Source organism: Equus caballus, chromosome 11, assembly GCF_041296265.1.
Source record: "Equus caballus isolate H_3958 breed thoroughbred chromosome 11, TB-T2T, whole genome shotgun sequence".
NCBI lineage: Eukaryota > Metazoa > Chordata > Mammalia > Perissodactyla > Equidae > Equus > Equus caballus.
Genome location: NC_091694.1, coordinates 32,432,573 through 32,504,661, shown reverse-complemented (window position 1 = coordinate 32,504,661; position 72,089 = coordinate 32,432,573). Strand labels below are relative to the sequence as shown.

The 72,089-nt window shown below is 45.2% G+C and overlaps 1 protein-coding gene and 1 long non-coding RNA gene across 3 annotated transcripts; one reads left to right on the top strand and one right to left on the bottom strand.

Annotated features, from left to right (window-relative positions):
- Positions 1-26,299: 26,299 nt before the first annotated feature.
- Positions 26,300-44,381, bottom strand: DYNLL2 (dynein light chain LC8-type 2). Of its 2 annotated transcripts, none has more exons than XM_005597508.4 (3): positions 44,286-44,381; positions 30,343-30,481; positions 26,300-28,370 (listed from the first exon to the last, which is right to left on the bottom strand). In XM_005597508.4, exons 2-3 carry the CDS (start codon positions 30,472-30,474, stop codon positions 28,233-28,235), a joined length of 270 nt encoding a protein of 89 aa, XP_005597565.1. In that variant the 5' UTR covers positions 30,475-30,481; positions 44,286-44,381; the 3' UTR covers positions 26,300-28,232. The 2 variants fall into 2 exon arrangements, with proteins under 2 accessions (XP_005597565.1, XP_023508634.1); XM_023652866.2 differs by lacking the exon at positions 44,286-44,381 and adding an exon at positions 33,295-33,529.
- Positions 35,059-51,114, top strand: LOC111775674 (uncharacterized). The gene is made up of 3 exons (XR_011423029.1): positions 35,059-35,195; positions 50,102-50,280; positions 50,533-51,114. It is a non-coding gene; the product is annotated as an uncharacterized lncRNA (long non-coding RNA).
- Positions 51,115-72,089: the final 20,975 nt, after the last annotated feature.

Below are 72,089 nucleotides of genomic sequence, written 5' to 3'. Positions count from 1 at the left end.
GTAGAATACTAGTCAGTGAGAAAAAGCAATGAACTACTGATACGTGCAACCACTTGGATGAATCTCAAAGGCACTATGCTGAGCGAAAGAAGCCAGTCTCAAAAGGTTACATATTGTGTGATTCCATTTAAGTGACATTTTCAAAAAGACAAGACTGTAGTGATAAAGAACAGATCAGCGGTTGCCAGAGCCTAGGGGTTGGGGGAGAGTGTAACTACAAAGGGGTAACATGACAGAGTATTTTGAGGTGATGACACTGTTCTGGATCCTGTGGTGGTTACATGAATTAACACATGTTAAAATGCATAGAAATATATATTTAAAAAGTCAACTTTACTATATGTAATTTAAAAATTTAAAATGCTGTGAGGATAAAAACATTTTCAGATATGCCGGATTTTTAAAATTTACCTCCCACAAACCCTTTCTCCAAAAAGCTACTGAAAGATGTGCTTTCATGATGTTATAATGAAAGGAATAAATAAAACAGAGGAAAATATGGGATCTAGACAACAAGAGAATCAAGGCAAAAGAAAAACAATGGAAACTTCTTGAGTGATGTTGAACAAAAGTGCCAAGAAGACAGCTGTGCAGCAGGTCTAAGCAGCAACTTCTCCAGTTTGTAGTAAGAAAACATAGAGCTGGGGGATTGATATCAAGAGAAAAGTGGAATGGATAGCTCATTTGGTGTGTCTGAACATAAATTCAAAGAAGACTTTCAGTTCTGGTGGAAATTTTCAGAATGAATTAGCACACAGAAACCTAAGTAGGGGCCAGCCCCGTGGCCGAGTGGTTAAGGTCACGCACTCTGCTTTGGTGGCCAGGGATTTCGCCAGTTTGGATCCTGGGCACGGACATGGCACCACTCATCAGGCCATGCTGAGGCAGCATCCCACATAGCACAACCAGAAGGACCTACAACTAGAATATACAACTATGTGCTGCGGGGTTTTGGAGAGAAGAAGAAAAGAAAAAGATTGGCAACAGATGTTAGCTCAGGTGCCAATCTTTAAAAAAAAAAAAAGAAACCTAAGTAAACAAAAAAGAGGGAATTATTAACTCCAGGAAATATAAAAAGTTGAAATGTAATTTTAGGACAGTATATGGCTCACCTCTCAATATTAATTGTATGATCTTGCTAATATAAACACTGAACCAGTGGCATACTAAAGGCAAGATGGTGAGAGCGTCTGCCCCAAGTGCAAGCAATAAGGGGTGCTTCTCTGCAGATAACTTAAAAACAATAATAAAACCTAGTAAAAACTAGTCTGGTTTTCATTGTCACTGTGCACTAGCAATTCTAAATAATGTCGGTGATAAAATACTTCTCCTCCCAAAAAATCTTTTGTTTGTCTAATTTATGAACAATTTTTGAAGTTACTGTTGAGCTTTAATAATGTATTTGCAAGCTTCAAATTAACACATTTTTATTATTTATCCTTTAATGAGCACTTTATTTTACACAAAAGTTAATTTGAGGAGCTCCCAGTTGTACAATTGGTTTCCAGTTCTCATGAATTCAGCTACATGCAATTTGTTTTGAGAGTAAACTTCTAATGGTTCAGAATCATTGTTCAAGTTCATTTCAGGTACAGTTCATGTCTCCAACCCTGTGGTGCCACATATTTCTGCTTTTAAACAGTGGATTAAAAGTAAACAATGCAAGCACAGTGATTGTAAAGGCACAGTGATTGTAAAGGCACAGTGATTGTAAAGAAGCAGAACTTGAGTCACGTTAATTCTGTCATTCCTTGTGACCAGTTGGAGTTCTGATTTGTGTTTAAAATATAAAACAGTGAAACAGACTGTGAACTGCAAGGTGTAAAATATTTGGTCGGAATGGACAAATTTTAGTCCATACATGATGTTTTACTTAATTTGAATAAATTGAAATGTATTCTTGCTTTCTAATTATTAATTTTTTTTAACTAAAAAAATGAAGCCAGAAAATTAAATATGGCACTAGTGGTATCAATAGTAATTTCCCAAATTGTACCTTTTGGAGACACGTCAGTTTTATACAAAAAAAAAAATCACTTAATAGTTATTGGACAATTATTTACCTAAAATGTTATTATATTTGACTGTAACCAAAAGATAAAAATTCTATTAAGTAGATATAAAAACCCTTGGATAAATAGTTGTGCTTTTTTGTCCTGCAGGAACTTGGAAGAAGTTGTAGTCCTTTGTAACATTGTTGTGAAACCAGCCACTGATTCACTTCATAATTATTTTGAATTTCATAAAGAAACTTGAAGTGCAGTACCCATACTAGCATGAAACAATATTAATACACTGGAGTTCAATAAGGAAAATGTAAAAAAGCAATGTATGGATTTATTTTGAAACATATAGGGGCCGGCCGGGTGGCCGAGTGGTTAAGTTTGTGCGCTCTGCTTCGGCGGCCCAGGATTTCACCAGTTCAGATCCTGGGCGCAGACATGGCAGCTCTCATTAGGCCACACTGAGGCGGCGTCCCACATGCCACAACTGGAAGGACACACAAGTAGAAATACACAACTATGTACTGGGGGGCTTTGGAAGAAAAAGGAAAAAATTTTTTAAATCTTTAAAACAAAAAGAGAGAGAAACATATAATAACTTCAACATTACACAAAGTTAATGAAACAAATCTTAAGAAATGCAAGTTGGTGCATCCAAAGAACCTACCCGAGAAATAAGACAGTGTTCAAAAGGATTACTTTTTCCTTTTTTGTAGTGTAATTTTTAAAGTTTTTACTAGCATTGTGTATAGGAAGTTCAACAAAAGAAATTTTTACTCTGTGCTTCTTTCCTGGCCCTTATCATTATTTGTTTTATTTCATGATTATTACTAAAAATAAAGTTGTCACATAAAGAAGGGGGTGTCAAAAAATGATCCAATACAGGTATCCTATATGCTGGCATGCCTCTGCACTGGACACTGATGCAATGGAAAATGGTGATAATTCTATTTGGAGGATACGAGGAGGTTGAGTGTGTGCATGTGCGTTAGGGAGAGGGCCCAGTAAAGTATCTAGAATCTTTGCTGCCGTGGCAGGGAGTCAATGCTTCAGGGTGTGACGGTGATAGCGAAGGAGATGGTTGCAGGGGGTGGGGATCACTCTCTCAGAGCAGTGAGATCCGGATGGGTGACGACACGGAGAAGAAGAATGCCATCTTTCATTTAGAGCCAAGTGGTAAAAGTTGAGTTTTTAAACCATGTGCATATGTTACTTTGAAAAGAAATAGTTACAAAAATCAAAAGAACTTAACAATGGAGAAAGCAGTGTAAAAAGACTGGGCAGTCAGCTTTAGACACATTTAATCATATAATCTGAAAATTATGGTTACAGAACAGAATATAAATAATATAAACTCTGATGAAGGGAAAAGCAACAGAGTAACAAAATTGGGGCATTGATAAAGGGAGGAAGTGTAACTGCGCTAACCACCTCGCCTTTTACAGCAGGGATCAATCAATACTGTCTAAAACCGAAACGTGAGGTTTGAAAAATCAATGACTCTAACCTCTTTGTGGCTTTATGGTTTTCATAATCATTTTTCCTTAACCTTGGGGAGTCTTTTAGTAATTAATATCTCCTGTGGTGGAAAAAATGTTTAAAGTACAGCATTTCCTTCAGATCTAATTCAATTTCCTTCTCTTCGGCTAAATGTGATTAAAATTAAGCTTACATTTTGAGAAAATGTAGAATAGGGATCAACTTTTATGAAATCATTTCTGTCTAACCTTAGCTAAAACTTTCTCTCACTTATCCATTCTTTCTTCTTTTTGTAAATAAGCATAGAGAGATATTTGAAATAACGTTTACCAGCGTTTCGGTTTTCATCCATTCTAAAATGTAGATTTATTTTTTCGCATATACACAACTTAGAAATCTAGTGAGCTCATGCAATGGCTGTTGGCCAGGTGTCGGTAGTGAAGTAGTTGTCATTGCTGACACCTTCTGGTAAGATAAAGAAAGTGCCAGCATCAAAATTCATAGCTGGGTATCAGTACCATGGAAGAAAAGCCTAGAGACTATAGCTGAACACTCTTAAGAAATGCTGCATCACTCATACTCTTGAACGCACAAAGGATTATATTGCATTCACACACACATACACTCACACATACAACTTGGGGTCAAAGAGTGATTCAGAAGTGTTGAACCCTAAATGTGAAGATGGTTTAGGAATATATTGCCAAATATATTTCACTTGTACTTCCCTTTTTATGTTTGCATAAGAATAATATATTATAAAATATATGTCTAAGTAAGTCTAAAAGAGTTATTTCAATAAAAATTCTGGGCCAGCCCCGTGGCCAAGTGGTGAAGTTCGCGCACTCCGCACATGGCCCAGGGTTTTGCCAGTTCGGATCCTGGGTGCAGATATGGTACTGCTCATCAGGCCGTGTTGAGGTGGCATCCCACATAGCACAACTAGAGGCACTCACAACTAGAATATACAACTACGTACTGGGGGGCTTTGGGGAGAAGAAGAAAAAAAAGAAGATTGGCAACAGTTGTTAGCTCAGGTGCCAATCTTTAAAAAATAAAATAAAATAAAAATAAAAATTCTAAGTGATAAAAAAGCATCGTGCCATGGTTTATTGGTAGCAGTTTTTTAGTGATACAAAAAATGGTTTGTCTTAGAATCAAAACCTAGATTTGATGAAATTATAGAATAGATTTGATGAGTTATAGAATTGGATGATTGCTTTCTTCTTTAAAGTTTTCCATATGGCTTAATTTTATAATGAATATGTAATAAGAAATATAATACACATTACTTGTACTATTACATATTACATACTTTCTATGTCTATATCATATATAATATATTTATGTATAATATATTGTATATTATAAATATATTATATAATATGCTATATATTATATAGTGTGCATAAAACATATATTGCATTGTAAATATACATATTACAGAATTAATATGTAAATTTTCCATAAGGCTTAATTTTATAGTAAACATATAATAAGGAAATAAAAATTATGGGTTATTTAGTATAATATTTGATATCACTTCACTTGAACCATCTCGACATTGCTTTCCCAATCTTATCCATACTCACCCGCATTTGCTGAGCCTGGTGTATAATTTCTCAAAATTCTTTCACTTTTCAATATTTTGGCCATAGTCTAGGTCTAGGATGGTTTCTTTCATGGTGGAAACAAATATTTCAAAATCAAAGAACTCTTTGGCACTCTTTTGGAGCTGTGCCTTTCCAACAGCCAACTCTCTCTCTCTCTCTTCCCATCCTATTTTCCTCAACCTTCTTATTCATAACCTATTTCAGGATCTCTGAGAGATGCTCATAGAGACAGGAGTCTCTATGTTCCTGGGTTAGAAGACAGTCATATCCTAAAGATAAACGATGACAAGATGACAATTCAGGACCATGGACAGTAACACATGGCCCTGGACGCGAAACAAGCTCCCAACCCTCACCCTGCAGGTTCCTCCACCATCTGGGGTGTAAGAAAGGATACCATTCTAATCCCCAAATAGTATCGTTTTCTCTTGACTGCCTCTACTCCCTGAGGTTTCCACCATTAATCATCCTTATGCCTAAGGTGTCCAAGATTCCAATAAATATTATCCAGGAAAGCTGGAACACAACACATCCTTCCTATCCTAACCAAGATGCTCTTGATTTCCAGTAACTGGAACTCATCTAAAACTAGCTTGGGCAGAAAAGATAAATTTACTGTGAGGACACAGGTGTATCTCACAGAACTCAACAGCAGGACCTGCCAAGGGTGGAGAGTAAGGTGACATGTCTCACAGATTGTCTTTCTCTGGGGCACTTCACTGAGCACCAATTGTGTGCCTGGCACCACAGCAGGCTCTGTGATTGGTCAGACACAAATGAGACAATGTCTGTCCCCTAAGGAAGTGATGGTCTGAATGGGATGATCAGACATGACACACAAACTAGAGCAAAGGTGGGAGGTACTACAAAGGAGTAGGAGTCAGCTGTGTGGAGACGGAGAAGGACAATCCAGGAGCCGGGCCCAGAGGGAGCAAAGCCGTGGCGCCCTTGGCTAAATTATGGAGACAGTGAACATGAACGGTGAGAAATAGGATGGAAAGTAGGTTAGCATGAGATCATGGAGGGCTTGGGTGCCAGGGAAATAAATTTAGCTTTTATCTAGTAAAAAAAAAACAAAAACAAAATTCAGAAGCCACTGAAGGACTGATGGCAGTAGAGTGGTGCAATCAAACATAAGCCTCTCAAGGGCCCATGTGTCTTCGACCTGAGGGAGGGGGACCTGATGGGGACAAGGGAGACCACGAAGGTGGGGAGGTTTTTGGAGCAGCACAGGGAGGAAGGGACTGATCAGCCAACCGAGAAACAAGCTGAGTGGGGACAGAGGTCATCAGCACCTGCAAACTCCCTACACACAGACACGGACGCACAGATGTCTCCTTTGGAGCATTCGTCACCCACAGGGCCTGAGAGGTGGGGCCCCAGGCCAGGGCCTTCTCTTTGGGGGAGAGATGGTGGGAGAGTGTCAGGAAGGATCCAGAACATGGGTAACTCCAGAGGGCAGCAGAAAACAGGATGGGGGTGAACAATTGATGGTGTTGAATACAGATGTACCTAATCAGGGATCAGACACACACATGCACACACACCACACCAAGCACACAACACAATGCCTAGAGCAAGGGTTCAGAGTCAGGCAGACGCTGGTTCAAATCCTGGCTCTGCCTTTTACTAGCTGTGAGATCTTATGCAAGTATCTCATCCTCTCTGAGCTTCTGTTTTCTCATCTGTAAAATGTCAATGATAAGATCTATCTCCTGGCTTGTGATGAGGATTAAAGAGAAATAATAATAGCTATGATAGACTAATCCTAAAAAATGGCTACACATTCTTGCCCTCCTATACTTATGCCCTTACAATGTGACCTTGAGCTCCTCTCATTGAAAAGTGGAGTTTATTTCTCAGCCTTTTAAATCTGAGTTCATGACTTGCTTTGACCAAAGGGATAATAGCAAAAGGGATGCTACAATAAACTTGAGTATTTCTCATCATGAGGGCTTGCTCTCTTGTGCTCTTGTGACCCAGCCATCACGTGAACAAGCCCAGGCTAGCCTGCTGGGTGATGAGAAACACATGGCCCAGTTGCCCCCCTCACTCCAGTCAACAGCCAGCAAATGCCCAGAAAGGAGAGCCACCTAGCTCACCCACAGCTGACTGCAGACCCGTGGGTTAGCCCAGCCAAAGCCAGCAGAACTACCCAGCCCAAATTGCCAGTCTGCCAAATCATGAACAAATAAATGGTTGTTTTAAGCCACCACATTTTGGGTGGTTTGTTATGCAGCAAAATCTGATAGACTCATGCTTTCACCTAAGATGAACTAACAGGGATCAGATTTATCTGCCGATCTCAAACAACCAAAACAATCAAACAAGGCTCTGGACATTGGGAGGGCAATGAAGGATGGTGATCCCCAAAAGACAGGAAAACAAATGGTGTGAGCCCTAAGATCACCCCAGCGTACTGCCTAGAAAAAGTTTCCAGGCTGCAGTGCAGATGCGGGGACCCAGATGGAGTCTGGGGAACTCCTGAGTCAAGGAGACACTGCTGAGAGTCTGGGGAGACCAAGGTGGGTAGAGTGCTCAGGACAGAGTGCTGGAGAGCAGAGAGCTGTGCGGAGAGAGAACCCCGAAGAGATGCAGAGGGTCTCCCTGGAGTGTTCGGCAGATCAGCGCATACGTGTAAGGACATTACCTGAGGCCAAGAAAAGAACCCTCTAAAAGGATGACAGCACAGTGCCCAGCACTCCCATGGAGCTGGAAATTGTGACTGCTGCTGCCAGCCAGACTGTAAAAACTCATAATCATGGGGCATTGAGTAGAATACTCAGGAAGTTCATGCCCCAGTAATGGGAATACTTAGTCCTAGACAGAACATGCCTCCAGACCTGCCTAATAAAAGCAAGATCTGAAATGATCAGACTGTTTCTAAGCAACTTCACTGTATCCCAGAAAATCTAGCTCATACAAAACCTAAAACTTATGGTGTGCTAACTATATTCCAGCAACTTTACATGTATGTGAGCATTTTACATGTATCACTATATTTAGATTACTTTATTTATAGTAATCCTTTCAAATAGCTGCAATTGTTACCCCCATTGTACAGACGATAAAGTCGAAGCTAATACACGTGAAGTACCTGGCGCATAGCATGTCCAGCAAACGGTATTTCCCTCCACTACCCACCCTTGCTCCCTGCTGCAACCATCAACAATCAAACGACTTTTCTCAAACTGCATATCCACTTCAAAGAGATGATGGCTTTAAAAAGCCAAAAATTTCAGCCTTCAGGAAGAAAGTGGTCTGTGGCTGGGGTCCTGGGGAAAGTCCTGAATGAACAGTCAGGAGTGCTGGTTCCAATCCTGGCACTGCCACTACCTTGCAGGGTGACCTTGAGCCGGCCTTCACGTCTCTGAGCCTGATTCATCCATTTGCAATGTGGGGCAGGGGAGTGGTTCAGACCAGATTTCCTCAAAGCAACTCTCTCATTCCAGAAGCCAGGATGCCTCAACCATCCTGAGGCTAAAATTCTGACGGTGGAAGACGGCAAAAGTGGGAAAGCAGAGTGGTAGATAACCACGGTTTATATACACGCACGCGCCCGGGAGCCTCTTGTTGAGCTCTCTCCAGAGATTGCTTGCGCCTAGGAGAACTAGCTTCTCTCTCCCGCCCCAGTGCAGCATTACCCACTTAGGCCAGAAGATGGTGCTGCTTCTCCGTGCGCGCTCAACTGCATTTTTCTGTGCACAGTATGATGTGCTGGGCTCAGAGCGAGTTCAAAGGGGATTACAGCACTGACCCTTCCTTCCGAGAACCTTATGCTTGAGTCACAAGCAACCAAAGATAATATGAAATTAGAAGGGTATTGGGACTTTTCTGGAAAGAAACTAAATGATATCAGGAAGTGCCAGGCCCCGTGTTAGCTGCTTCGCAATCTTTCTTTTAAAAACTGCAAGCTCTAATTAATCTTCACAGATGATAAAAGTACCAAGCAGATGCTTGGTAAATATTGATTTGACTTCCACTTCTTTGTAACCTTCACAGCACAGGGCATTTGGTTGATGATCAATAAGTTTGTATTGATTGACTGATTGATTGAGTTGTAACTGCAGACAGAGACCCAAACAAAGGCTAAGACAGAGTGACAGGACCAAAGAGAGCTTTCAGTCCAAACACTACAATTTCTGCATGCAAAATGAGGCCCAGAGAGAGATGGAAAGAAAAACCATGTGCCTGGCACAAAGCAGGTTCTCCCCAAACATCTGCTGAATTAATAGATGAAGTGCTTTTGCCTGCGTCATCACTTCCTCCATGAGGTCATAGTTTTTATCCCCACTTTACAGATGAGAAAACTGAGGCTGCCACACGGACCTAAGCAAGTCACAGGGTGACTTTGAAGCACATTGTGCCCTGCCCCTAAGAATAATAGTTTATATTTCTATCGTTCTTCAGAGTTTGTCAAGTACTTTCATATACACTCTTTCGCTCATTTAAATCTTCACGGGAATCCTGAGAGTGAGGATTGGTGTCTCTATTTTGCAGATGAGGAAACTGAGGCTTAGCAGATTGCCCAAGTACATGTAACTGCTGAGGGGCAGATGGGAAGATGAGGTCCGTAGCTTCTGGGCCTGCCCCTCTTTTCCTACATCAGTTTATTTTTAACTCAAGCATTCTTGGGGGTACAAGAACTCACTAAAATAATATTCACTTTGTGTTTCCATTTGATAAATTTTTTTCCAGTTTTATCGCAATATAATTGACATACAACACTGTGTAAGTTTAAGGTGCACAATGTGATGATTTGATACATGTATATATTGTGAAATGTTTACCACAATAAGATTAGTTATCACATCCTTCACTTCACATAATTACTATTATGATGTTGTTGTTGTTTCTTGTTGTGGTGGTGGTGGTGGTGAGAACATTAAAGCTTTATCGTCACAGCAACTGTCAAATATACAACATAGCATTGTCAACTATTGTCACCATGCTGTAGGACCTTAGATCCCTGGAACTGATTCATCTTCTAACTGGAAGCTTGTACCCTCTGACCAACATCTCCCTTTTCCCCCACCCCTCAGCCCAGGCCACCTCTATTCTACTCTGTTTCTGAGTTCAATCTCACATGTAAGTGAGATCATACTGTTTATCTTTCTCTGTCTGACATCTAGTTTAGCATAATGCCCTCAAGGCACATCCGTGTTGTCACAGTGATAATTTTCTTTTTTTTAATGAGCTCTGGATAGCCACTTTAAGAGCTGCCTTCCAATATCAGTGTCCCTATTTGTGTTTACCCGTGGCTTCGGCTACTTTAATTATTCAGAGCCAGCAAGACAAAAAAAAACAGAGATAGACCTGATACCTAAATGATGCACTCACACCACATGAAAGCCAAATGACTCCAAGATGCCTTGTTAGAAGGGAAAATTCGTAGGGGTTCAAGTCCAGGCAAGTCGGGGGAGAAGTGGGGATCCACCTGGCACATCCCAGCACAGTCTGCCAGGCAGAAGAACCTGTGCCATGGCTGGCGAGCACTTGTTCGGATGCGACTTAGATACAGAAAGAAAAGAAATTGCATTAGTGTCGTTCATTTGAATTTTACAGGTGCTGTAATTTTGTATTTAATTTGTAAATTTGCTTTTGGTTTTTATAGTCACATAAGAGCTATAAGCATACATTTATACCTAGTTTTATGCTTATACATACTTAAGTAATATTATAACAAAATTAATTTGTCAGCACTGGGAGTTCCTGGGAATTTTATTCCCATTAAAAGGATTGTGCACACAGTCAGGTTAGAGAAACACTGAACATACTTCCTTCCCTGGAGAAAGTGGCTGTAGCTACAGACATTTTCTCTGCATGGGAAGGAGCCCTCTCCCTGGAGAACAGGGAAGAACTCACTCCCAGGCCAGATGCAGGGCAGGAGAAAGGCAAGCCCTTCTTTCTTTCTTTTTTCTTTTTTTTTTTTTTTTGGTAAGATTAGCCCTGAGCTAACTGCTGCCAATCCTCCTCTTTTTGCTGAGGAAGACTGGCCCTGAGCTAACATCCATGCCCATCTCCCTCTACTTTATATGTGGGATGCCTACCACAGCATGGCTTTTGCCAAGCGGTGCCATGTCCACACCCGGGATCCGAACCGGCGACCCCAGGCTGCCGAAGCAGCATGTGCGCACTTAACTGCTGTGCCACCAGGCCGGCCCCAGGCAATCCCTTCTTTCATTCCCAGTCCTTCCCTGCCAGTGGGGGCCAGGGGAGGAGGTCTGTTTGCTTTGAGGTAAGAGGGAGTTTCCTGTAGAAGATGGGCAACTCTTACCTGGCTTAGTCAGGAAAGCAAGAGGATGGTGGTCCTCAGAATTGAGGGTGAAATGGGTCCACCTTGCCCTCACCTGATTCACTGATAGAACATCCAGGACCCACCTCCAGGCAAACGGGGGTGGCAGCAATTATGCCCAAGGTCTTCCCATCGGTTTCCTTTAGAATTTTGCTAAGCTCTTCAAAAATCACAAAAGTAACTTATGTTTATTGCATCCAATGAGGCAATTGTATACCCCCCAAGAGCATCTGGGATGTAGCTCTCTACCCTTGTCTCCGTGCTCACACATTCCCGTCCAAACACACATATCCTATTTAGGGGGTGCTTTGGTCATACTTGTTTGACAACATAGGATCATGCCATACATGTCTCTGCCGCTTGTTTATCTCACCTAACATCATCTTCACCTTTCAGGCCAATGGACAGATGCTCAATTCAATCTTTTTAAAGAGCTGCATAACATTCCACAGCACAGATGCAACACAACTTACTCATCCACTCCTCTAAGGGTAGACAATCAGGTTGTTCCCAAGTTTTCCTTCTCGACTATTTCAAACACTGCTGCAATAACCATCCTTGACATACGGCGTTCTACCCCACGCCCCCTTTCCGATGGACTCCTAGAAGTGAGCTAGGTCACTATATGTGGGTCATTCTTTTTTAGTTCAACAGCTATGTCCTACGTTATTATTCATGTGTTCTTTTCACAGATATGCATTGAGCATCGGCTGTGTGCAGGGCAGTGTGTTAGGTGTGCAGAAGTAAAGGAGACGAGGCTTTGCCCTCCAGGCACATAAATAGTAAGTTGTATTTACATAACTAGTATGTATTAGTTATATAAATAACTATTAGTTATACACTAGTTACATATCGTATAACTAGTATTCTTATAACTCTATTCAACGGACAAAGTTCTTGTATCCTAAGGGAGGTAGATATAGATTAGGAGGTGAGGGGGTGTATGTGTATCCGTGTCCTCTTCCTCCGGGGCAGGCAGAGAGTGACCTGAGGGGACTCTGTCCAGCTAGGGCAAGTGCTGAGGTCCTGCCCCTGGGCCCACCTCTCTTCATCCCTGGTCACCCACAAGAGACAACCTCTGGAACCGGAGGACATTTCTCCCATTCATACTAGCCACCGTGTTTTATGGCGGCCTTCTACGTGTTAGACATTTCATATATATTCCCTTATTCACACTAATCCTTACAGACCCACTGCATTATTTATCTATTGCTGTGTAACAAATTACCCCAAAACTTAGTGGCCTGAAACAATAAACACTTATTATCTCACAGGTTTTATGTGGCCTTCTGTGTCTGAATTCTTCGCTTAGCATAACGTTTTCAAGGTTCATCCATGTTACACACGTGAATCCATACTCTATTCCTTTTCATGGCCAAAAAATATTTCATTGTATGGATATACCACTTTTCTTTATCCATACATCAGTTAATGGACATTCTTTTAATTAATATTTGTATAGCATGTATGTTTTGATCCTCCTAGTTACATTCTCCTTGTAAAAAATTATAGGTAAGATTAAAGTTGCCTTAAACTCCAGTCACTCAAAGCCAATTGCCTACTGAGAGGATTAAGGTTTACCCAAATCTTTCTTTGTGCATATATTTAAATGTATATGTTTCTTAGTTATCTATTGCTGCGTAACAAATTACTCCAAATCTTAGTGGCTTAAAATAATAACAAACATTTGCTGTTTCACACAGCATCTGAGAATTAGGAATTCTGGAGTGGTTCAGCTGTGTGTTTCTGACTCAGGCTCTCTCATGAGGTTGTAAGATTTTGGCACAGGCTGCAGTCACCTGAAGGCGCTGACAGGGGCTTCCCAAATGTCTCGCTCACATGGATATACAGTCAGCGCTGGCTATCGGCAGAAGGCATGAGTTCCTCTCCATCTAAGGTTGCCACATATAGCAAACTAAAATACAGAATGCAAATAGTAAATAAATAAGTTCTGAAGCTCTAAAGCACAGCATAGTGATTACAGTCAACCATGCTATATTATAAACTTCAAAGTTGCTAAGAGACTAGATCTTAATTGTTCTCACCACAGAAAAGAAATGATAATTATGTGACATAATAGAGGTGATAGCTAATGCTATGGCAGTAATCATATTGCAATATGCAAAGCAACATATGTATTGTACACCTTAAACTTACACAATGTTATATGTCAATTACATCTCAATAATGAAAAAGGAAAACAAGACCCAACTGTATGCTGCTTACAAGAAAGCCAATGAAATATAAAGACACAAATAGGTTAAGAGTAAAAGAGTAGGGAAAGGATCTACTATGCTAATGTGAATCAAAAGAAAGATGAAGATGTAATACATTTCAGAATAAAAAATATTACCAGTGATACAGAGGGTCATTTCATAATGATAAAGAAATCAATTCATCAAAAGTCTATAACAATTGTAAACATTTATGAAAGTGCTTCAAAATACACAAAGCCAAGGAGCAGCCCTGTGGCTGAGTGGTTAAGTTCGTGTGCTCTGCTTCAGTGGCCCAGGGTTTCACAGATTTGGATCCTAGGCATGGACATGACATTGCTCATCAAGCCATGCTGAGGCGGCATCCCACACACCACAACTAGAAGAACCAACAACTAAAATATACAACCATGTACTGGGGGACTTTGGGGGGAAAAGAAAAAAAAAAAAAGATTGGCAACAGATGTTAGCTCAGATGCCTATCTTTAAAAAACCAAAAATGCACAAAGCAAAAAAATGCTATGAGGATGCCCCCATGGCCTAGTTTCATTCACTCTCCTTTGGCAGCCGAGTTCAGTTCCCAGGCATGGACGTACACCACTCGTCAGGAGCCATGCTGTAGCAGTGACCCACATACAAAAAGTAGAGGAAGCTTGGCACAAATGTTAGCTCAGGGCTAATCTTCCTGAACAAAAAGAAAGCTAGAAATTCAAGAAAAAATAGACAAATCCATAATTGTGGTTAGAAATTTCAACACTCCTTTTTCAATAATTTAGAGAACAAGTTGACAGAGACCAGTAAAGATATAGAAGACTATCAACTAAATTGGCCCAACTGACTTTTACAAAACATCCCACCAATAGCAGTAGAATATGCATTATTTTTAAAGGCACATTGAAAATTTACCACAATAGACCATATTCTGGGTCATAAAACAAATCTGAAGAGATTTAAAAGATTCCAATCACACAAAGTATGTTCTCTAACTACAATGGAATTAAGAAATGAATAACAGAAAGATAACTGAAAATACTCAAATTTTTGGAAACTAAACAATTTACCTTTAAATAAGTCATGAGGCAAAGAAAAAATCAAAAAGACATTAGAAAGCAGTTTGAACTGAATGAACATGAAAATACAACATCAAAATTTGTGGGAAGCAGCTAGAACTTAGAGGAAAATTTAGAGCACTAAATGCCTATATTAGAAAAGGAGAAAGATCTCAAATCAGTGACCTCAGTTTCCACCAGAATAAGAAAAGCAAATTAAACTCAAAGTAAGCAGAAGAAAGGAAATAAGAAAGATTGAAGTGGAAATAAATAAAATAGAAAACAAAAAATTGAGAAAATAAATGAAACCAAAATCTAGTTTCTTGAGAAGACCAATAACATTGATAAACTCCCAACAGAACTAATCAGGAAAAAAAGAGAGACGATAGAAATTATCAATATTAAGGCTGAGAGATGACATTGTTATAGAGTCTACAATAATGAAAGGATAATAAGGAAATATTATTAACAACTTTATGCTAATGAAATCTACAGCTTAGATGAAATGGAAAAATAACTTCAAAGACACAAATACTAAAGCTTACTGAAGAAGAGATAGACAACCCAAAAAGCCATAAATCTATCAAAAAAGTCAAATTTGCAGTTAAAAACCTTGCACAAGAAAACTCAAGACACAGGTGGATTCACTGGTGAATTCTATGAAACATTTAAGAAAGAAATAATAACCATTCGACACAAACACTTGCAGAAAATTAGAGAGGAGGGAATAGTTCCCAACCCATCTTATGAGGCTCATATTATTCTGACGACAAAACCAGACAAAGACATTACAGGGAAAGAAAACTACAGACCAACATCCTTCTGGAAAACAGGTGCAAAAGTCCTTAACAAAATTTTAGCAAATAAAATCCAACAACATATAAAAAGGATAATCATCATGAGCAAGTGAGGTTTATCCTAGTAATGCAAGTTTGGTTTAACATTAAAAATCAATGTAATTTTCCTTATTAATACAGTAAAAAAGAAAAACCACATGATCACTTCAATAGGTGTGGAAAAAGTATTTAACAAATTTCAATATCTATTCAGGATAAAAACTCTCAGAAACTAGGAGTAAAAGAGAACTTTCTTAACCTGAAAAAGTCATCTGTAAAAAAAAAACAAAACAAACCAACCCTACAGCTGACATCATACTTAGTGGTAAAGGTTTGAATGCTTTCCCCCTGAGATCCAGAAGCAGCACAAATATTCACTCTTACCTCTCCTATTCAGTATATACTGGAAGTCCTAGCAAGTGCAGAAGAAAAAAAAAAATACAGAAAGGAAAGGAAGAAATAAAACTGTTTCCCTTTGCAAATAACATGATTATAACTATAGAAAATACCGTGGAATCTACAAATAAGGTAAACTTAAAACTGCCTTTAGCAAGGTCACAGGATAAAAAGTCAATATACAAAAATCAAGCATGTTTCTATATGCTAATATTGAACAATTGGAAACATAAATGTTTAAAAATAGTACTATTACAATAGCACAGAAAAAGGAAGTACTTAGCTATAAATCTAACAAAATATGTACAATATTAAGATGTCAATTGTCTCTAAAATGATTTATAAGTTCAGTGCAATCCAAACCAAAATCCCACCAAGATATTTTGTAAATATTGATAAGATGATTCTTAAATTTATATGCAAAGGCAAAGAAACTAGAATGGCCAAAATAATTTTGAAAAAGAAGAATAAACATGGAGGATTAACATTATCCAAATTCAAGATTTACTATGAAGCTACAGTGTGGTATTGGCAAAAGGACAGACACACAGATGGATAGGACAGCATAAAAAGTCCAGAAATACAGATATGACCAATTACATTTTCACAAAGGTGCAAAGGCAATTTCATGAAGAATGAGGAGTCTTTTAAAAAACGATGTTGAAACAATTGGAAGAGACGACAATATGCAAAGGAGGAGGGAGGGAGGAAGAGAAGACAAGAGAAGAGAAAAAAATAAACCAATGATCCATACCTCATATATACAAAAATTAACTCCAAACAGATCAAAGATCTAAACATAAAATGTAAAACTTTAAAACTTTTAGAAAAAAATAGGAGAAAGCCTTTTTTACCTTGGGTTATGTAAAGCGTTCTCGGATATACCAAAAGCACAATGCAAAAAAGAAAAAAATAAATTGGACTTCATCAAAATGTTTTAAATGTTTGCTCTGTAAAAACTATTAAAAGAATGAAAAGATAAGCTACATATTGAGATAAAATATTTGTAAATCATGTATTTGATAGACTCATATCCAGAACATATAAAGAATTCTTTTTTTAATTGATGTTACATTGGCTTATAATGTTATATAAATTTCAAGTGTACAACATTATATTTCAACTTCCATATAGACTGCATCATGTTCAGCACCAAAAATCTAGTTGCCAAGGAATTCTTAAAATCAACAAAGAGAAAACAAACAGCCCAATAAAAAGATGAGCAAAGATATACAAGTAGAAAATAGGCATGTGAAAAGATGCTCAATATATTCGTCATTTGGGAAATGTAAATTAAAACCACAACAAGATACCACTACATATCTATTTGAAAAGTTAAGATTAAAAAAGAAAAACTGACAATTGCAAGTGTTGATGAGATGAGGAGCAACCAAAACTCTCATATATTGCTGTTAGGAATGTAAAATGGTGTGGCCACTCTGGAAAATAGTTTGGCAGTTTCTTTTAAAGTTAAATTTATGCTTACCATAAAATCTAGCAATCTCACTCCTAGTTATTTACCCAAATGAAAAAGACTTACATTAATACAAGACCTGTGTACAAATGGGTATAGCAGCTTTATTCATAATTGCAAAATGGAAACCCAAATGTCCTTCAGTTGGGGAATGGATAAATAACTTTAGTATATCCAAATGTTGGATTACTACTCAACAATAAAAAAGGAATAAACTACTATACACAGAAGAACAACATGGATGAATCTCAAAATGATTATGCTGAGTGAAAGAAACCAGACCAAGGTAAGTACATGTTATATTACTCCATTTTTACAAAATTCTGGAAAATGCAAACTAACCTATAGTGACAAAAAGTAGATCGGGGGACTGGCCCCGTGGCCGAGTGGTTAAGTTCGCGCGTTCCGCTGCAGGCGGCCCAGTGTTTCGTTGGTTCGAATCCTGGGCGTGGACATGGCACCGCTCATCAAACCACGCTGAGGCGGCGTCCCACATGCCACAACTAGAAGGACCCACAATGAAGAATATACGACTATGTACCGGGGGGCTTTGGGGAGAAAAAGGAAAAAAAAAATAAAATCTTTAAAAAAAAAAAACAGTAGATCAGTGGTTGTCTGGGACTGGGGGCTTGGAGGGAGATGAGGAAGGGAGACAGAGGGATTACAAATAGTCGTGAAGAGACTTTAGGGATGATGGGAATGTTTGATACCTTGCTTGTGGTGACAGTTTTAACGGTACATACATATGTCAAAACTGATCAAATTATACACTTTAAATATGTGCAATTTATCATATGTCAATTACACTTCAATAAAGCTGTTTTAAAAATGACTTACTTCTTTGAACATGTTTGGATTCCTGTACAAGAAATTAAAACTTTCTCAGTTTACAAACGGAGATGGTCAGTTTTATGTGTCAGTTTGCCTAGGCTATGGTACCCAATGACTCAATCAAGCGCTAATCTAGGTGTTGCTGTGAAGGTATTTGGTAGATGAGATTAACATTTACAATCAGCTGATTTTGTAGAAAGGAGATTATCCCGGATGATATGGGTGGGCCTGATCCAATCAGTTGAAAGGCATTAAGAACAGAACTGAGGTTTCCCTGAGAAAGAAGAAATTCTGCCTGTGAACTGCAGTGTCAGCTTGTGCCAGAGAGGCCTAGCCTGCCAGCCTACATATTTCGAATTTGCTTAGCCAGCCCCCACAGTCACACAAGTCAAGTGCTCACAATAAATCTCTTTATATATATGTATATATATATATACACACACACACACATATATATTAACGTATTACATGTATCCTAAAATATCTATTAGAATCATATATTGATATTATTCTATTGATCATATACTATCAATAGTTACATACGTATGTATGTGTGTGTGTGTGTGTGTATATATATAAATAGTATGATACTGGTTCAGTTCTTTTTCCCTAGTGTGATGAAGTGGCCCAAATGCCATAGCCCCTACTCCTGCCACATTACCTTCTCTCTCCCAGATGCACCTACGGCCACATGGGAAGTTCCCTATAACCAGTTGACTGAGGGAAACAAAACTCAGGACTGGTTTATAGATGGTTCTGCAGGCACCACCCAAAACTGAACAGCTCTAGAGGCTGGCCCCATGGCCGAGTGGTTAAGTCCCCGCATTCCGCTGTGGCGGCCCAGGGTTTCGCTGGTTCGGATCCTGAGCACGGACATGGCACCGCTCATCAGGCAACATTGAGCGGCGTCCCACATGCCACAGCTGGAAGGACCTGCAACTAAGATACACAACTATGTACCGGGGGGGATTTGGGGAGATTAAGCAGAAAAAAAAAATAAAGATTGGCAACAGTTGTTAGCTCAGGTGCCAATCTTTAAAAAAATAAGAAGAATAAGTGAACAGCTACAGCACAACAGCCCCTTTCTAGGACAAACCTGAAGGACAGTGGGGAAGGCAAATCTTCTCAGCGGACAGAACTTGGAGCATCACCTCGTTGCTCATTTTGCTTGGAAAGAAATGGCCAGAAGCGTAGGTCTATACTGACTCATGAGCTGTGGCAGACGGTGTGACTGGATAGTCAGGGACTTGGAAGGCACATGACTGGAAAATTGCTGACAAGGAATCTAGGGTATAGGCCTCTCCGAATGGGCAAAGAATGTGCATATATTTGTGTCCCATATGAACGCTCACCAAAGGGTGGCCTCTGCAGAGGAGGATTTTAATGGAGTGGATAGGATGACCTCTTTTGTGGATGCCAGTCAACCTCTTTCCCCAGCCACCCACGTCATTGCCCATTGGCTTATGAACAAAGTAGCCAGGTGGCAAGGATGGAGGTTATGCATGGGCTCAGCAACATGGACTTCCACTCCCCAAGGCCAAGCTGGCTACAGCTACCGCCGAGTGCCCAATCTGCCAGCAGCAGAGACCAACACTGACACCCGGCACCATTCCCTGGGGTGATCAGCCAGCTACCTCGTGGCAGGTTGATTACATTGGACTACTTCCATCCTGGAAGGGACAGTGCTTTGTTCTTACTGGAACAGATACTCTGGATATGGGTTTTCTTTCCCCTGCGTGTAATGCTTCTGCCAAAACTACCATCTGCAGTCTTCCAGAATGCCTTATCCACCGTCATGGTATTCCACACAGCATTGCTTCCAATGAAGGAACTCACTTCACAGCAAATGAAGTGCAGCAATGGGCTCACGGTCATGGAATTCACTGGTCTTCTCTTGTTCCCCATCATCCTAAAATAGCTAGCTTGACAGAAAGGTTGAATGGCCTTTTGAAGATCCAGCTACACCACCAGCTAGGCAACAACACCTTGCAGGGCTGGGGCAATGTCCTTCAGGAGACTGTATATGCTCTAAATCAGCATTCCATGTATGGTGCTGTTTCCCCCACAGCTAAGATTCATGGTTCCAGGAATCAAGGAGTAGAAATGGAATGGCACCATTCACTATTACCCCTAGTGATCCACTAGCAAAATTTTTGCTTCCTTTCCCTGCAACCTTATGCTTGCTGATCTAGAGGTCTTCGTCCCAAAGGGAGAAATGCCTTTGCCAGGAAACACAACAATGATTTCATAGAACTGGAAGTTAAGGCCACCACCTGGCCATTTTGGGCTCTCCATGCTTCTGAATCAACAAGCAAAGAAACGAGTTAGTGTACTGGGTAAGGTGATTGATTCTGACTACCAAGGGGAAGTTGGGCTGCTAGTACATTATGGAAGTGAGGAAAATATATCCGGAATATAGGAGATCCCTTAGGGCATCTCTTGGTACTACTGTGTCCTGTGATTAAAGCTGATGGAAAACTATAACAATCCAATTCAGGCAAGACTTCTAATGGCACAGACCCTTCAAGAATGAAGGTTTGGGGGCATCCCATTCAGGAAAAGAACCACAACCAGCACTAAGGTGCTTAGTGAGGGCAAAGGAAATATGGAACGGATAGTGGGAGAAGGTAGTTATAAATATCAGCCATGACCACCTGACCAGTTGCAAAAATGAGGACTGTAATTATTATAAATATTTATTCCTTATTTTATTAGGAATATGTTTATTTGTGTGTGTACAAATATATTTTGCATTCCCTCTCTTATCTCTTTGTCGTCTAATATAAAATGTATTAATAATAGCTAACTTTATATTACATTATTGAAGTTACAGTATCATCAAGGAGAAGCGTGAACGTCACCCGAGGACTTTGCCTCCTCTTCTCAGGAAAGGGTTAGCACATTTTCAGTTGTACACAGGATAATTGTATCATGTTAGTGGAAGTATGACTGCTATTGTCTTATTTGGAGATTAAGTATGATTTAAGGAGATGTGTATGGGTGCCAGGTTAATCAGATGTGGACTGTGATGATCAGTTTTTCAGGTTAACTTGGCTAGGCTCTACAACCTAGATATGCAATCAAATACTAATCTAGCTATTGCTGTGAAATTATTTTGTAGATGTGATTAACATCTACAGTCAGTTAACTTTACGTAAAGGAAATAATCCTGGACAATCTGGTTGAACCTGATCCAACCAGATGAAAGGCCTGAGGTTTCCTTGAAGAGGAAATTCCTCCTATGGCCTGCAGGGTCAGCTCCTGTGTAACAGCTTCCAGCCTGACCTTCCTCACAGCCTGCACTACAGATTCCAGACTAGCAGATTCCAGACTAGATTCCTGCACTACAGTTCCAGACAATAAATGAGAGAGAGAAGATAGACAGATATCTTAGTAATTGTGTTTCTCTGGTGGAACTCTGACTGGTATACAAACCATCTAAGAAAATCTTGCATCCTTTGAGAGGCAGAGCTTGTTTTTGACCCAAAAGGGATTACCCAATATATTCATCAGGCATGGCTCCCAAAACTCCTCGGCAAATCCTAGGAGTTCAAAAGGTTATTCTGTCAGAGGAGTCAATCAGGCAGGTCGGGGAAACATTTCTAGAATAGCATTCTGTCTACCAGGGCATGCCTTCAGGTATGTTAGTCTTTTCATGTTTATTAAACTATCTGCAACACATTGGAATATTACACAGCCACTTAAAATATGCTCTTTATCAACCATCTCTAAAGGGGAACACAAATCTCCTAACATTAATTGCCTCTAAGGAGAGGAGCCCAGTGGCGAGGGGACAGGAGCGGGAGGGAGAATTCTCACTTTTTGTACCTTTGGAATGTTGAATCATGTGAATGTATCTACATTAGGGCTTGGCAAACTATAGTCCTAACCTGGCCCATTGCCTGTTTAGTTTTATGGGAACACACCCATGCTCATTTGCTTACACACTGCCTGTGGCTGCTCTCGTGCTACAATGGCAGAGTTCAGTAGTTGCAACAACTACATACATGATGTCATATGGCCCACAAAACCTAAAATATGTACTATCTGATCCTTTACAGGAAAAATTTACCAATATCAATCTAGATATAAAAAAAGAAAAGTAAACTGACATTAAAAAAATATGATTCCCAAGAGAATTGAAAACATACATCTACACAAAAACTTATACATGAACGTTCATAGCAGCACTATTCACAATAGCCAAAAAGTGGAAACAACCCATGTTACTTAATTGATGCATAAACAAAATGTGATACATCCATACGATAGAACATTACTTAGCCAGAAAAAGGAATGAAGTACTGATAAATGAAGTACAACACAGATGAACCTTGAAAACATTATGCTAAATTGAAAAAAGCCAGACACAGAAGGCCACGTATTGTATGATTCCATTTATATGAAATGTCCAAAATAGGCAAATTCATAGAAACAGAAAATAGATTAGTGATTTCCAGGGGCTAGTGGGAAGGAGGAATGGGGAGTGACTACAAATGGGCACAATGTCTCTTTTGGGAGTGATGAAAATGTTCTGGAATTAGATAGTAGTGATGGTTGCACAACTCTTCAAATATACTAAAACCACTGAATTGCACACCACTACCAAGTACAGGGCATTCTAGACTTCAGTAGGAGGCTCAGTACCCAGTGATGAATTAGTCCCATCCACCATCTCAAACCAGGATTAGACTTGGCCTGGGAGTCCGGAGACTCCAGACCAAGATCTGCATCCCAGTTGTCCCAGACATCCATGTGACCTTAGGTAAGTTTCTTTCCCTGTCTGGTCCTGAATTTACTTCTCTATAATACAGATGCAATTGGACAGGAAAGAATAAGGCTGTTGCAACGAGGTGTGAGGAGGGATTTGGGGACCCTGACTTCCAAGAATCCTTTAGTCTTTCCTCAAGATTTATTGTCAATGACCCTAGTAATCAGTATCTTCATCATCATCATCACGTTCCAATTTCAAAGCACTTTCACACACATGATGTCATTTGATCCTCATAACCACCCTTTAGGGTAGATAGGTGTTATCCCCATTTTACATATGAAGAAATTGAGCCTCAGAGAGGTGAAATGACTTGCCCAAGTTCAAACAGTGGGTAAGTGTCGGAGCTGGGACTCAACCCCAGATCTTCTGATTCTAAATCCTGTGTTCTGCCCACATCACCACACTGGTTTTGCATGTTTGGCCTCTCTATAGAAAGCCCAAGCAGCAATGTCCAGCAGCCCCACCACAAACACTACACACCTTTGCTTGGACAAAGCAAGGGAGGAGGCACAAGGACTTGGTGTTCTCTCTCTTTTCTTATGAACTACCTACATTGGCACAGCAGCAGTCTGTGTATTAAGAGTGTGCATGTACATTGGTGTGGATACCAAGCCCATTACATCACAAAGATATATATACAGGTACACTTGACCCCTTCAATAAGTGATAGGTCACTCCTTGTTACCAGAGTGGTGAGGAAGCGGTACCTTCAGTTCAGGGAAGGCCTAAGAGGTTAAAACTCGGGGAATCTGCTCTCTCCTAAGTCCAGAAGACTCATTACCTCTCCTGTGAGACCTCAAGGAGGAAGAGGTTGCTTCTCAATGCTTAGTGGATGGGAGGAGTGACAAGGGAGGGACAGGACATTATGCTCCCTGCCCTTGCTGATGCAGAGGTCCCCAGGAAAGGGAACATCAGTGGAACCAGGGATTTACTCCTAAGCTTAGAGAGCTAGGCCTAAGGAGTGTCAGTGAGGTCACCACCGTTAAACCCAGTTCAGCCCTTACGAGTCACAGTGCCTAGGCTCTAGTAACACTACCAGCTACATGGGCTTTGTCCAGTCATGCACTCTCTCTGATTCAGTTTTCTTACTCTAAAATGCAGCTAATGACTGCTGGGTCTAGCTCAGAAGGGTGCTTGGAGGCTTCAGTGACGTAAATAAACTGAAATGCTTTAAAAATAAAAGGTACTTTATGAACACACTCCTTCCATAGCTGGCAAGCAAGAAAGGGTGAGGCTTGAACACACTTGGGGAGTGACCCATTCACTCCTTTCCAAGCAGCAGGAAATACACAGGGCTTGGGCAGCAAGAAGGAGTCAAGGTAAAGGGCAGAAGTCTCTCTAGAAAGGCCAGGCTGCCCTGGGGCAGAGGGGCTGCCTATGCTTGCCTGTACTCTTCTTTTTTCATTTGACCAGTCAACATTTAGTAAGCATTCCGTATAAGACAGGTACTGTTCTGTGTGCTTGAAGATAAAGCAGTGACGAAAACAGAAAATGGCTCTGCTCTCATGGAGTTTACATTCTAGACCAACAAGTAAACCAGTATGTCAAGTGTTGGCAGGTGTCGTGCTGAACTGAATGGGGTAAGGTTATAGTGATGGGGGACAGATGCTATTTCATAGAGGATGTCAGTAAGTCCCTCTGATAAGAGGATGTTTGAGCAAAGACCTAAAAGTGAGGAGATAGTTTAGGGAACAGTCACACCTTAGGTCTAGGCTAGAGTTCTGGGGAGAGATAGACATGTGGTCCATGGCAACCAAGACAATTCCCCACCATGCTGGTTTGGTTTGCCCCCCTTAGATTCACTCTCCACCTGTCTCTTTCCCTGGGAGAGGGGGAGCCGACCCCTACAGACTGCATCCCTGGGTCAGTTTTGCCAACTCCGTTGCAGTCAGGTTCTGCCAAAAGGAGGCCCCAGAAGATTGAAGCACAGGATAAAAGAGAGCTGGAATATTAACATTCCCACTTCCTCTGCCTGACCAGTTTCAACAGTGGCTGCCTTCCTCTATGCCACAATTCCCATCTGCCTTCCACAGCCCCTTCTGTAACCCATACTCCCATCTTGCCCCTCTCTTGGGCCCCACAGAGTGAGGGCTTGTCCTCTCCAGGAAGCCTTGCAGGATTGGCCTTTCAGATGAGCACTCTGCACCTACCTACCTGTGCAGGAATTTGTTGTCCACAGATGCCACCTGGACTACTTCTCCCATCAGCGTAGGAAGAAGATGAGTTTTGGCTCTAGAGATACCCATCACAGAAAAAATGTGGACCATGGCCTCACTCTCCTCCTGCAAGTCTCCAGCTGACAAATTACTCATACCAGCAAAGGCAAGGACAGAAGTCGGAGTTCTAGAGAGCCCTTTGTCTTACTCCCTTAGGACCTCACTGCCTCAGAGGTAGAGCCTTCTCCCCAAGATCCAGCCCAGCAACTTTCTATGTAAAGGAACCCAATCTGCCTACCTCCAACAATCAATAGCTCATTGCCTGATTTATTTCCTTGATAGTACATTTACCACTATTGGAAACAGTTTATCAATGTGTATGTCTGCTCTACCCATTAGAATGTACATGCCATGGAAGCACTGAACTTGCCTGTCTTGCTCTCCTGTGTGAACAGTATTCTAGGCCCAAGCACACAAGAACTCAGTGTCTTTGAGTGAATAATTGTTAACAGACCTGAGTACAAAGCACCTATGCTCTCTAACACCTCTAGAAGGGTTGTAGCCATAAGCCCAGAAACCGGCGGCTTAGGGGCAAGGGTGGGCAGTCTCAGAAGTGTCTCGATACTGCTGATTTCTCCAGGTGTGTGGGGGCAGGAGCCCCCAAGTGGGATAACCAGGATAAGCCAGGAGTCAAGAGAGTCACTCAGGTTCCACCAAAAAAGTTTCCTTCTTTCTGAAGACCCCCCAGTTTTTCCATTTATGAGTGGTTGGAATGGGACTTAGCTAATAGACACAGTCTCCAGGTCTCAGGGAAGCCTAGAATGGGAACCAGGAGGGCTATGAGCTTTGGCCAAATGTTCTAAGAAGCCAAACTCCTCCTGGACCTAGAAGCTGGACACCAGGAAGCCGCATCTAGTATACCAAAGACCCAAAAAGTGGCTCCCCTATCTCCAAGGGACCCAAGAAACCTTACAGGTGAGTGCTGCTGGTTAGTTTTTCTCCACTTAAAGGGCCCGAGCCTAGGCCCTACAACTAAGACCTGATTCAGGCCAATCACTCTCTCTCCCTGCCAGGTCTTATCTCTTTAGCCTCCATTATATTCCACCCTAGATACCTTCCACCCCCCATCACTGCCACCAGAGCAAACCTTTTACCCAAAGAAACCCAAACAGCTCAGAAGTGCATCAATCGATCTTTAATGTCCAAAAGAGGCGTGGATGCAGAGCATAGGAGATGTGGCAGGATCTCAGCTCCTGCTCCAGAAATGAAGGAGAGATGAACACAAACCAGACATTTCCAACTGGCCACACAAGTCAGGGAGGGTAGGGGGAAACAGATTTGGACACTCATAAAAGAAAAAAAACCTAAAGTAAAACACTCAATCTTGTGCCCACCAAAGAGTTTGACAGAGGGAACTCACTCACCATCCCAGTCCCCACCCTCCCCCGTCAGCATCAAAAAGAAAGCTCAGCACACACTAAAGGCTTGGGGAGGGGACATTCTCCTGCCTCCCCACCAGCCCCAAGAATGGATTTGGAAAAAAAAATGAGCTGGATCCCAAACCCCATGGCATCAATCCTACACATGAGAGTTTTTGAATGTGATTTACAAGAATCAGCAGCTCAATCAGCAATGACACCCCTCACCCCTACCCCCACCCCATCCCTGTTTATCTGTTTACAAGATTTCCCCAGCATTCTCCTTGGAATCTCCTCCCATTAGTGGCCCTGCTCCATCTCCTGATACTGGGGCTTCATCACTGCAAGACTAACCTCCTCCAAAGTTCCCCTAAAGCCCCTCACAGCCCCTTATCACTTCCATCCATACCTCCCACAAGAGGCTGCAATCATCCAAAGTCATTTTCCCTCTCTACTGAGACCCAGCTCCAGGGCAGATGGCAGCATGGCCATCTCATCATGGGCTGTCCTCCTAAAGCCTTTCTGGGAGCAGACGGCTTTAGGGCAAGCAGAGTGTCTGGGCCAGATGGCTGAGGGGGGGTGACACCTATCTTCACCCCCAAACCAGTCACCCCCAGAGGTTTATAACATAAAGGCCCACTTACAACTAACTGTGCACCATTATCTACCAATATACCCTAGAGATTCCACAGTCCTGCCCCTCCCTCCCCTCTACCCCAAACCAAGACACACACACACATACATACACATATACACAGAGGAGACTCAAGGGAGACATTAATTTGGTTTGACTGCTAAGACCTAACTAAGGAACTACAGTCACTGGAAATTCCCTTGCCGGCCAACTAACAGGGGCTGCTCTAAGAGAACTCCAGAGGAATGAGAAAACTGAGGGCTAAGCAGGGAGCAGACAGAAGGAGAGAAGGAAGAATGAAAAGAAAAATAATCAAGCTAATCCGACCCCCAACATCCTCCCAGCATGAGCTCTGGCAGGAAGAATAGAAGGTAATCCACAAAGACACAGCCCTTACTTAGAAACTCTTCTGACAAAGACAGCAAGACAAGTCTGCTCCCCACTCCCACAACCACAGACAAACACGTCTCAGGGCCCCTTAAAGAATCCATCCCCCCTACCCCACCCCACCCTCTGCCCCAAGCCGTGGAATCACAGTTCAGTGGAATATTCTCCCTGGTACTAGATCAATCCCCCTACCCTCCTTCCTATCCTTCTCTCCTTGCCATTCCTAACACTGTCCCCCACAGCCTCCCTGGCTCTCCCAAAGCAGCATCTACCACCAGGAAGAGGCAGCTGCACACTTTTAGTTCCATCTCCAGAAATCTATTTCCTTACCCCAGCCCGTCTAGTCTTACAGGATTTGTTGACGGCTTTTGATTTTGTATAAGGAGAGAAAGAGAAAAGGGAGGGGTGGGAGAGATTTCCTAGTGCAATACAACCAAAAAAAATTTTTAAGTTTTGAAAAATAAACATAAAGCAGCCTTCTTCCCCAGGCAACTAAACAGAAAGAAGTTTGGTTTTGTTTACTGCGACATACACATGAAATCGAGTACACAGTCCATGCAGTAGCACAGCCATTGGAGAGGACATCCTGATGCTGGCCCCAGTGCAAAACAGTCCCAGCAATGCCGCCTGCTTGCCATCGCTGCTGCCGCCACTGACACCTTCACTGTGGCCACCTAGCCTGACTTGAAGAGGAGGATTGCAACTTGACCCAAGTAAAAATAGATGAAGTGCTTTGTCTCGTGTGTAACATAGCTGCCAAAATTTCGGCCCACGATACAATGCCAGGTAGGGTTATATTTCTTGTCAAATTCCTAAAAGAAGAATAAAAGGGAGAGAAGAAAGGTGATTAGGACAGCTGGAGGATGAGAAATCAGAATAAGAGTCTGATCAGTTCAGTTATCACCCCCACCCCACCTCCTGCCCATGGCCCCAGCTCCCTGAACCACAGGAGCTCAGGTTCTAAGGCTGACTAAAACACTCCTTCCCTCATTAATAATGTAACACCACAAAGGCTCCATTATTTCTCTCTAGCACTTTACACCTGGATCATCTCTCCTCTCTCCAGCTACCCTAACTCCACAGCCCACCCTGTGATTCTTCACCAGATAAGCCATTAGCATAAAAGACCAATCCAGTGTCACACAGCAGGAGTAAAACAGAGGAGCAAGCCTCCCGGACTTGCCTCCTGCTGCCTCCCACATTCCTAAACTGGCATTTCCAAATGCCAAAAACCAAGACACTACAGCAAAACAGGGACCAAATGTCAGGAGTACCAGGAAGCAGTTCTGTGTAAGTCATCAAAGGCACTCCTGTGTGCCAGACACTGTGTGGGCTGTAAGCACCAGAACAAGGACCTCACCCATGAGATTAGGGCAATTCCCTCACTTCTCTCAGAGGCACAAGTTGAGCATCAAAACCACCTAGGAAATCCTTGTGACCTAATCAGACAGGCAACTCCCTGCTGCCCCATGGAAGCAGCAGGAAACAGATGGCTCAGTTCTAAATGCATTCTGCCATGGCCATAAAAGGGCAGCAGCCCTCCACCCTGGGCCAGGAATGCTGCCAACCATGGGGCCCTGTCCCCCAGGTGCCCAACATACAAAACTTGTTGGGCCTCCTCAGCCCCCATTCCACATGACTCCAAGAGGTATGAGGGAACAGTGAAAAGGGCACGGGTCACTAAACCTAGCTTTAATCCTGGCTCAAGACTCTGTAACATGGGAGAGCCATACTCACTTCCCTGGGTCTCATTTTCCCCATCAGCAAAACAAAAAACCTGGGTCAGACATAATCTAAGAATTTTCATGGCTCTCAGAGTCCATGATTCTGGATTCTCTCCCTGGACAGGACAGAACAGAAAGGCCATCACTCAACAAGGAGCTGGCACCCCCAGCAGCCTTACTGGCTCTGCACTGCCTTGCTCCACACAAGGACAGTCTCTCAGGACTCCAAGGTTTCCTCTTCTCATCCCACCCATCTGGGCAGGAAAGCAGAGTTCTGTAAAACTCTGGACACCCTCAAGGACACCCTACCACGTCTATGGACCAGAATGCCACTACTCTTTGGCATCCTTCTTGGTATACCAGAACTAAGAATATCAAAGACTGGAACTATACCATCAATGGACCTGGATCCTGACTGGGAATCAGGGGCCCTAGGGTACCACTTCTCACTTCTGGCTCAGCTGCTTCCTCACCGTGTTAATCATATCCATTCACTCAGGAATTTTTCAGAGTCTAAACCTATTATTCCAATATTGCTCAACTATTTTTAAAAAATTATATATTCAAGCCCACCTTTTTCATAAGAAGGTAGGGGAAAAGGGATGATGCAGTAACTGAGTACTTTTTGAGAGAAAGAAAAGGAAACCTCTTAGATGATGAAAATCATTATAGGGATATTCCACTTTATGTGACACAGGACCCTGAAAATTTGTATATGATCTTATATTATCCCATTTAGATATCCCTGATCTTCATTTCGAATAGTTCTGAATTTGGCCAATCATAGTTAATCCTGAAGCTTCTCTCTCCAATGCCTTGCAGTCACATAAATATTTATAAACACACAAATCAGCAGAGTTCCTATTAAGAACTCCTAAGGTAAACGCTTAGGCACTAAGAATCACTCCATAATTTGTCTGCTTTGTAAGTTCCTAGGGTTTCATTTTCTAGGAGATGGGATCTATCTGCTAAGCTATGTCCCCAGCTCCAACCCTCCCTGGGGCACAGCTCAGCTGCCCATCCCCACCCCTGATGACCAGCCACAGCTCTCCTGGCACACCTTCTTGATATAGGCAGCAATGTCCTTCTCTATGTTGTACTTCTCCATAGCCTGCGTGGCGCAGTCAACAGCATCCTGTTGCATGTCCTCAGACATGTCTGCATTCTTGATCACTGCCTTCCGGTCAGACATCGTGACACTGCAGAAGAAGCAGAGAGGTGAGGCTGAACACTCCATGCTCTGGGCAATGGGCATTAGCAGCTGGGTGTGGGGCCTGAGTGGGAGAGCAGAGCACAGTGAGGGCAACAGAAAACACAGACATGAGGCATTAGAAGAGGGAGCTCCTAAGCTTTTAGCAGAGACGTAGTCCCCAAGTCTGGGAAATACAAGATAAATAGCAAAAAACCAACCAACCAACCAACCAACCATAAGTAGTCATCAGTTTTTATCACCTGAGGTTTTTCCAACTCTAAATTTATCTGTTTCCAATACTTTAAATAGCACCAATAGCCAAGATATTACAATATACCACCTACTAGCTGTGTTGTTGGGCAAGTTAACCTTTGTCCTTTCAGGACATTATCTTAAAATAAGGACTGCAGAGTATTCCTGGGGGTAAATCAGGTGGCATAACACCTGAACACAATAAGCCCCTTGATTTAATAACATTACATCATTGGTATCACAGTGCAAAGATGAACTAGGAATCAGCAGGCCTGACTTCTGGTCCCGACTATGAACTCTTATGGTCTTGGACAAGTCATTTAGCCTTTCCACATTTGATTACTTCCATTTTAACAAAGAGAATAGCTTTCTACCAGGGGTTGTTACAAGGATTAATTAAGATTATATGAGAACATCTGCAAACAAAGATAGTCTATGCAGGGGTCTGTCTCATTGGCTAGATGCAGCCTGTCACCTATTTTTGTAACTAAAAGTTTATAGCAGTACACTACAATAGCATAGTTGAGTAGTTGTAAGAGACTGAATGGCCTGTAAAGGCTGAATGTTTACTATATGGCCCTTCACAGAAATATGTTGCCAACCCCTAGGCTACCAATGCCCAATGGTGACAGAGACAACAAAGGTCAAGTATTATTATTATTTTAACAGCCCTGTTTCATATCCCTGTTATCTAAGCCATGGCATTCATGCTATAGCAACCAGAAGTCCATGGTAGACATTGTATGGTCCCTTCCTAGAATGACAGAAATCCCAAGAGGGAATGGCCAGGATCTGCCTGGCAGTCTATAGCGTGTGAGGTGCTTTGCAAGAACAGAGGAGAGGAGCTGCAAAATCCTATCCTCTGTCCTTGACCACAGTCCCGTCACACAGAGCAGCAACATCCCACCACCACCCCGTCCCACTCCCCAAAGCACCACTCTGTGGCCCAGCCCAGTGGACAAAAGACGCTGTTGTTCCAGCCCTGTCTGATACAAGGCTACACACAGGCCTGCCTGCTCAAGGAGAGACGCCTGGTACTATTCCAGGCCTCCCTGCTCTGAGTCCACACTAGCCTGTGGGCTGAAAGGGGAAGCGGAACTCATGGCTACTCCCTCAGCCTGCCCCAACTGCAAAGAACTACGCATGCCAGCTGCCACCCAGGCAGCCCCTGACCGCATCCAAGGTACCTTGTCTGACCGTCAAACTAGGCAGGGCTGATTCCACTTCACAAAGGCTGGCAGAGGAAAGGGTTAGTGGACCAGGACCCTCTGCCCCGATGCCCCCGAGGGGCAAAGTCAAAGCGTCTAGAGGAGTCCGTGGGCACCGCCTGGTGCTGAGGAAGGGTCAGGAGAACACTATTCAAGGCCTGACTAGCACAGGAAGAATGTTCTGACATTATAAGGCTCTATGTGAAGAAAACCAGTGTCACCCGGTGGCCTATTCCAGGTTACCACTCAGAAGGGGGCACTGTTTACAAACCCAAGGGTGGGGGTGGGGCCCGGTTACAGACGGCGAAGTTAAAGCACGAAATTGGCACCGGTTTTCCCAGCGAGCTCACCTACTCCTCCACCGCCTCATCCCCAAAGTCCAAAGGAACAACTCTGCCACAGTAATTAAAAGCCACCTTCCTCTCCGGGAGAGAGCCTGCGGTTACATAACGCCGGTCTTGTGACTACAATGCCACGATTCTTCACCCCTGGCCCCCCAGGCGTCGGAGAGGTGAGGCCCAGCCGCAGCCTCCCCTGTCCAAGGTGCCGGTGAGAAAAGGAGAGGGAGGCGCCAGCCTAGCCCCTCCTTCCTGGGAAAAAAGCGAGGGACCTGGGCCTCCGGAGAGAAGGATGACCAGAGGGGCCCCAAGCCAGCTGCCTCAGTCACGAGCCAGGGGCTCCTCTGAAAAGCAGGAGGGCACTCCAGGACAGCTCCCCGTCCTCTAGCCCCGGTTTTGCGACAAAAAAGGTTAAGGCTCCGGATGACATCGACCGCCCTCCCCAACCCCCAAACCCCACGAACGCGTGATTTTCTCCCTTCGTTCCTCCAAGGGGGCCGCATCCCTCCACCCTCCCATCCTCCAGAGAGCTGCGGTCCCGCAGGCCAGCGCCCGGGGAATGAGCAAGCATCCTCCTCCCCGCCTCCACCCTCGCCGCCCGGCCAGGCCGCAGCCCCGGCCGGTCATCCGCCCTCCCCCGCCCGGCCGGCCTGGAGCAGCGCCGGAGTGACTGGGCGTCCTCACCGCAGGAAGGACGCCCCAGAGGGTGGCGGCGGCGGCAGGAGCAGCCGCGTCACGCCCGAGCCCTCTCCACCCCCTCTCCATCGGCCCGAACACCGGAGGCCTCCACGCAGCGCAGGGGGACTCCCGGGGGGGGGGGGGCGGGAGCGGCCCCTCCGCAGCCCGGGGCCTCCAGCCGCGCCCCGGGGGTCGCTAGGGCACTGGGTGGCGCAGCCCTGGGAGGAGGGGCGCCGGGCGGCTACCCCGCGGCCAGCCCTGCTCCGGGTCCCGCGCGGGGCGAGGAGGCCGCACGGGCCCTGCGGCGAAGCCCCGGGCGCGGGCCGCCCCCAGCCAGCGCTCACCTTCACGGAGGCGAGTCCGCGCGGGGCCCCGGGGGAGCAGCGATGGCCTGAGGCAGGGCGCGGGCAGGGGCGGTGTCCCCTCGGCTCCTCCTGCAGCAGCCGCCGCGGCCGCGGTGTCCGGCTCCCGCAGCCCGAGGCCGAGCGCTCGCCGCCGCCGCCGCTGTCCGCCCTCCGAGCTTCCCCGGCCGCCCGCGCTCCGCCTCGCGTCCGCCGGCCCGCACGCCCGCTCCGCACTGGCGCCTCAAAGCTCCGCTCCGCTCCTCTCCGCCGCTGAGCGCGGCCGACGCGCGGCCCCCGCTGAAATAGCGCCCCGCCCCGCCCCCCCGCCGCGCGCGCCGCCGTCCGCGCTGCCCATTGGCTGCGCCCGCCCGGCCCCGCACTGCGGGCTTCTCCCCGCGCCGCTCTCGCACCACATCTTGTTTCCTCCCACAATGCCTCGGGGCGGAGGGAGGGGGTGGGGAGGGGGAGCTGGAAAGGGTTGGGGGAGGGAACTGTGGCCTTAAGAGAGAAAAGAAGAATGCGGACCCCTCCGTCCAGGGCTGGAGAGGCCAGGCCTAAAAAGGAATAAAGAGGCGAGGCTCAGAGAGAAGGAGAGAGGGAGGGGCGTAAGGACCCCAAGCCCAAGGAGAATAAAGGAGGAGAGGGGGATGGAGATTTCAGACCCAGGGAGCAGATGAGGAAGGGGTAGAGATCCTAACCTTAGGGAGGGAAGGGGAAGAAGCTGAAGTCATCAGCCTCAGAGGAAAAGACAAGACCCCTTCCCTCCCCTCAAATCTGTGGGAAGGAAAGGAACTGCCAGCCCTACTGAGAGGTAAAGGCATAAAGAGCCCCAGGGCTCCCCTCCCCTCACATTCATGGAAGGTCCCTTCCCCATCCAGCTCAGTCTTTGTTCCAGAGTCTCAAGGACATGCGACCTAAACTCCCAGCTGGGGCCCCAGCTGCTATTCGTCTTCAAGAGCGATGGAGGCAGACCCTAAGCACAATTGTGAGAAAGGAGGTTCGTCTTCGGTACACAGGCCCCTGGGATGGTGAGAGTAAGCCGTATCTGGTCAGTCTGCCCCCACCTGTCTAGTTAGACAGGACTGGAGGGGAAGTGAATAGAACCCCCTAGAAGTGCGAAGCATCGCATGTCAGAGCTGTAAGGAGCCTTAAAATTCGGCCCGTTCATGTTCCTCCCTTTGTAAAGGAGAGAACCAAGATGCAGAGCGGGGAAAGCCCTTGCCAGATCACCACAGGTCAGGCCTGGACTTGGCATCTAGGCTGAACAGCGGTGCTTCTAGGCAGTAGCCCAGCCTCTCCAGTGGCTGAAGAGGCTGTGGGAGTGTGCCTGCCCTCCACTCCACCCTACCCACCTCCAGAGAACAGGAAACTCTGCCTTTTGATTCCCCTCTGTCTCACAAAGGAAGTGTCGACCTAAAGGGGTGGTGAGTCTTCATTGGGAGCCAAACATTTGGGCCACACAGTGAGGATTAAGAAGTTCCCATTCCCATCGTTTTCCCTTCACTGTCCCAAACGTTGGTCAGGAAGTCAGACTTGGTCTGGCCCTGACCTGCTGTGGTTTGAAGCATCATAATTTAGTATTCATTATGTGTCAGGGGAAACCTAGAAAATCATCCCCTCCCGCTTCTGCTTTCCACAGCTCTGTCATCTCCCAACCTCAAACAGTGGATTTCAGAAAAATAGGCAAAGCCTGAGGTACCCCTCACACCAAGGGTATTCTGAGGTCAGGCTCTCTGTGAATGAATGGGGGGTGGGGCACAAGTGGGGAGGGAGGGAAGAGAAGAAGGATCCTTTATCCACTTAGGGCTTGTGGAGAGCTAATCTCATGGACTACTGGGAGGAGAACTTGGACCCTCTTTCTCTGATGGTCATTAGCTTCCAGCCCCTGCTATGGCCTGAAGGTCAGAACTGCCATGTATGGTTGTGCAGGTTGTTCATTGTACAATGGCGTTCAGCCTAGGGAGCAGGTGAGGGCATGCAGAATACAGCCTGCACTCCACTTGCTAAGCTCTGCGCCCTGGTTCAGACCAGTGTCCACCCAGAAGGTGTATACCCTTTTCGAGTGTGCACTAGCAGTGGTCCTTCCAAGGCCATGCTGTCAGGATATAAATCCTCCCTTTCCCTGCCCCCTTCCCTAGAGTAGAGTAGGGCAAGAGTTGGGTCATTCCCAGTCCTGGGCTGTGGTGGAGTGGAGGTAGGGGCACAGAGAACTTCAGCTACCAGGAGCAGAACCAAGACTTTTGACTTTTAAGAAATATGGGTGTTATCAGTGTGTGTGTGTGAAATGTGTGTGCCAAGGACTAAACACTATAGGATATCAAGGGAGACTTAATATTATAGTATGGTTTATAGAAAATAATTGATATTTATGGAGCCCTCACTCTGTGCCACGTTCTCTTCTAAGTGTTTTAAATGTATTATTGCATTTACTCTCTGGATCAATCTCAGTGAGCATATTACTATCCCCCTACATAGATGAGGAAACTACTGCTTAGAGAAGTTCAGTAACTTGCCCAAGATCACCCAGCTTGTCAGCAGCAGGATTCAACCCCAGGCTGTCTGTTTCCTGTGGCTGTCCTCTTAGCCATTCTACTATCCTGCCTCCTAACAGAGAAAAGACAAAAAAAAGTGTAAACCAGGGGTTCAGTGCTCTGTCTAGATTATACCAACGTTTCCTAAGCTTATCTGACTCCAAAGCCCTTTTTTTGCCAAACATTTATTAACATCTCCAGGAACTTCTATTCCACAGGACACAGTTTGGGAAACTTGTGCTATACTAATTACTGCTATTTATGTGAAATGCTTACCGTTTAAGATAATTACTATGCAACATAGTAACTGTTATGATTAATATGTCGGCTTAACTTGGTGGACGTTTTTATTTGATGCCACCACACCATTCCTGATTGCCCAGATAGCAGAGCCATGTCTTCAGACAAAAATCCGAGGGGACTTTTGTTTTTCTCTCATCTGTGGGCCCCTTACCCTCTGGCTACTTCCTGTAACATCAGGGTTCCCCAGGGCGCTGTGCTTCCGGTCTCTGCTCAACTTGGGTAGTTACATCCATATTTGTGATTTTTACCATGATCTGGGCCCTGGGGGCTCCCCTAAGTCCTGGACCTCTCCACTGTGGTGTCCCACAGGCTCTTCAGACTCGTCACGTACACACATATAAAGCTTGGTGGTTAAGAGCATTCGCCCTGGAGCCAGAATGCCTGGATTCTAATCTCTTTCCACCCTCCACCAGCTGTGCAGATCTGGCTAAGCTATTCAGTATCTCAAAGTTTCATTTTCCTCATCTGAAAATGGAGAATAATATCTACTTCATAGAGTTATGAGAATATGCATGAGGAACTCTTGGCACAATGCCGGTCCATAGAAGTGAGTAATAAATGTTAGCTATCATTAACAGCTCTCTTCCAGACTTCTTTCTCTTCCCTGTATTTTTTATCTCAGTCCATGGCCTCTTTATCCACCCAGGTACCAAGTCAACCCTGCGAGGCTCCCTAGATTTGTGTCTCTCCCTTACCCACATCGTTTCCACCATCACCCACCTCCTGGCTATTTGTCCAGTCCATACCTCCTTCATTATGAGCGCCTCATTTTCTTTTTTTTAAGGAGGATTAGCCCTGAGCTAACTACTGCCAATCCTCCTCTTTTTGCTGAGGAAGACTGGCCCTGAGCTAACATCCGTGCCCATCTTCCTCTACTTTATACGTGGGATGCCTACCACAGCATGGCTTTTGCCAAGCGGTGCCATGTCCGCACCTGGGATCTGGGCCAGCGGACCCCGGGCCGCCGAGAAGCAGAATGTGCAAACTTTACCGCTGCGCCACTGGGCCAGCCCTGAGCGCCTCATTTTCATTATGAATACCCTGCATCAGGTACTCATCATCTCTTCCAGCTGGTTCCCTGCCCCCATTCTTGGCTCCTCCTCCCCAAATCCACACTGCAGTGATCTATCTAAAATGCAGAACTTCCGGGCACTTCCCTCTTCCCTGCTCAGAAAAAAGACCATGCTCTTTCCAGTAATTTACCCTGTCTGCCTTGTCTGACTTATCTGCCCACACTTCCCATCTCACTCCTCCTGCTCTAGTAACACCATCCGTTTTCCCCAAATCCAGATTCCACACCTTTGTTCATGTGGTTCTCTTGCCTGTGAGGCTTACAGCTTTCTTTCCTGGCTAACTGCTTTGTTTGGGGGTCCTCTCTGAAGCCTTCCCTGAGTCCCAGGTAGGATGCATCTCCCTCTTCTGTGCTTCGGTAACGTCCAGGGCTCATCACTGACCGCATGCTATCAAACTTGTCAGTCTGATGTTTGTCTGTAGTTCCTTGCAGACAGGGGTCATGTCTTATTTATGTGTGGGCTGCAGGACCTAGCACAGTTCCCGGGACATGGGAAGTTCTCTGTAAGTATTAGTTAAACTGATCGTGCCCATTGATGGCTGAAAAATACAGCTTGGAAGGACACTCTATCTCTTCCTCCACCCAGAGAACCATTTCTGGGCTTTCCTGTCTCTCTCCCTAGAACCAGCAATGTGTGCTATTTGCACTGGGCCCTTCTGCTCAGAGCAAGTTGCTAGCTGAGGTAAATCATTGTCAGCCCTGGGGAAAGTCCAAACCTGATTTCTGAATTGATTGCTTCCTCACACACTCTCTGGATATTTGACTGATATCCTGACACATTACAGGTAAAGACAATCAAGAGCTCACCCTCGCAGCTGACTGGGTCACTCAGAGGAAAGAGAGCATGGCGGTGACAAAGGTCATTTCACCAAGCCCTTTAGCAGTTGACTTGCTTAAAGGGCTCCAGGAGGATGGAGAAGGGTGGGAAAAACACACACTGACACTCTCGTTGCAGTGCAAACCCCGGTGTCAGTCTCCTCTGCTAAGTGTGTAGTGCGAAAACCTAAGGAAGAAAGTAACGTGACTCGAACTACTGGAATCTGCCACAATTCCTTGCTGATTTCTTTCGTGGCTGTGCAAGACATGCTCCCCTAGGCAACCATTTACCAAGCCCCCAATATTGCCGCTCCTCCTTCCCAAGTCCCCTGAAACCTAGAAGAGCCAGCCAAGGTCAACCGTGTGACCAGAGCTAGTGAGATAAGCACTGAACTGCGAGTCAGAGAAGTCCTAAGCCCAGTTGGCTCTAGTAAGTCATTTCGACCTCTCAGAATCTGGATTTCTTCATCTGGAAAACGTAGGACTGGATAATCTATAAGGTCATTGTCAGCCCTAAAGTCCATGATTCCTTGATTTCAATACCCCATCAGAAAGGTTACCTTCCCTGTAGGTCAGAGAAATTTCTCAGACCGGGAGCCTGTACCTCTAGCCAAGCTTAAATGTCCTCCTTTTCTGCTCCTTCTCTCTGGTCCACGGAGTCAGAATTCAGAGAGCATATCTGTACGTTCCCAGCACCCACCAAAGTTGGATGTCATTTTGTTCATCATTGTACTCCCTCAACTAACAAAATGTCTTGATGTAGTTAAGATTCAGTGAATGTTTAGAGCTTCAATTGAAAAATTAGAGCACGGGGCCGGCCCGGTGGTGCAGAGGTTAAGTGCGCATGTTCCCCTTCAGCGGCCTGGGGCTCGCCAGTTTGGATCCTGGGTGCGGACATGGCACTGCTTGGCAAGCCATGCTGTAGTAGGCATCACACATATAAAGTAGAGGAAGATGGGCACGGATGTTAGCTCAGGGCCAGTCTTCCTCAGCAAAAAGAGGAGGATTGACAGCAGATGTTAGCTCAGGGCTAATCTTCCTCAAAAAAAAAAAAAAAAAAAAAAAAAGGAGCAAATGGTCACCAAGAAAGAACCAAAGAGAAGATGTTCCAATGGCAGTAGTGGATTCTAGGTCATGACTGCTCATAATTTAGGAGCCTTCCTCCTTCATTGTCCGGACAATCCTGAGGAACCCTGCCTTTGCCATGGGAGAACCAAGACAATGATATGGAATTTGTCAGTCCTTGAACATACAAAAGACCAAGTTAGGGTTCTTGGGTGCAAAAAATACCTGAAGAAAGAAACGGGACCCGAATAGCTCCCTTTACCACGGAGCAGGAACCGTAGAACAGTTTCCTCTGGGCATCTGAGTGGGGCAAATCACCAGGTTTCTTTGAGTCGCCCCATTATTAATTCAAATTCCCAAAGAAAGGTGTCTAATTGGACAGATTGGGTCACAAGTCCACCTTTTGGCCATAGAATTGAAGGGCAGTCTGCCAGACCTTTTGAGATTAAGGAAGTAATAGCTGACAGTAGGACAATCCACAAGCAGTTACAAGAAACAAGAGAATGGGTAGTGGGCAGGCAGAAACCACAGATGTCTACTCTTGGACAGCCTCAAGAGTGGGAGGCAAGATTATTTACGAGGGAGATCCTTGTCTCTACTGTCATAAAAACATACACTATGCTCTCTCACCCTCAATCCTGGAGAGGGAGGTGAGGAATGGTGAGCAGAGCCCTAAAAATTGAGGTCTGCACTACTTTGCCTTCTTTTTTGAGGACAATTTTCGAGGAAAACTTTGCCTTGTCAGGCGTATTGTGGTATATTCCAGTTGGCGAGAACTTTTTTTTTATCTTTCCACTAGGAAATGGAGGCCCACCTCACTTCAATGTGATAAGGTAATTCTCTTTTTATATGTATAACAGCTTTATTGAGATATCCCACATATATCCGTATATACCACAGGTATATCACATACCATCAAATTCACCTTTTTAAAGTGTACATTTCAGTGGTTTTTAGTATATTCACAGAGTTGTACAACCGTTATCACTATGTAATTTTAGAACATTTGCATCATCCCAACGAGAAACCCCGTACTCATTGGCAGTCACTCCCCTATTTCTCCCCAGTCTCCACTAATCTACTTTCTGTCGCTATGAATTTGCTTATTCTGGACATTTCATATAAACGGAATCATAAAATATATGGTCTTTTGTATAATGTTTTCAAGATTCAATCATGTTATAGCATGAATCTGTACTTCATTTCTTTTTATGGCTGGTTAATATTCTGTTGTTTGAGCATACTACATTTTGTTTATCCATTCATCAGTTGATGGACATTTGGGTTATTTCTACTTTTTAGCTATTATCAATAATGCCTCTATAAATGTTCATGGACTAGTTTTTGTGTGGATATATGCTTTCAGTTCTCTTGGATAGACACCAAGGTGTGGAATTGCTGGGTTTTATGGTAACTCTATGCTTAAACTTTTGAGGAATGGTCAGACTGTTTTCCAAGGCAGCTGCACCGTTTTAGATTCCTGCCAGCAGTGTATGAGGGTTGCAATTTCTCCATATCCTCACCAACACCTGTAATTATCTGTCTTTTTGGTTATAACCATCCTAGCGGATGTGAATTGGTATCTCATTGTGGTTTTCATTTGCATGTCCTTGGTGGCTGAGCATCTTTTCATGTGTTTATTGGCAGTTTGTATATTTTCTTTGGAGAAATGTCTATTCGGATCCTTTGCCCATGTTTTAGTTAGGTTATTTTTCTTTCTATTATTGAGTTGTAATAGTTCTTTATCTACTCTGGATTCTAGACCGTCATCAGAGATATGGTTGACAAATATTTGCTCCCATTCTGCAGATTGTATTTTCACTTTCTTGGTGGTAACCTCTGAAGCACAAACATTTTTAATTTTCCTGAAGACCAGTTTGTCTATTTTTCCTTTTGTCACTTGTGCTTTTGATGTCATATCCAAGAAATCGATGCTTAACCCAAGATCATAAAGATTTACTTCTATGTTCTTCTAAGAGTTTTAGTTCTTGCTAAATGACCCATTTTGTTTAACTTTTGTGTATGAGGTGAGGTGGGGTCTAACTTAATTGTTTTGCATGTAGATACATATCCAATTGTCCCACATCTTTAGTTTGAAAAGACTATTCTTTCACCACTGCATTGTTTTGAAACCCTTATCAAAGATCAATTGACCATAAATATAAGAGCTTATTCCTGGACTGTCAATTCTATTCCATTGATATATATCCTTGTGCCTGTACCACACTGTCTTCATTACCGTAGCTTAATAGTAAGTTGTGAAATCTGGAATGTGAGTCCTCCAACTTTGCTCTTCTTTTTCAAGATTCTTTGCCTACCCTAGGTCCCTTGCATTTCCTTATGACTTTTAGGACCAGTTTACCAATTTCTGTAGAAAAGCCAGCTGGGATTTTGAGAGATTGTGTCAAATTGCAGATCAACTTGGGCAGTATTACCATCTTAACAACTTTTAAGTTTTCTGATCCATAAACATAGGATTTCTTTCCATTTATTTAGATCTCCTCTAATTTCTTTCAATAATGTGTTATAATTTTCAGTACACGTCTTGCACTTCTTTTGGTAAATATATTCCTAAGTAGTTCATTCTTTTTGGTGCTATTGTAAATTGAATTGTTTCCTTAATTTCATATTCAGATTGTTCATTGCTAGTAGATAGAAATACGATTGATTTTTGTATATTGTATTATGCGACTTGGCTGATCTCATTCATTAATCCCTAGTAGTGTGTATATATTCTTTACAATTTTCTGTGTACAAGATCATATCATCTACGAATAGAGATAGTTTGACCTCTTCCTGTCCAATCTCAGTGCCCTTTAATCCTTTCTCTTGCCTAATTTTCCTGGCTAGAATTTTCAGTATGGTGTTGAATAGAATTGGTGAGAACAGATATTTTCGTCTTTTTCCTGATCGTAGGGGGAAAACTTTCAGTCTTTCACCACTAAGTCTAGTGTTAGATGTGAGGTTTTTGTAGATGTTCTCTATCAAGTTGAAGAAGTTCATTTCTATTCCTAGTTTGTTGAGTATTTTTATCGTGAAAGGGTATTGAATTTTTTCCAAATACTTGTTCTGCATCTATTGAGATGGTCATGTGGTTTTGGTCCTTTATTTTATTAATATGATGTATTACTTTGATTTTCAAATAGTAAATCAATCTTGCATTCCTGTGATAAATCCCACTTGGTCACGATGTATAATCTTTTTTATATGTTGCTGTGTCCGTTTTGCTTTGTTAAGGATTTTTGCATCTATATTCATAAGCAATGTTGATATATAGTTTTCATGTGAAGTCTTTGTTGGTTTTGATATCTTGGTAACACTGGATTCGTGGAATGAGTTGGAAAGTGTTCCCTCCTGTTTTATTTTTTGGAAGAGTATGAAGGATTGGCATTAATTCTTTAAACATTGGGTACAATTCACCAGTGAATCCATCTAGGCCTGGAATTTTCTTTGTGGGAAGTTTTAAAAATCAGTCACGTGTCCCTTAATGACAGGGATATATTCTGAGAAATGTGTCATTAGGCGACTTCGTCATTGTGCAGACATCATAGAGTGCACTTACACAACCTAGGTGGTATAGCCTACTACACACCTAGACTATATGGTACTAATCTTATGGGACCACCATTGTATATGCAGTCTGTCGTTGATTGAAACATTGTCATGCAGCACATGACTGTACTAGTGCAATCTCTTTACTTCTTTTAGGTTTATTTAGATTTTTTTTGAAATAGTTTCAGTAGTTTGTGTCTTTCTAAAAATTTGTCCATTTTATCTAGATTATCTAATTTGATGGCATATAGTTCTTATTATTCCTTTATAATCTTTTTTATTTCTTTAAGGTCTGTAGTAATGTCCCTTCTTTCATTCCCGATTTTAGTAACTTGCGTCTTCTTTTTTTCCTTGATCAGTCTAGCTAAAGATTGTCAATTTTGTTCATCTCTTCAAAGAAACAATTTTAATTTCATTAATTTTTTCTACTGCTTTTCTATTAATAAGGTAGTGCTTTTTATATATATATAATGATTGGCACCTGAGCTAACAACCGTTGTCAATCTTTTTTTGGGGGGGGGGTTCTGCTTTTTCTCCCCAAATCCCCCCAGTACATAGTTGTATATTTTAGTTATGGGTCCTTCTAGTTGTGGCATGTGGGACGCTGCCTCAACGTGGCCTGATGAGCGGTGCCATGTCCGCACCTGGATCCTAACTGGCAAAACCCTGGGACGCTGAAGCGGAGTACACAAACTTAACCACTCAACCACAGGGCCAGCCCCAATAAGGTGGTTCTTGAGCATTCAGATGATGTAAGCTGCTTAGGTCAGAGGAAGCTCAGACTGCGACTATTTCTTTGAGAAGCTGTATTCAAACTCAACTCCTGTCTATTTCCCTCTAAACCAAGTTTCTCTCTATTTTAGTGCCTCGCTCATCCCCGCAACCCCTGTAGTGACATGACAAAGAAGACTGAGACCACATTATTACTTGGGGGCTGTGAGGGAAAACAATTCCATTGAATCCGTAAACATTTCTTAAACATCTTCTCAAGCTCTGTGGAAGGCGCCAAAAGGAACAGGGATGAGTAGCCAGAAGCAGCCTCAGACTTCTCCAAGCTTACCTTCTACTCACGTGTATGCAGCTCACTTTAACACAGGCTAGACTAAACTGGGGGCTGTGATCAAGAGTGAGCAAAGTGCTCATGGGGGGCATGGGGTTGGGGGGGAACTTAGTCAGTCTGGAAGAATCAAGGAACAGAAGAGTTGGCATTTGAGCTAAGTCTTAAAACATGGTAGGATTTGGGGGATAAAAGAAAAGGGAGGGAGGGAGGGTTCTTTAGTCAGAGAGAAGCACACAAGCCAAGGCAAGGAATGGTAGGAAACCAGGCCTGCAGGGACAGAGTGTGCTGGGGAAGGGAACAGGCTGGACAGAAAAACTAGGAGCAGACTTTGGAGGGGCCTAGAGGATGTGCTAGAACTTTTTAAGAAACTGGGAGCCCAGTGAAGAGCACTGAGCAGGAGGATGACATGACCAGCCTTTGGTGGAATTTGGGGCTGCGACAGAAGCCGAAGTTGGTTTATTCAGGCTCTATGATGCCATTCACAAGCATAAGCCACAGAGACAGCTGCCTTTACCACTGCTGATCACCCCCTCCCTGGGATTCTCTCCTCCATAAGCTTCTGTGGAGCAGCGCTTCCCTGGTTCCCTCTTACCTGTCTGGCGGCTCCTTCTCGGTGTCCTTAGCAGGATTCTCTTCCTCTGCCCATCCTGTGTTGGTGTTCCTCAGAGTTCTGTTCTAGATCCTTTTCTCTTCTCACTAGACCATTCTCCCTAGAGATCTCATAGGTTGCCATGGCTTCAAAGACCAACTATGGATTGAGAACTCCCAAATCTATATGTAGCTTTCTCAGACCTGTCTCCTTATTTAAACCCATCAGATCTGTCAATTGGACATTTCCGTTTAGGTGATAGATTCCTCAAAACTAGGTTCAGCTGTGAGTAGAAGGAAAATCCCAAGTAAAATAGCCCAAACAAAGTAGGAGTTTATTTCTCCTTCACATAAAAGGAATCCAGAGGTGTTAAGTCCAGACCCAGTATGACAACCTTGGAATCACATCTCTGAAATCTGTCCTTTTGTCGCTATTCCCAGGCTGCTGTACTCTTCCAGGTCAACTGCAACAGCTTTGCCATTCTTGTTCCTCTCAAATGCAGTCTCTTCGTCTACACAATCCAACACGGTAGCCACTAAACACATACGGCTGTTGAGCACTCAAAAGGTGGCTAGTCCAGGGGCCGGCCTGGTGGCACAGCGGTTAAGTGTGCACAATCTGCTTTGGCGCCCCGGGGTTCACCGGTTTGGATCCCGGGTGCGGACATGGCATCACTTGGCAAGCCATGCTGTGGTAGGCGTCCCACATATAAAAAAGTAGAGGAAGATGGGCATGGATGTTAGCTCAGGGCCAGCCTTCCTCAGCAAAAAGAGGATTGGCAGCAGATGTTAGCTCAGGGCTAATCTTCCTCAAAAAAAAAAAGCAGGCAGCTAGTCCAAATTGAGATGCACTGTAAGTGTAAATTACACACTGAATTTTGAAGGTTTAATATAAAGAAAAAGTAAAATATCTTATTAAGATTTCTCTATTGATTATATGTTAAATGATAATTTTGATAGATTGAATTAAATAAAATATATTCTTTAAAATTAATTTCACGGGGCCGGCCCAGTAGCACAGCAGTTAAGTTCACACGTTCCGCTTCAGCGGCCCAGGGTCCACAGGTTCGGATCCTGGGTTAGGACATGGCACCACTTGACAAGCCATGCTGTGGTAGGCGTCCCACATATAAAGCAGAGGAAGATGGGCACAGATGTTAGCTCAGGGCCAATCTTCCTCAGCAAAAAGAGGAGCATTGGCAGCAGTTAGCTCAGGGCTAATCTTCCTCAAAAAAAAGAAAATTAATTTCACCTGCTTATTTTTACATTTTTAATGTGGCTACTAGAAAATTTTAAAATACAAATGTGGCTCACATTTGTGGCTCTCACTATATTTCTATTGAACAGCACCACTCCACACAAAGCAAAAAGGATCTTTTTAAAATACAAATCTGAATATATCACACATCTTAAACCTTTCAGGGGTTTATCGTTGTCTTTAGGATAAAGTTCATTCTACTCAATGTGGTTTTCGAGCCCCCCATGACCCAGCCCCAGCCTCACCTCTTACTGCCTCCTCCATCTGCCTGCCCTTTGCATGCTACACTCCAGCCCTCTGCACTTCTTTCAGTTCCTGAAATGTACCAGGTGCTCTCTAGCTTCTGGGCCTTCACACAGGCTATTCCCCGTGCCTAGAACACTCTTCCCTCTCTTGGGTGGCTTAATGCTCCACTCATCTTTCCAGCTTCAGCTTAGACATGCCTCTTCCCCAGGAGGCTTCCCAGCTACCCTGCTTCTCTGAGCTCCTATTATTTCTCTATCCTGACCTCACCCAACCCCACCTCCAAATAACAGTGTGCCAACTAACTGCGTCCTTTTCCAGACTGATCGGATTCTTGCCTGTCTTGTTCACTGTGGTATCCCCAGCATCTAGAGCAAAGGCTGGCACGTGGTCAGTAGTCAACAAGTATTTGCTGAATCAATGAATGAATCAATGAATGACTCACCCCAAAGCCAGATAAACAAAGTTTCAGATGGAGGGTAGAGCCAGACTAGATGACTTCTAAGTCTCAAAGAAATGGCCACCCAGTGACCATTAGGTTCCCAGTTTGGGAGATGAGGCAAAGGGAAACTTGTAACACATTGCCCTGTCTTCAGGCCTGCTCCAGGCCCCGCACAGGCCCGTCTACGGAGACCCAGCCAGCACTGTCTCTCCCTCCTTCCCAAGAAGGGCAAACAGCACCAACTCTCCTCCCAGGAAAGCTCCCTGGCATGTGCCCCAAGTTTTCAGGAAGAGCTATATTGAGGATTCTTGCCGGAGTTGAGCTTCCTCCTGCGGGGGGGGGGGGGGGGGGGGGGGGGGGGGGAGTCAGGGTTAGGTGGGTAGGAATGGGGGAAGGAGATAAGGAGGGTGCCTGTCTTGAATTGCTGTCTACCCACCACCAGGAGCACTCATGTGCATGTTGCTAATGAAGTGCAAGCCTCTCTGTGAAGATTTCCTTTCAGGACACAGGAGGTGAAGGAGATGGGGGGATGGGGGCCCAGAGCTAAAGACAGGAAATAACTTGGAGTCAGGAAGCCAGAGAGCGGGTCCCAAACTTGCTGTGTGACCCGATACAAGTCACAGAGCCTCTGTGGGCCTCAATTGCTCATCTATAATCAAAAGAATCAGCTTTCTTCACCTCTGGAGGAGCTATTGTAAGAATGGAAGGCAATAATAGTTGTAAATGGGCTTTGAAAATATAAGTATCAAAATAAAAGTACCATGCAAAGGCAAGGTTTTTAGGCCGCTCTGTTTGGACAGGAGATGAAGATACACTGTAGGAATGAGGCTGGGAGTGGTGGGTGGGAGCCCACCGTCTCTCAATACAAGTGGGTTTACATAAAGGCAGAGCTGGAAATCATCCTCCCAGCCATGGCCCAGTAGCGTGATCTGCCCGTTCTAAACTTGGACCAGAAAAGCTGAGTCTTGAACAGAGCCTCGGAGAAAGTGGGCCCAGCAGGGAATCTCAGGGCCCCGAAAGAAACACAGTCCCCTTACGGGCCCCCTCACTGCTTCTGACACGCTCAGACAAGCATGAACACACACGCACACACCAACACACACCCTCCGTAGAGGATGCCTACACTCCATGTCCTCTGCCTAGTGCCTTGCACCTTAGAGCCTGTGGTTGCCCCTTCTCAACTTGAAAGGACTCCCAGTGGATTGACGCTGCCCTTAACCCAGCCAGAGACCACCCTGCCATGTGCTGCTCTGTGTGGAGTCCCTGATCCCAAAAGAGTCCGGCACAGAAAGGGTAGCTGGACTCCCTTCTGCCTTCCCAAAGTGGGTCTTGAAGGTGGGATGCATGCTGGAGGCCTTTGCTCTGGGGCAGACCCTGCACCTGGCAAAGCCATTGCTCACGGCTTTTATTATCCTCTTCTCTCTCATCCCTTTACAGCCATGTCAGACCACACAAAGCAATCGGTAGTACCTGCAGTTCCCAACCTGGAGAATTGAAAACACATTCCCCAGCATGCTGCCAGCAGCAGCCAGCACGAAGAGGCTCTGTAATTACAGACATGCAGGGGTTTGCGTTCCTATTCTCACTCATCTATGAAACGCTTCCCTTCCCTTCGTTTCCCATGGTGCCTTTAAAAAGGAAATGTGAAGCTTAGGGCTCTTCAGAAAAGGGAGTTCCAACTCCCTACTCCACCCTGGGCAGACATTAGACCTCGCTATGATTCAAATCCATTCAGTCATGTGTTCATTCCTTCATCCCAAACACATTTAATGGCCCCCTGCCATGTGCTAGCACGAAATGTGACCCAGCTCCTACTTTTCAAGAGCTCACAGTCTAGTGAGGAAGTTAGGGTATATGATATAAGTAGTTACAGTAAAAAATCAAAAGGTGATGTGTGATACGGAAAGTGCAGATAAAATCCTAGACAAGAGAAAGATAATTTTGGAAAGGTTAGCTATTTCTTGAGGCAATATACCATAGTGGCTAAGAGTATGGGCTCTGGAGACCACAGGCCTGGGTTCAGATCCTGACTTTGCTACTTACTGTGTAATCCTACAGAGAAATGGGGAGAATTTGGAGGTTCTTGTGAGGATAGAGTACAGAGTCCAGCACATAGTAGATACTCAATGAATGTCAGCTGCCGTAATCAGGGAAAGTGGCATAGAACATGGGTTTTCTGCACATGTGGAGCAGGAGGGTAGGGCATTCTAGAACAATAGGGGCACAGGAAGAATATATGGTGCTCACATGGAATTCCTTTTGGCTACAGTATATAGCCTATGAGAAGGGAAGAAAGAGGAGAGTGAGGCCAGTAAATTGGGTTGGGGTTAAATTCTGAAACACTGAATGCCAAAAGGAATTTACGGAGTATAACGACATAGACAACCTTGATAGGGCAGAGGGCCCACTTACCCTAGGCAGTGGTCCTCATCTTTAGAGCCACATTCAGTTGGGCCAAACTTCAGGGTCTCCAAAGAGGGGGAGCCAGCCCTTGGGGCTTGGTGTAATGTTGGCCTGTCTCCTGGATTCTGCCCACATGGAAAGGCCTATTCCCAATGATCTGGAAGACTGAGCCCCAGAATGAGGGCCAAGGGAGAAGAGCCAACTTCTTTCACAAGGACTAGACATGGGCATCTCTGCCCACCTGAAGGTTGATGTTGGGACATAGAGGCTGGGGGAGGCCTCAGGAAAGGTGGCCAATGGGGGGTAGGTGGGAATGGAGGGTGGATAAGGCCAGGTGAGTCCGATCAGGTTTGTAGTCGTTATCACTAGCCTCTATTTTTCTTTGGGGCTATACAAAACCTCCTCAATCCTCTTTTGGACTGGGGCAGACTGAGAGCAAAGATTTCATCAAGTGCAAAACAACAAAAGAGAGAGCCAGCTCTGACAGCCTAGTGGTTAAAGGTCAGCACTCTCACTGCTTCGGTGGCCTGGGTTTGCTTACCCGTCACAGAACCATATCACTCATCTGTCGGTTGCCATGTTGTGGCGGCAGCTCACGTAGAAGAACTAGAAGGACTTACAACTAGGATATACTGGGGCTTTGGGGAGGGGAAAAAAAAACAACACACAACTAAGAAGAGGCCCTACAGGGAGACTGTAAAAGGGGGCAAGGGTCCCAGAGAGTGATTCCTAGTTCAGGGGCATCCCCAACCCTGGGTTGAAGGGTCAGATATGGAGGCAACGTGGTACAGTGCAAAGGGTCCTCGCCTGGGGGGATCAGGAAGCCTCCATTCTTGTCCAGGTTGTGACTCTGGCTTTGTGCAACTTTGGGGAAATCACTTCCCCTTGGCCACTGTTTCTTCTCAGTAAAACAAAAGGGTTTTGCTGCGAAGATCTCGGAGGTCTTCCCCAGCTCAGAAATTTAATGTCTGCACATGAGTTAAGCAATGCCCTGCTGTTAGGATTGGGGGTGCTGAAGTGTGTCCTAAATATTGGGAGAAACCAGAACAGCCAGACCTGAGAAAAGAGGAAAGTAGAGGGGCTGGCCCCATGGCCGAGTGATTAAGTTCACGTGCACTGCTTCGCTGGCCCAGGGTTTCACCAGTTCGGATCCTGGGCACAAACTTTGCACCACTCATCAGGCCATGATGAGGCGGTGTCCCACATGGCACAACCAGAAGGACCCACAACTAAAATATACAACTATGTTGTACTCAGGGGCGTTGGGGAGAAGAAGGAAAAATAAAAAATTTTTTAAAAAGAGGAAAGTAGAGGGCTGTCCAAGCTCCCAACCCTCAGGGTGCTCAGGGGTGAGGGCTGCAAAAGTGATGGGTAGAGGAGAACGCGGGGAGGGAGGGGGACAGCCTCTCCGAGTGCCCGACTTCTCCAGGGCAAAGGAAGCTAACTGGTAAGAGGTTTCTTCTCCCAACTACAGCTACTTCAGGATCCTGTGGAAAAGCTGCATTATAATCGATAGCCTCATAAATAAATGAAGAGTCAACGCAGCCTGTCTCCTCCAGCTCAGGGCATCTTCAGGAAAATCGAACCTCGAGCCACTTCTGCTCACCCATTCTGGATTTCTACAGAGGCCTCCATAGGGAAGGAATCTTACAGGTCATCCTGAGCATCCCCCTGCCTCTGGGCTGGCCTGCCATGTACCCCATCCAAGGAGGTCTGCTTGCCACCCCTACCCGGGAAGGCCTGCCCTCTCCTGGCAGACTCCCTTCTCCCAGTCCCCTGGGGCTCTCACTGTGAGTTCTTGCTCACCTTCATTCTCTTGCTCCTGGTGAACTCCCCTCTCCTTTCCACCCGGGCCATTTGCTTCTCACCACTCCTGATTTCTGACTATTGCTTGGCACCAAACAGGATCAGCAGCAGGAGGAAGGGAGTCACTCCCCACTCCTCTGGAGTCTCCTCTCCATACTCACCCCTCCGACTTCTTGTCATCAATTGTAAATGGGCCCCTTGGGATCTGACAGAGTATGCATTTCTGGAAGCAATGGACAAAGACCCTTGTAACTTTACAGAACAGATACGTGCCAGTAAGTTGACTGCAAGGCAATCCTTCCTCTCTCTGCCTTCTATTACATCACTGGAGATGTTCTTCTCGTGGGAAAAAGGAAATCTCCAACAAGGAAGTTCAATATTTTGGAATCCAAAGACCAAGAGGGTGGTCAGCCCTGTGTGGTGATGGGCGTCAGCCTTCTGGGTTCCTTGAAACACCTCAGGACCTCTCCTCTGTTTGATGCCTCGGTTTCCCCTCCACTTCCCTGGCCCAGACAGAGAACACTCCCATGGCTAAGGATTCTTAAGCGCTGCTTGGGTAGTTAGCATGGAGAAAGGAGTCGTCTGGTTGTGACAGCCCTCTGTATTCGTAATTATTGACCACCATGCTCCAGTTGATCCCTGGGGGCTGAAAACTCCTTTAATAAAGGTTTCTGACTACAAGGTACTATATCCCTGCTTTCTCTGTTCTAAGTATAAAATTTAGAATATTCCATCTCCTTCTGAGTCATCCATGGCAGAATTTCAGCCCCAGCTTCCCAACCCCACCTGGTCTCCTCCTGCCATCAGTCATTACTTGAAAGAACCAATTAGGAGGGTGAATCTGTAGCCAACATACCAACAATGCTTCCTAGCACATATCAGCACAACAGTGTTGTTTTAAGACATCTACACTGCAATTCCTTTCACCCAGCACTAATAATTGGGGTTTAATTGTCCCAGGGAGGAACTCAGACCTGGGAAGCAGTCGGTAATCCAGGCTCCTGGCTCTGGTTTGCTGTCTCACAGCTGATAGGAGGTAGCTCTGGCTGCCCAGAAAGTGGCAACGGATTCATTCCCTGGAAACTCCTAAGAGGCAAAGGTGGCCAGTAGCACAGTTTAGGGGACTTGTAATGCCACTTACTAATTTGCCAGACTGCATTAATGAACTCCCCCAAATATGGGGAACATGTCCATACAATGGACTTCCTACCCTAAGAAGAGGCTATGAATGCAGCACACCAACCTTCAGTCTTAACCCTTAGAGCCAAGAAATTATTTGGCCCAGGCCTGCCCCTTTGAGCAACCCTCAAACCCGAGCCTTGAAGTGACTGGCCCAGGGTCTCGTGCAGCACACTGGGGTCCACCCCTAGGCTCCCAGCTCTACCAACAGCACAGGCTGGGAATGGCACTGAGCAAATGGGTTGTGGCTGTCACCAGAGAGGAACTGGCAGCAGACGCAGCAGACTATGTTTTCTTTGCAGGCTGATGGTAACTAGAGGAAGCTGAGAATTCCTCTGCTCCGCTCTGCTCTGCCTTAGGTGGGAGGAGGGGACCGAGGAGCAAGGAGCAGGGGAGACCAGTGGCTCTCGCTCCCGTGGAGGAACTGCTCCAGCTCCCAGGAGAAGCGAGGTGGTGTGAACCAAAGATGGAAGAGAATCAGCCCTAGGGCCCCGTGGGGTCCCTGGGGAGGATGTCAGGAGCCTGGGTCCCCTGCTGGAACTGCTTTCAGGAAGTCATGGTGAGAGCCAATGTTTATTAAATGCTTGCTCTGTGCCAAGCACTGTGCTAAGAACTCTGTTGCACTGTGAGGGCAGTTTGTGTAAGGGCTGGGAACATGGCCTAAGTGACACACGACTGAGTTCAAACCCAACCTTGCTACTCACTAGCTCTGTGACCTTGGATAATTACTTACCCTTTCTGTGCCTTAGTTACTTCATTAATAAAGTGGGAATAATAATAGCACCCACCTGATGAAGTCGTTTGAAGATTAAGTGCCTTCACGTATGTAAAGCTCTTAGAAGAGTGTCTGCCTTGTGGTAAGCAATAGATAAGTTTTTGCTGTTACTACTTTGTTGAATCCTCACACAAAGCTCTGAAGTAGATATTCGTCTCTGAGGCTCAAAGAAGTTGAATGACTTGCTCAAGGTCCCAGGTCTATTTGATTGACAGCATGGGTGCCTTCTAAGGTCCTCTGTGGAGGAAGAAGCTACAGAACTCGCCTGCTCCCCACCCCAGGTCCATTCCTGTTTGGAAACTCCAAAGCTGCTTCATGGACAGCAGGAACAAAGGTGGATCTCTGTCCTGCCTCTGAGGCCCGGCATGCCTCTCGGGGCCAGGCTGCCTGGTGGCTTCAGGCCCAGCCAGAAGGCCCCTCCCACCGACTCTGGCAGCACCCAGACCTGGGAACCTCCCAGATGCCTCACCCCACACCACTGCCCTAGGGCTCCCCCGGGGCCTCCGCCTTCCTCTCTAATCTCCCCTCCTGGGCAAGATGCTGGCTGCCGAGACTGCAGGGACCCTTTCCATCTCAGGGTAAACAAACTGTGGCTTCAGCCCAGCCCTCTGCCAGCTTGCTGCACCCCCACCCCCACCGCAATCCGCAGTGCACAGTCGCTCTGTTCTCCTGCCAACTTGGCAGCTCGTCTCTGCTGTTACTATCAACACCTCCAAGGGAAAAGGGAGAGGAGTCAGCTCTGATCGCCTGGCGCACTGAACAGCAAATTCGTGTCAGAGCCAGTCCTGGAATGTCTCCCAAGCTCCCAAGGCTCCTGCTGGGGAAGGAAAGGTGGGCCCGATCAGAGCAGCCCTGAGTGCAAACCAGCCTCCCAGCAGAGCCGCTGCGCCTGGCCAAAGCTGCAGGCCTCCACAGAGCGGGCAGCTGACAGAAAGGGCTGCAGGAGGATGCTCGGAGGACAGGCAGGCACATAGGAGAGAGCTGGGCTGTCTGTCTCACCCCAGCTCTTCACACAGTCCAGGGCGGGGTTGGTGGCTTTGATTCCTGAGATGCTTGGTCAGGGGTGGGGCAGTCTACGGCCAGTGTTGAAGAAACAGGTCTTTCTCTCTCCAGACGCTGAGCCCCTGGAGTGCATGGACTGTGCTTTCTTTCTTTCTTTTATCCTTCTTGGACTCCTTGTGTTCAGAGTTCCTGCCTCCCTTGTCAGATTGGATTGGGAGCCCCTAAAGGACCACACTTTCCCCGCTAGATGGAAACTTCCCTCAGACAGAAACCACTTTTTCCTTTTCCCAACCATTTCCCCCAGCCTCTCAGGCCCTGCCTATTGGCTCCTAAAGCAGCTGATGCCCTTCTCTTGCTCCTGCCAGGACTCCTGGGCCCCAGTTGGGAAGAAGAGAGAACCCATATCCTCAGGGACCAAGTGTCCCCCGGAGCAAGGCCTATCCCCAGCACAAGGTCTGTGGTCATTCTACCCCTTGACAGGACCAAGGATGGTCCCAGGAGGAATTACCTTTCCATCTTTCTCACTGCTTGTCAAGGGAAGGCCTTTGTGCCATGCTTGAGGGCTTTCGGCATCAGCAAAACTGGTGGGTCAGGGGAACTCCCAATCCTTACACCACCCAGCCACCTAGCCTACCAAGGATGTGGTTGTAAGCTCCCACTCTGGATCTGCCAGCCTCTTTCCTTCTCTGTATCATAGTAATAAGCTTTGATAACTCACTGGGTTACAGCTGATGGTGATGAAGACTTGAATATGATGGCTATATGCTTCTAGGGTTGTGCCTGACACTTAGAATCAGCGTTTCCCTCCCTTGCTCCCTTCCTTCGTTCATTCCTTCCCTCCTCCCCTCATTCCTTTCAGTACTCCCTCCAGGAGCTCTTCTTCCAGAAATGAAACTGATCCTAAGACCCCCCCCTCTATTTCCTGCCCCAGAAATCTGAAAACCACCACCAGAGACCTTCCTGATAGAAACCCTCAGGTCCCCGGAAGGCCAGCTGAGTTTCCAGGGGCCAGGAAACAGGAAAAGAGAATTCATTCAGTGGGCCGGGATGTAAATAAGCGGCAAGAGGCTGCGCCATTCTGGGCTGCACCTGTGAGCATCCCTCAGCTGAAGCCCTGTCAGCGTTTCCATGACAAACTCGTATTTCTGGATGCCTCTCTTCCAGCTTCAAGAGCATGCCTTGTGGTGAGACTTGACACTGAAAATGCTTTCATAATTTTTTCCCCTAAAAAAGGTTGCACACTCTAAAAATCCACCTGCTCAGTATATGTGTTTGCTTTTCATTCTGAGAGTTTTGTGGGGTATTTTATTTTTATGGTATATATGCAAACATATGATATACACGTGGGAGTTCTGTGCTGGAGAGCTGTCATGGGAAATACACAACCACACACAGCATGATAAGATGTCTCCCCTCCCTAAAACGTCTCCCACATCCATTTGCTTGTCCCAAAGCTTGAAATTCTACCACTAGAGATTTACTACTTTTGAACTTGAATGATTATCCATCCCTAAGAGTCTACTGTGACAATGAGCCAACCCCTAAAAGGGACTAAGCTATCATCTGATGAGGGGTGAGCAAAAGAACCATGAGGCATCAGGAAGGAGGGCCAAAGGGTAGAAGACCCCTAAAAGAGGAGATGAGAGGCATCCAAGATCTATTACTTATTTTACAGGTTTGCTAGCCTTGCCTGTAGGAGGACATGTGTGTGCATGCACATGCACACACATGTGTACACACACACACACAGTGCTCTTTATAGAGAGCAGTTGTTCCCAAAAACCTAAATGGTGTTCAGATTCACCTGGGATGCTTCCAAAAATGCAGATAGCCAGGCCTTGCCCCAGACATACTGAATCAGAGTGTCTAGGGCTGGAGCCAAGCCCAAGATTCTGCATTGTAGGAAAGCATCCAGGTGATGCTGATGATCAGTCAGGTTTAGAAACCACTGATGCAGAAGATAAAGCACCAGGAGAGGAAACAGAACACTTGAACTTGGGTCGGAGCATGCCCATTTATTGAGGGACGCTGGGCACTGCACTCTCTGAACCAGGGGGAAACACGTTAGACCTAGCTCTCATGGCCCCTGTGAGGAGGCAGTGTTATGGAAATACCCTTTGAAAACCATCAGACAATGCAAATGTTCATTGCTATCCCATACACACACACACGGCTTAAGGCACATGTGGGTACGTGTTCATGTGTATCCACATAACTTGGATTCCCTATAGAAAGACCAGGTCTGATCTTCGTCATTCTCCTTCACCTAAGTTTGTGACTGTCTCCCCTTCCAGATGGACTTTCTCACTTCGGGACATGCTCCCTCCTTTCCTCTCCCAATAGCTTGGCACAGTCCCTGATAATTTTAAAAAGATTTTTCTATCTAATGGATTTGTCTACCACCTATGATCTCTCAGATGTTCATCCTTTCTGGGGAGTAAGAAGGAAGAGTAGTCATTCCTGTTTAATGACAAGGGAAACCCAGGCAAGTGGGTTTAGAGAGCTTTATACCATTTAAACACAGAACAGTGATTCTTGCCTTTCGAAAATCCGGTGAAAATGTACACACACAATTCCTCACACAGTTTTAGGGTTTCATGGACTTTCTGACGCCTTTCCATGGACCTCCTAGGAGTCCAGGAACTCCAGGCAAAGAATACTTGCCGCACCAGTTTCTGGCGGCCCAAGCCCTCTGAGCTCCCCAAGGGTCACGTTCAAGCACATGAGGCATCCTTTCAGCCATTCCTTTGCTGAGCGACTGAGCTCATCACCCCCTCACCCCAAGCTGTGAGATGAACGTGCCTGATCTTCCCTCCCTCCCCAAGAAAGAAGGTTAAAACCCAGTGAAGCATCAACACATCACCTGCGTCAGGATGGAATCTTCTCAGACCAGGCTGTGCCTCCCTGTTCCTGAGCCTGGGATACAGGGAATCTGAGCTGCCAGAAGGTATCAGGAGGATGGATGGTCTTTATTGCAATAGCAGAAAACATAGCTCAAACTGGCTTAAACAATAAAAGTTGTCTATTGGTCTGTGACAGTAAAAAATTTCGAGGTGGGTGGGCTTTCTGCAGGGTCTGATCCATCTGTTCTGCCTTGTTTCTTTTTGTCTCTCCACCCTCCTCCATGGTGTCAACGTCATCCTAAGACTCTCAGCCTTTAAGGTTGCAATGTGGTCGCCAGCAGGAACCAAAGCTGTATGCACCGTCATTCCGTCTTGGGAGAGAGAACAAACTGCTTTTTTGACAGTTCCCATGAAAGAAAGTGGAAGCTTTTTCCAGAAGCCCTCAGTCAATTTCTCCCCACATTTCATTAGCCCACATTGGGAAACAACCCATCTTGATCAGAGCCTCTGATGCTGGAGTGCTGCATGGCTGGGAAATTCAGACCTCAATGCTCAAACCCCCAAGTCCCATCCTTGGGCTTAGCCTCCCACCCCTGAGCAAGAAAGGAATTAAGGAGTCAAAAGAAATGATTCTGTAAATGCTCAGGCTCTGATCTTGTCCTACACAGGCTCTTGGCAAAAGCCTGAAACTTCTTAGAAGGGAAAGGCAGATGGATTTTCACTTTCTAGAAAGGGAAGGAAACTGAATCTGCAGCCAGTCAGCCGAGTGGAATGCAGGCCACACAGGGAGTACGCCTCCTTTCTCCTTTAGACAGCCTGCTGGGTGATCATGCCGACTTATTTATCCTCTCTGGCCTCTGTACAAAAAGAGTAAAAGGGTCATCCCTTCCATTTTACAGTGATCCTGTGTAAGGTATGACAGCTTGAAAGGAAACTGAGTCCTCAAAAGATTCTGGGCTTGTGCCTACTGTGCAGAGGACAGAGTGTACGGTGTGTGGAGTGGTTTCTGGCCAGCCCTCAATTGCCAAGACCATCCAGAAGGTCTTTTAGTGCAACTCCAATAAAAATACAGGTCTTCTGTGGCCCTGCTTCTGCTTGGAGGCTCACATAAGGAAACATGGTTCAGCAACTGATAGTCATTTTAAAAGGAACTCCAATTATTCATTTGTGTCTTTTGAAGAGATATGCATTCTTTGCAAAGTTTTTCTAAAGCCCTTTTTTCTCCTCCCTAATTCTCTCACGTCCATAGCTACCCAAGGGCCTTTTACATGTCAAAATCTCCCATACTCTCTCCAGCACCCAAATGTCTCCCCTCTTTCTGAGCTCTGTATTACGGGGAGTGATTTAGTCTCTTGTATCAGGTACTTTCCCTTTTCCTCCAGTCTCTCTTCCCACTCATTCTCCCAATTCTACATTCCACAAGATCAGGCTATTTCAAAGTTATTAAGCCAGAACTCTTCTCAAAATACTCACACTTCAATAAATCGTAACCCTGTCACATAAGCATCGTGGGTGAACAGACTTCCAGTCTCATATACATATAGATTATTCTAATACTATGTATTAGTCAGGGTTCTCCAGAGAAGCAGAATGAATAGGACATATACAGATATAGATATAGATGAGATTTATTATAGAAATTGGCTCACACGGTTACGGAGGCCAAGAAGTCCCATGATCTGCCATCCGCAAACTAGAGAACCAAGAAAGCTGGTGGTATAATTCAGTCCAAGTCCGATGACCTAAGAACCTGCAAAGCCACTGGTATAAGTCCTGGAGTTCAAAGGCCTGAGAACTAGAAGTTCCTATTCCAAGGGCAGGAGAAAATGGACTTCCCAACTCAAGAAGAAAGAGAGAGAATTTGCCCTTCCTCCACCACTTTGTTCTATTCAGGCCCTCAGTGGATTTGATGATGCTCGCCCACGTTGGTGAAGGTAAATCTTCTTTACTCAGTCTACTGATTCAAATGCTAATCGTTGAAACAACCTCACAGGCACACCCAGAAATAATGTTTTACCAGCTATCTGGCCATCCTTAGCCCAGTGAAATTGACACATAAAATTAACCATCACATACTGCATCTTGAAATAGAACATCAGCTTTAGTTATTTTTTGTTTGTCTCGTTTTGTGTTGGTTTTTTTCCGAGGAAGATGCACCCTGAACTAGTATCTGTTGCCAATCTTCCTCTTTTTGCTTGAGGAAGATTCTCCCGGAGCTAACATCTGTGCCAATCTTCCTCTATTTTGAATGTGGTTCACAGCCACAACATGGCTGCCTACAAGTGGTGCAAGTCTGCACCTGGGAACCAAACCTGGGCCACCAAAGCAAAGCATGCGAAACTTAACCACTAGGCCATGGGACCAGCACCCAGCTTTAGTTATTTTTGCTAGTGGGAACAGAGGGTCATGAACAATCCACCTTAACAGCATTACCTTCTAATAGCTTCGAGTCCTGGAGTTGTTATTCAGAACAAGTCTGCAGAATATTCTCCATTGTCTCCTCCAGCCCCACTCTCCACTTCTCCACCCTGCTCTGAGATCCAGGAGGCTGACCTGTGTGGTCTATACCAAGAGGCTCCCTTCCCCTCTGGTTTCTAGTTAGGTTTGACCATCGGGAAGCATTGACAAGAGATAATAAGGAGAAGGAGGTCAGGATGTTTATTCTGCCAGCTCCCACTCTGCTGCACTGATGGTTGGCCAAAGCTCCCATCCCAGCCCCTCTCCTATTTGCAGCTGCCCCTGGGATCTGGTCACTACTCCCAACTTGCCCCTTCAGCCTTGAGGTGGTAACAAGTCCCTGTTGTTGCTGATCCCTGGGACTCTTTACCACCTTCCCTCACTTCCTCCACCCTTGTTGCTTCCCTGAACCCTGTAAAAAGAGTTTACATCCTTCACCCAACTCTCCTCACTACCTGGGTGACATGACCCAGACTGATTCAGTGCCTCTGACTTCCACAGCATTGTCACTCGTTGAGTCTCATCTTATCATTGTAAAGTAGAGAGGAGAGGGAGGGAGGATTGCACTCTTATTTATGGAGGTTCTGACACGTGAGACTTTCAAAAATGATTGAGTCAAATGTCAAGGTCTAACTTGCATCGTTGGGCTGGGCTATCCACCATTTTTGGCCAAGTTAAGGGTTTAGTCAGTGGCTGAAGAACAGGGTCTCTCTGAAAAACTGAGTGGAAAACGAATCCACAGCTTGTCACTGCCGTGATCTAACCACAGGACTACCACAACCAGGCAGGAAGAACTAAAATCCAGGGTGGGGCTTTGCTGAGCTGCCCAGCCAGGCTACCTTACTCTGACCACAACAAGACCAAAAGAGAGAGAAACACCAAGTACATCCTACACACAGACTGAGTGAGTGATCAACGTGATTTGAGTGATTCTGGAAAAGCCTCTCACCCTCAAAAATCCACACACATCCCTCATTTCCATCCCAGGCCTGATTAGGATGAAACCATATCTGCCTATATCTGAAATTTCATCAGTAGAGAGGCATAACTTTGCCTTTAGGCCAAATGTAAATATTGTTCCCCTGAAAGGAGTAATTTAGTTATGTTTGATTAATATTTCCATTATGTGCAAGGCACTGTGCTGAGCACTAGTTAATGTTTTAATCCCATCAATTACCCTTGAGTATGAATAAACTGGATATCAGGAGAAGAAAGAGAAACCACAGAGAGGTGGGGAGAAATGTGCCAAAAAGGCAGGAAGCTGAAGACACACTTTGCCTTTATTCATTCTGGCCTCAGGGGAGAGGCTCTGGATTAGAGATATAAATAGGAGGTCTTGCAGCATATGGATGGTGTTTAAAGCTATGGGACTACCTAAGGCACCCAGCGGGAAGGATAAAAAGGAGAGGAGAGGGGGAGGGCAGGAAAGAGAGGAGAGGATTGGCTATCCAAGAACTAAGCCCTAGGGCATTTCAATCTTAGAGCCTGTGAAAAGGGGAAAAGTGAATCCAGAAAAGAAAATGGAAAAGGAACAGCTGGTGAAGTAGGAGGAAGATTGGTAGACTTTGGTGTCTGGAAGCAACTGAAGAAAAAGAAAGAGTTTCATGAAGTAAGTGACCAAATGACTTAAATGGCTGCTGATGGGTCAAATAAGAAGGAAGAACTGACTATTGAATTTGTCAGCATAGAAGTCATTGGAAACCTTGATGAAGGTGGTTTCACTGTCATGGTAGGAGTGCAAACCTGCTTGGAGCGTGTGTGACAGAGAATAGGAGGTGAGGAAATAGAAACAGCATAGACGATTTTTTTAAGTTTTACTACGAACTGGTAGCAGACAAACGGTGAAGTAACTAGAGGGGAAGGTAGGGTCAAGGATTTTCTTTTTTAAAGATGAGAGTTACGTCTCATTAGTATGCTGATGGGAATGGTTCAATAGAGAGAGAAAATTTGACAATGTAGATGAGAGAGCAGATAAATGCTGGAGCGATGCTTTTTAGCAAGCAAGTAAAGAAGGAATCTAGAGCACAAGGGGAGTGCCTCACCTCAGATAGACACATAGATGGTCCATTCATCATAAGAGGAGGGAAGGCAGAGTATGAGAGCATGAATACTAGAGGGTGGTATTTTTGGTAGTGGGAAGATAAGGATTTTTTTTTCTGATTTCTATGTTCTAAGTGGGAAAAAAGTGATATCATTGGCTGAAAGTGAGAAGCAGGGAGAGTTCTGCAAAGGCCTGAGAAGAGAGGATTGTGATACAGTTATCACAAGGAGTAAGAAAGTGACTTGCCTGAGGAAGGGATTGTAGGATTGCTGGGTAGCAGTATGGTCCTCCTGAGGTTAAAGGCATGAACTAAAAGGAGACGTTTCAGCATAGTCATGTGTTTTTCTGTGGCCACATTCAGCAGCTGGAGTGCAGGCATGAAATAGGCAAAAGATAAATTTGACCAGTGTTGGGCTTTTGCTAGGCCCATAGGTTGGGAGGAAAGAAGGTCAAGATGGTTGTATTAGTTATCTATTGCTGTTAAACAAATTATCCCAACATTTAGTGGCTTAAAGCAATAGACATTTATTATCTCACAGTTTCTGTGAGATAGAGTTTGGCATTTGGAAGCAGCTTGGCTGGGCGGTTCTGACTTGGCGTCTGTCATGAGGCTGCAGTCAAATGTCAGCTGGGCTGCAGTCATCTGAAAGCTTGACTGGGCTGGAGAATCTGCTTCCAAGATGGTGCACCACATGACTGTCAAGCCAGAGGTGATTGTTGGCAAATAGACTCAGTTCCTCTCCATGTGACCCTCTCCACAGGCTGCATGAGTGTCCTCACAATACAACATATGGCCTCTCCCAGAGCTAGCAATCCAAGAGGGAGAACTAAGCAGAAGCTATCCTTTTATGACCCAGACTTGGGTCACATTGCATTACTTTTGCTGCATTCTATTCTTTAGAAGCAAGTCACCAAATCCAGCCCATGTTCAAGGGAAGTGCAATTAGACTCCACATTTTGAAAGGACAAGTTTTGCTATGGACTGAATGTTTGTGTCCCCCCTCCCCAAATTCATATGTTGAAGCTCTAATCCCCAATGTGACTGTATTTGGAGATGGGGCCTCTAAAGAAGTTCTTAAGGTTAAATGAGTTCATGAAAGTGAGGCCTGATGCAATAGGATTAGTGCCTCATAAGAAGAGACACAAAGAGCTCCCTTGCTCTCTCTCCATGCACACAAAAGGATGAAAGGCCATGTTAGGACATGCAAGAAGGAGACCATCTGCAAGCCCAGAGGAGAGCCTTTACCAGAAGTGGAATTGGCCAGAACCTTGATCTTAGACTTGTAGCCTCCAGAAAGGCAAGAAAATAAATTTCTGTTGTTTAAGCAACCCAGTCTATATTTTGTTATGGCAGCCCATGAAGACTAATGCAACTGTCAAAGAACTTACAGATATTTTAACATCATTATAAACGACAAGGTGAATACAAGTGTGTTTATTGTGACAGACCACAGACTCTACGCTGAGAAGGGAAGGAGGTGATGGCCTAGAGGGATGAATGAATGGACTGGAGAACCTAGAATGCAACAGAGGTCTCTGAGGGTGTGAAGGCATGTAGGAGTGGGAAGCAAATTGAACAGATATGAGGTAGTGGTCAGAGAGAGCTACTCAAAATGGATATTTTTGGACATGCCACAATTGATGGTGGTGACAAGATATACAATAAGATGATGAGAGTAGATGACAGAGATGAGAGGGAACAGAAAGACCACTGGTGGTGAGGAGATTAAGGGAGAATAGAGTGTTGGAAAGATCATCTAAGACACATTGAAGGGGTCAGTAATGATGCTGATTATAGTGATGGAGAGAAAGACAGTGAGCCAGGTGTAAGGTCTTTAACGAATGGGGGAGTGATGGGGAAGAGAGTAGACAATTGCCACAGGGAGGGGTAGCAGGGGACAGAACCTGACAGCAAGTGGGACACAAAGGACATTCTAGGTTCTAGTCTGTGAGTCTTGGGGGAGGGTGGTAGTGTTAGTATTGGAGTGACCACTAAGGAGCCATGTGCACAGCCACATTAGGAGGAAACAAAGGTTCTGAGAAAGCTTGTTAGAGAGAAAAGGACGAGGAGGAGCAGAGGATCTGAGCATGCACATACTCACACTCACACACACAGCCAGATGATAACAGTGTGTATTTCATAGGGTTGTTAACAGGACGGACTGAGCTAATACTTAGTGCTCAAACAGTGACTGTGTGGGGTGTTTTCTGACACAAGCCAATTCTCTGACAGCAACTGGATGTCCAACGATTCAATTCAATTCTGTCACTATCTACCTGGAGTTATTATCAGATCCCAAAGGTGAAAGGGCTGATTCTCACAAGGCTGCCCCCACTTCAGACGCCAGACGTGAATGGGATGCCCAGACTTCCCACACTTCTGCCCAGATGACTGGGCAGAAAAAATTGGGGGGTTCCCACAACCCCTCTCAGGTTCAATAATTTGCTAGAATGACTCACAGTTCTCAGGATAATACTTTTCTTACATTTATTAGTTCATTATAAAGAAGACAAATGAGGGGCTGGCCTCATGGCCTAGTGGTGAAGTTCAGCGTGCTCTACTTCGGCGGCCCAGGTTCGGTACCTGGTGCAGACCTACACTACTTGTCGGCAGGCATGCTATGGCAGTGACCCACATACAAAAAAGAGGAAGATTGGCACAGATGTTAGGTCAGGGCAAATCTTCCTCAGTAAAAAAAAAAAAAGGACAACCAGATGAAGAGGTACATAGGATGGGTCTGGGAAGGTCTAGATACAAGAGCCTCAGTCACCATGGAGTTGGGGTGCACCACCCTTCCTGCAGGTGCAGGTGCATGCATTCACCAATTCAGAAGCTCTTTGAATCTAGCTGTTCAAGAGTTTTTATCTCAAACAATCTCCAGTCCTCCTCCCTCTCCGGAAATTGGGGAGAGGGGCTGAAAGTTCTTATCCTCTCATTTCACCTGTTAGGTCTTTCTGGTGGCCAGCCTCCATCCTGAAGTTATCTAGGGGCCCCACCCTGAGTCATCTCATTAGCATACTCAGACATGGTCAAAAAGGGCTCGTTATGAGTAACAAAAGACACTACTATCACTTAGGAAATTCCATGGGTTTTAGGAGCTCTGTGCCAGAACCAGGGACAAAGACCAAATATGTTTTTTTAATTATACCACAGTTTGGCACATAGGAAGTGCTATATAAGGTATTAATAGTCCCTTGTTACAGATGAAGCCACTGAGGTACAGAGAGGTTAAGTAACTTGCCTACAGGCATACAGCTAGTAAGGGCCAGAGTCAGGGACTCAAACTCAGAATTGCGTTAAATGAGAGAAAGAGCCAATTTATGGAAGGAGCAGCCTATCCAGAGAATTTTAGGCAAACTCTCCCTGCTACCGTTTTTTCTCCTTCCTGAGATAGTCTGAGTTGGTTTCTGTTATTTACAACCAAAAGTGCTCTGACCAGAGTAACTATACAAGGGGCAGAATAGCCTATATGAGTGGTGCAAGCTATAAGTGGCTGGAAAAAGTATTTTAAGGGCCAATGGCAAAATTCTTCTTTGGGAGAGAATTGTTTGAGTCTAAAAAAATAGGCTTTCAGGCATAAGCTGAAAGTTGAGGGCAGAACAAAAGGAGAATTGAATTGCTTCGCTTAAAATCAAGAGGAAGGGCCTGTCCTTGCTGTAGCAGTTAAGTAGCAGTGAAGTTCTCACCCTCTGCTTCAGCGGCCCAGGGTTCACTGGTCCCCATCCCAGGCACAGACCTATGCACCGCTTATCAAGCCATGCTGTGGCAGGCATCCCACATATAAAGTAGAGGAAGATGGGCACAGATGTTAGCTCAGGGCCAATCTTCCTCAGCAAAAAAGAGAAGAATTGGCAGCAGATGTTAGCTCAGGGCTAAGCTCCCCCTCACCTGGGCGCCCCCCCCCCAAAAAAAAATCAAGAGGAATTTGTTTTTTTCATTTGGCCTCCTAAAAGGAAATTTTAGGTTGCCTCCAATTTGACTTTACTATGAAGCTGTCGTGAACAAATAAGCATTGTTGTACCCAAAACTTTGAACACATCTCTAACTATTTCCTTAAGAACAGATTCTAAGAAATGGAATTATTTGGTCAAAGGGCCTGGATATCTTAAAGATATTTCTTACCTGGTACCAAATTGTCCTCCAGAAAGATCAAAACAGTTATATTTCTGCCAGCAGTGAAGGAGAGTGCTGGTTTCCCAGGATGTTCATATATTTTAAAACCTTTGATGCATAGGTAAAAATTGCTTTAGTTTGTATTTTGATGTTACCAGTAAGTCTGAACGTTTTTTAATGTGTTTATTGGCCACATCTATTTCTTCTTTTAAGAACCACCTTCCCACAGGCCTCTGTCTGGTTCTTCCCATCTTTCTGGTGAACAAAGTCTGAGCAACACCTCTTATCTGCTTACTCTGGCCACGTGCCCCTCATACAGTGACCAACTTGTCTGTTGTTTTGTTTATTTATTTTTTCCTTTTTCTCCCCAAAGCCCCCCGGTACGTAGTTGTATATTCTTCGTTGTGGGTCCTTCTGGTTGTGGCATGTGGGACGCTGTCTCAGCGTGGCTTGATGAGCCAGTGCCATGTCCGCACCCAGGATTCGAACCAATGAAACACTGGGGCGTCTGCAGCAGAGTGCGCGAACATGACCACTCGGCCACGGGGCCAGCCCCTTGTCTGGTTTTAAAACTGAAAGTCCCGGGGGCTGGCCCCGTGGCCGAGTGGTTAAGTTCGCGCACTCCGCTGCAGGCGGCCCAGTGAGCTCGCCCCATCCTCCAGCAGTCTCTTGATTAGAATTTAAAAAGCCAGCCCATTTGAGCCTGGCAGAGAGGAGAGAGGTTTGTGTGTCCCCCCCTGCAGCACTGAACACAGACCCTGCACACCGGAGGAGCTAAGCACCTGACTCAATTGGGTGGACTAGGCTTAGAGGAGAAGGAGCAGGATGGGGAGGAGGGAGCTGGAGCCCAGAGCTCCTGCCGCCGCCTTCAGGCGGCAGGGAAGTTCTAATGAAAAGCCTGCCAGACCTCTAACGAGAGCTAAACCGCCAGCGGGCTGTGATTGCTCATTGTTTGGTTATAATTAGCAGCGCATTCTGCGCTGGCAAAGCTGCAGCCTGCAGCAAGCAGGAGCAGGGCTGGGGGAGGGCTGCCACCCTCGCAGCCACCAGCCCCTGATCCTGGCCTCCAAAACCTGGGCTCCTTCGCTTCCTGGCCCTGCCTGCCCTATGCCCACAGGCAAGGCCCATGGCTGGCCAACCTTGATCCTTGATACTGGGCCAACACCAAACCCTGTTCCTTAGGCCAAAGAGGAACTGGTTACTGTGATTGCATGACAGCATGGGCTGAAAAATCGGGCACACCTGCGTGTGAGACCATTTGTGTCAGGCAATGTACAAGCTGTGTGACCTCAGGCAAGTTATTTAATCTCCTTAGCCTCAGTTTGCTCATCTATAAAATGGGGACAGTAATAATAGTATTCATCTTCCTCATGGGGTGTGGTGAGACTTGAAAGGACTAACTCATTTAAGGCACTTGGCAGAGTGCCTGGTGTACTGTTGGCACTCTGAGCATTGTGATGCTATTTTGGAGGTGGTGGCGAGTGGGCTTTTGCACAGGCCCTTTCCTCTCTCCTTCTCACACTGTTTTTCTCACTCCCTTGGTCAGGCTCCTCCCCGTGGGAGGACATATGTATATGTATGTATATATAGTTTTGAAATTTCACCAAAGGTCAGGACCCACTAAATTGTTTTCATGACCCAAGAGTGGGTTCAGATCTCCAGTATAAAAAACAGTGCCCCAGGAGGAAGAGGCCAGTTAACTCTCATCTGTCACTGTAGAGTAAAAGGCTCTGTTTCCTGTTAAAGGGGTTTTTATCAGGGAGCTAGGGGGAGAGAGAATTCTGAAAAGCTGAAGCCATATAGCCACATTTGAGGCCTAAAGGTAGAAACAAGTCTGAATCTCTGTCCATCAGGAGAATGGGTTTTTGCCTAAGTTTTTGGAAGCCTTCAGAATCAAGCTTCAAAACGCAAGAGGTCACCTATCCTCCGCTCCTACACCGACCTTTTCCTTAGCTGGGATTCCAACAAATCTTCCAAATGCCTCTATGCCTTGGTGCCAGGGAAGGGCGAGATTTATGTAGACTCAGCCGGACAGGAAATGCTCTGAGCTAGGATTGTACGTACTTACGGGTTTTTTCCATAACAAAATCGGGGCATATGGCCTCACAAGTACTTATGAGGATAAAATATTTAAAACTGCCACTGTTCTGGAAAGCCCCCAGCTTGGGATCACAAACTTACTATGAGATGTGGAGAATTTGATGCTGAGAGAGTCAGAGGAAGGAGAAGTCCTATTTCCTATGTACCTAGGTCTTGCCTTTGGCTTTCGGAAAAGGAGCCTGGGGCTTCAAGAATCTTCTGGAGTGCCAGAAACTTCTCCTAATACCGGTGAGGGTGTGCAGTTATTAAATACATTAGTGGATTTGTAGAAGGGTTGGATCCTGGCTGGTAAGAGGAGAAGTAGAGAGAGAGTAAAGTGAAGTGGGAGGCCTCCAACATATTTCATAATTTTGCCCACAGCTGCTTGGGCTCCCAGCTTCTTGCTCACCCTGCCTTGCTCCAACCACTCCCACACTCCTCACCATACCCACACAGTGCCCTCAGCCAACTCTGCCATTAACGACTTGACTTTGGCCAAAGGTGACTGTTGCTATTAAGAATGCAGAGAGACTGGGCTGGGCTGAACTTTTGTACTCGGTTTTTTTCTTTGTGGATCAGTTCCATATAGGAGAGTGATATAATAGTTTCCTTGTCATTGGCGGACTCTAATGCTAGGGTTCTTCCCTTCTATACTGCGACCCAGGTTTCTGAAGCTTGAGTAGGACAACAGTCCTGTAAGTGTCCAAGGACACCCTCCTCCAATCTCTTTTACCTTGCAATGCCTTCTACTTCCAGCCCTAGTTACATACACCCCACTCACACCTACACGTCTCAGTAGGACACAGAGCCAGTGGAACGGTCATCTCCAGGCCTGAAGCTTCTGTGAGCCCTCAGAAAGGAGGTTGATTCCAACACATACTCAAGGGCTCACTTTGGGGCCTGAGGGGAGGAAGCCAGGTGAGACAAAGAAAAACCTCTTCTGAGAATGTTCTCTGAGGCCTTCCTCCCACAGATCCCAAGGAGAGAAGGTGAAGGGAATGTGGAGTCACCTCTCAAGACCTCTTTCAATCCCTAATGCTATTAAATAAGCCTGGCTCAACCAGCCCATGAGATTAACGTCTGGCAGACCCCAGCCTCAATGCCAGAAAGTAAAACTTGAAGTCCCCTAATCAATTGCCCAATTACCCTGTTCCAAGCTCCGATCTCCCTCCTTCTTGGCCCTGCACCTTCTGAAAACACTGCCTTTGATTAAAACCCCTGACTGCTGTTGCTTTCTGCCATCTGCCTCCTTTGCCCACTTGTTTCTGATGCCTATGTTTCTGGGAGTCTAATTGTGATTAAATTACAGGGTGATACTAATAGAGGGGTGAGAACCCAGCTAATGGCTCACGGTTCCACTAGGCAACAATTGTAGTAATCACCAAACTGAAGCCTCCCGTGCATTAGCTGGAGGTTGCTGGGGTTTCCTGGCCTACGCTTCCTCCACACCCGTCTGAGCAAGTGAATACACTTCACAGGGCACACTAAAAACCTAGAGGCAAGCGAAGATGAAAATGACATTATTGGAAGAATAAGGGGGGAAGCAAGAAAACTCTTTCAGGAATAAGAATTTGAGTCACAGCAAAAGTAAAAGCAAAAAGAATTGTGTTAGATATTTCAAAAAATATCTTGGAAAATGAATCTAAGCAATCAATATGTTATTAAAGGGCTTTTGGCTTGGGTTTTCTGGGATGTGATGAAGTTGGGGTGGTACTGGTCCATCACCCACTTTCTCCAGATTTGACCTGAAGGAGAGCATGTGTGAAATAAACATGCAGTGAATGTAGAGTGAATCCATACCACAAACACGCCAACCAGACACAGGCCAACAGCACCATAATTCCATCCAATAAACTGTGCTCATGTCGAAATAGAAACATGATATGGGCCCTGATTTCAAGGTCCTCACAGTCCGAGATGGGAGACTAAATACAGTCTACCTATAAGAGCCTATTCTTGACACTTGTGACCCAGTTCTCAATTTAGAAAGGACATCATAGGATCTTGGCTGTGAGGAACACAGGGATTGTTATTGTCATTCTACAGATGTGAAAACCAAGGCTCAGAGAAGTAACTTACTCAAGGTCAAGTACAGCTCAAGTTTCTGAGTTCCTTTGGCTCTTGCCTCTTTCCACAAGGAGTCTCCAGCAATGTCTCAGTCTGCTCTTGAAGAAATCTGCTCCTGCCACTGCTCCACCACCTCACACCACAGCCTGGAGATGCTAGAAAGCAGAGAGGGACTGCAACTGCCCTCCAGAGTTAGCGTACACACAGGGACACACCAAGGCCTTAGAGAGTTTGGTTGAATGCTGCCTCTCTCTCTTTAATTAGAGCCCCCTCTCTCACCAGAATCCAGCTTTGGGTCTATAAGGGTAGGGCCTGAGAAATAAATCCAAATGGTAGAGAGTATCTTATGCTTGAAAAAGAAAAGTACATGTCATATTAAGGCTCACGATTCAGATAATAGGAGCATTTTGATTCAAGATGTGTCTTAAATTAAATGAAATCAGATGTTAAAATAGAAGTTTCCGCTGAATCATAATAAATACCAAATTCTAAAATGAAGGGCTAGATCAGGATTTACAAAGAAAGTCGTAAAGCATATTTAATGTGCAAAGTTGTTGAGGGTAAGATTTTAGATGAGAATTTCTTTGGAGAAAGCTGTGCTATGAGTTCCACTCCACCCCTATTTCAGAAGTGTCAAGACTGGGAAACCAACATGGCAAGTGGCACAGCCAATAGAGGGTTACACTTGGGAAGTAACTATACTCACAGGGTTGTTGGGGCAAAGGTGAGAGCCATGAGTGAGAGAGAGGGTTGACCTGGGATAGTTGAAGATCCCATCCAAGAGGGCAGCCTAGAGGGGCAAAGGGGTCCCAGCCAAGAGAAGCTGGAGTCATGGCCAGATTCCCAAGGATGGAGGGAGTAAGCGATGAGTTAGAGGAGAGTGCATGATCCAGGCTGAGAGAACGCATGTGAGAGGTCCCCAGCAATGAAGGTGCTACGGACTGAATGTCTGTGTCTCCCCCAAATCTATACATTGAAATCCTAATCCCCAATGTGACGGTATTAGGATGTAGGGCCTCTGGGAGGTGATTAGGTCATGAGGGTAGAGCCTTCATGAATGGGATTAGTGTCCTTATAAAAAAGAGGCCACAGAGCTAGCTCGCTCTCTTGCTGCCGTGTGAGGATACAATGAGACTGGTTGGCAGTCTGCAACCCAGAAAGGAGCTCTCACCAGAACCCGCCCCTGCTGGCACCGTATCTCAGACTTCCAGCCTCCAGAAGTGTGAGAAATAAACTTCTGTTGTTTATAAACCACCCAGTCTATGGTACTTTGTTATAGCAGCCCGAACTGATTAAGACCGGGGCGGTGGGGGGGGGGGGGGGGGGTGGGTGGTGTAAAATACCCACCAAAGTGTCAGCTTTAAACACCTGCCAAGTCCAGAGAGCACCCACGCCAGATCCCCTCACCAAGACCAGTCAAGCGGGAACTTTCCTGCTTCTTCCCATTCCAACACTACAAGCCTCAGAGACCAAAGTTAAAAAGACTGGAGTGGAAGGACAGAAGTGTTACTGACTGTAGGTGTTCAGCCTGAGCTGAAGGAGAGAAGAAAAGCCCTAATTTTACACGACATTTGGAATTTTCATGAGTATACAAACATTTTAATCGCTGAGTTGCATGGATATTCAGACTTAGGGTGAATATAGACTAAGACCAAGGAAGTCACGGGGCCTGCCTGAATTGTTATCCAGATGCAGCAGATGCACCAGCCCCAATGAATTTAAAGGGTTAAGGAGAAAGAAAAGTTTCTTTATAATTATATCCCATGAGTTGTGTTTGTTTAATGTAACAGTTGTTCAAAAATTGTACTGATTTGTTAAACTGCTTTCCTCAGAAAGCTAGAAACAGCTATGCCGTTCATAAATAGACCCCGCTCCTCACACTGGTGCTGCTGGGAGGAGATAAGCCACTGAGAGACAGGCCTCCACTCTCACTTAAGGACTTGAGGGAAGTGTGCCATCAGGAGCAGGCCTGCCTCTACAGGGTGGAGCTGGGGGAACGGTACCCAAGGCCGGGCCCTGGTCACAGTCTGCAGCTGGTGGAAACCAGTCTATCCTGAGGATGCTCTGAGTCCTGAGACTCCACCTGCTCTCCCTGGACAGGAGAGAGAGAGAGAATTACAAAGCTGAGCCTTGGTGCAGGGAGGAGCCAGGAGCACAGAATCCGCTCCATTTGTCCAGATGGGAGGAATTCCACTCTGGGCCGGGTGGGAGGGGGTGTTGAGCAGTTGGTGCCGCTTGCTTCTTTGTTCACAACGTACCATCAATAGGTCTCTTTGTCCATATCAGTGCCCGGGGTAAGCAGACTCACTTCAGCTGAGGCACGCGGGTGGGCAGGAGAGGATGGAAATGGACCGTCTGGAAATTCCTGAAGGATTTTAAAGCCATGCTTCTGGAAGGTAGCACAACCTGTTCATCAGACAAGTCCCAACAAATCTGAATTCTAGCTGAGCATCAGGCTGATCTCTCTCAATCTCTGTCTCCTCCTTTCTCTCTTGCTCTCTCTCTCACACACACACACACACACTCATACATGCGTCATCAGGAAATAAAATATAAAAACCCAAGACTTCTAGCACACGCCTTCCCCAATAGTGTGCTCACTGGCTTTCCTGCCTTAAGATATCCCTCCTCACATGCAGCCTGCACACCACCACTACATTGATATCGCTCCATCCCCGTTTTCACCTTGCCCCTTCCTCAAACATGCATCTCCCAGATTCCGCATTACCTTGGGGCTCTAGCCCAAGCCCGATCAGGGCTTCAAATCGCCTACCTTTCCAACCTTCTGGGGCACTTTTCTTCCACACAAGCCTTCTTCTGTAGCTGCACTGCTCTGTTCATACTGGACCTGAAGATGCTTTGCACTTTCCTCCTTACCTGTTCACATGCTTCCCCAAGCCTCAGCCAGGTGGGGTAGAGCTGCTAGCAGTGGACTGAAACTGAGGCCCGGCCACCGCCTCTGGCTCTGCCACTGTCACTCTTCAGACAGGTGAACTTCAGGAAGCCCCGTCACTCTCTAGGCCTCCTTTCTTCTAAAATTATTAGACTGGATGATTTTGAAGGCTTTATTTTCCTAGTTCAAAGTTCAGTGATTCTCCC

What these genes read in the sequence shown, in the direction of transcription:
- DYNLL2 (XM_005597508.4), bottom strand. Translation starts at nt 30,474, where the DNA reads ATGTCTGACCGGAAGGCAGTGATCAAGAATGCAGACATGTCTGAGGAC. An exon ending in TTGCTGCCTATATCAAGAAG is followed by an intron (nt 28,371 to 30,342) that starts GTGTGCCAGGAG and finishes TTCTTCTTTTAG; the next exon opens with GAATTTGACAAGAAATATAA.